General features: G+C 44.1%; 1 long non-coding RNA gene across 1 annotated transcript; it reads right to left on the bottom strand.

The window, feature by feature from the left end:
• Nucleotides 1-23,733: 23,733 nt before the first annotated feature.
• LOC141096480 (uncharacterized) lies at nt 23,734-27,668 on the bottom strand. The gene is made up of 2 exons (XR_012233693.1): nt 27,388-27,668; nt 23,734-24,049 (listed from the first exon to the last, which is right to left on the bottom strand). It is a non-coding gene; the product is annotated as an uncharacterized lncRNA (long non-coding RNA).
• Between the last annotated feature and the right edge of the window lie 44,421 nt (nt 27,669-72,089).

Genomic DNA, 72,089 nt, shown 5'->3' with positions numbered 1-72,089 from the left:
ACTGCAGTGACTTACATTGAAGAGTGACCTCCGATGCGCTCCATGAAATACTGGAGTGACTTACATTGAAGAGCGACCTCCGACGTGCTCCATTAAACACTGCAGTGACTTACATTGAAGAGCGACCTCCGACACACTCTATGAAACACTGCAGTGACTTACATTGAAAACTGGCCTCCGACGTGCTCCGTGAAACACTGCAGTGACTTACATTGAAGAGTTACCTCCAACGTGCTCCATGAAACACTGGCATTACTTACATTGAGGAGTGACCTCTGACGTGCTCGATGAAACACTGCAGTGACTTGCATTGAAGAGTGACCTCGACATACTCCATGAAACACTGGAGTGACTTACATTGAAGAGAGACCTCCAACGCACTACATGAAACACTGCAGTGACTTACATTGAAGAGTGACCTCCGACGCGCTCCACGAAACATTGCAGTGGCTTACATTGAAGAGTGACCTCCGACGCACGCCATGAACCACTGGAGTTTCTTACATTGAAGAGTTACCTCCAACGCGCTCCATGAAACACTGCAGTGACTTACATTGAAGAGTGACCTCGACGTGCTCCATGAAACACTGGAGTGATCCGGCATTTCAGAAACTGTTGGAGACCATCGGTAGTGGTGGCAATAGAAGGAGAAAATGGCTGCATATAAGTATGAGGCCAAGTGCAGGCACTTAGGTTCAAAACACCACTCCAGCGTTAAAAAAGATGTTCTGGAGTGATGTTTTAAATAAACAATGTACAAAAAAAAACTTTAATGCATTCTCCTGCTCTGACGCAAAGAGTTTTATTGTAGCCGTGACTGGTGTCTCCTCTTTATCAGGCGACTAGAACCTGCTCGAGTTTTGATTAAAGGGAAGAGATAAACCTGCAGCAGGTTATACAGGCTGACAGGCGCCTCTCACATTAATAAAGATTTCTTCTTTCTTCATCTCTACCAGTTTGATTTACGAGGTATGAAGAACCTTGTGAAATCTGTGTGAATTGTCTGTGTGCCAGTAAAACTCTTGTATTGTTAGCTTTCATAAATCTGTACGAAACCTCTGGAAAAGCCACATTGATGTAGAAATAAAATAACTAAAGTAAAAAAGGCAACTTGAAAAAAGGCTTAAATCGATTTTAATGTAATTCAAAAAGTCACTAAGTTCGAGGTATTCACACCAAAATCTAGAAATTGAACTTTTTTCTGTCCAGGAGCCGTCGGTTTTAGACATAAAGGCGTGTCCATACTGGCTAGAGTCATTGCTCACAGATGTGCTGCAGAGCGAGCTGTCAAAGTCCCAGAGCATGCTTACAGCAGCAGCTCACTGTATACTTTGTGGAGACTGTAGCTGCTCCAGCTGCGCCTCTATGATGGACAGCCAGCAGCTCCCAGGAGGAATAAAATTCATTTTCACCCAGTAGTGGCACTTTTATTAAGTTGTCCAGACAGCATTTTAACTCTCTTTACCTGCAGATTGACCCTATATCTGACCATTAATATCATTTGTGGACATGACCGATTCCCTTTAAACATTTTCTTCCACTTTTCTGCCGTAGAGTGTCGATAAGTCCTTTAGCTCAGTGATTTGCAAAACTGATACAAATCTGTGAAAGGTCCTGCTCAGTTATGATAGCTTTCTCTGCATCCTCCTTCCTTATATCAGTGTTAGAAATGGCAGGATAAAGCAAGTTTGTACACAGTTCTCAAAAGTGATGAGAGGGGAAAGCATTTGCAGTCTCAAGGAAGGCAGAGAAAGCAGTATGTAGATAAGATAATCACACAAACTGGAAACAAGTGCAGGGTAGAAACAATGCTGACGTATGAACTAATTAAAACTGCAGCTCCCTGGATACATATAATCTCATATCCAGCCTATACTATTTGGAAATATGCAGCCGTAAAAAATCTGTAACTTGGATCAAGATGCAAGCTGCATATCATTGGGTCCAAAAATGAATGAAGGAATTTAGATTGCAGAATGAAACTTCAGTTCCATTAACTAAAGGTAGACAATAACATAAGTTTTTTACCATGTCAAAGGTATCCATAGCCACAGATTGCTTCACTTAAAGGGAACCTGTCAGCAGGATTTTGCTCAGTAAACTACAGATACTATAAGGTTGGCGCTGTTATACTGATTAAAATGATACCTGGGTTGATGAACTTCGTCTTGTGGTGTTGTTTAATTTGTATTTGTAGTTTTCAGTTAATGAGATTCTCATGCTGGTGGGGCGGCCTGTGGGCGGGGATGTGGACGGGGCTTTATGTGATGCTCTGCTTATATATGCATCTGTATGGGCTTATGACAGATTACTGATGGTTCACTGACCTGCCCCCTATTTTACACACTACATTTACTATTGTGGGATTACAAAGAAAATGTAACTTCATCAAAATGGCGCCGGCGCATGCTCTGTAGAATGATACATGCCTAATATTCATATATGCATTTATGCTTTATTCCTATACTATGGTGATGTAAAAAAAAATTGTCTTCATCAAATGGCGCTACCGGCGGCACCTGCGCAGTAGGATATATGCAACTGCACAAGTGCCGCCACTGGCGCCATTTTGCTTGAGAAAAATAAAATTTTGTTCCATCATAGTAGAATGTGATAGATGCACCTGCGCAGGCGCCACCGCCTGTGCCATTTTGATGAAGATAATTTATTTATTTTTTTCCCCACAATAGTATAGGACTAAATCATAAATGCATATAAGGCATTTTCTTTTGATCACCCGTTATTGCATTTTAATGCAATGTCTTGGCGACCAAAAAACGTAATTCTGGAGTTTTGAATTTTTTTCTTGCTACTTCGTTTAGCGATCGGGTTAATGCTTTTTTTATTGATAGATCGGGCGATTCTGAAAGTGGCGATACCTAATATGTGTATGTGAGATTTTTTTTTTTACTGTTTTATTTTGATTGGGTGAAAGGGGGGTAATTTGAACTTTTAGGTTTTTTTAATTTTTTTTATTTTTAAACATTTTGTTTTTAAACTTTTGGCATGCTTAAATAGCCTCCATAGGAGGCTAGAAGCATGCGCAACCCGATCGGCTCTGCTACATATGGGCGATGAGCAGATCGCCCATATGTAGCAGATTTACTGCTGTGCTTTCAGCGCCGACCACCGGGTGGCGCTGAAAGCCATATGCCTGGAACAACCATAGAGGTCTCATGGCACATGTCAGCTGTTCATAACAGCTGACATGTTCCGGCTTTGATGCGGGCTCAGCGCTGGAGCCCTCATCAAAGCAGGAGAGATGTCTGATGACGGACTGTGTCCATCATTGGACATTAAGGGGTTAATATAACAAAGGGTTAATGTCACCATTCGATCTTAAGGTGATATTAAGCCAATTAACACCTCTCCATTATTAATCAGCTTAATGTCACCTTACAATCGAATGGTGACATTAAGCCTTTGTTATATTAACCCATTCGCCACTGCTACAGGGCAATGGGAATAGAGAGGATAAGTGCCAGAATTGGCACATCTTATAGATGCGCCATTTCTGGGGTGTCTGGGGGCAGATTTTTGTAGCCAGGGGGGCCAAAAACAATGGTCCCTCTCATGGCTATTAAAATCTGCCCTCGCTCACCTTCACGATGACCCGTCCTGTGTGACGCGACCAGCAGGCTGGTAACTAAAACAACAAGACGCGGCACGTGATACTGTCCTGTGTGACACGGCCCGCAGGCCAGTAACTAAAACAACAAGTCACGGGGAAAGGGGAAACAGTTTCAACGGTGGGCCCTGCGATAGGGAAAGGGGATGTGGAGACCTCCTGCACTCCCCTGAGTCAGTGTCCCTAACGCTCCTAATGTTCCCTATGCCGGTTCCGCACCGGGCGCTGATCAGGAACCTGTCGCCCTAGCACACCCTACACCTATCCCTTGCTAGGGAGCTGGGTGGCGCAGGCACTGGCCCCACCGCTGTACTAATACACACTAAGGAAAAACACAAACAGGGAAACACCACTTAGCTTTACTCTGTTGCTCTTGCTCCTGGCAAAAGAGTCCACCACCAGAATGCAGTTCTTCTCCTGAATTGCTGCCACCAAGCTCTGTCAGAGCTACAAGGAAATCCCCTATGACTCCATCCACACCAGGGCTTAGACAGTGCTGCAAGGAACACTCTCCAGCTACTTCCTTAACCAAGGATGGTTGAAATGAACACTATCATCCACCCTGATTGCAACACTTGTGACTCTTTTATAGGTAAGAGCCAGCAATCACACCTGCATTATAATCATGTGCACTTAACTAAAGAAACAAGAGTGCAATGACGGTCACCACCACCGTGGGGCAAACTTAGAACAAGCGACACCACAGTGCAATAATCCTAATGGCCACCTGGGGCAAAAACCAAACTTAAGCACAGCTTAAGAAAAAAAGGTTACCTGTGCTTTTTATCAGTCCTGATCCAGCATGGATCATGACACTCACCTGCTTTACCTCTCTGGTTGACAAATTACAGCAGGAGCCCATGCATTTTTTTTACAACGAATTAACCCCTTAAATTAACACCTACACCTCCCAAATTTTGCACACAAACCCTCATCAAATTATTAGTCAGGGACATATAAAAAAAAGCATGAAATGAAATGGTTTACTGTATGTTAACCATGAGTAATTTCATGTCGGGTTGGGGAATGATTTGACAGAAGCCGGCAATTGAATTAGCGGCTATTCTGCTGTGTAGAACTCTGTGAAATATAAATATATAAATATATATGTGTCTCAATGACGTGTGTGTGTGTGTGTGTGTGTGTGTATATATATATATATATATATATATATATATATATATATATATATATGTATTCTATGTGTATATATCTATTCTTTCGTTTGGATTTGAAAACCTGTCATTGGGCTCCATTATATGTCTGTTTTGCAAGCCTGCGAGAAAAAAAACGGTATAGGGATGCCATACGGATTACATACGGATGCTTACATGAGAAAAATACGCGGCCACACCCTGACAATGGATGACATACGGAGCACTATTTAGGGACCATTTATGCGTATTACAGACGTAAAATTTTTCTACCTTGTGTGTGACTCCAGCCTAACACAGTTTGTTAACGCTGCCATTCAGCCCCATTGTCGGGTGCATCGCGATGCATGCCATAAAGCGGCACGCGTTTGTGATATGCAGTCATTCAGTGACGGAGCATCTGCGCTACCGGTATAGCAATCCTAATAGACCACACTAGTAAGTGTTAAATATTATGAGCCAAATTAAGGATTTCAGCTCACCCAAACTAGCCGATCAAACTTAGAACAATGATAAAGTGCTTATTAGTACATAATTAGTGCATAAATGCCTGAAAAAGATAATGGCCAATGACTTACATTAAGTTGTGTGTAAAGATCCCCCTGGCCTGCTGCCTCAACGTGCGTTTCACCGCTTCTTCGTCCTGACGTCCTAATTTGGGCTCATAATATTTAACACTTACTAGTATGGTCTATTAGCATTATTTATATGAATAGCACATGTCACTTTTTTGACCACAAATAGGTGATATCGATATTAAGTATTTTACATTGAATATTGATCTATTATCATCCCTGTATTTTTTGCCTGCATAGTGTTTTGCTCTGTTCCATTATTTTGTTTTAATAATGATTTAATATAAAACTAAGGAAAAAAGAAAGTGCAATAGGGTCTTATCTGGGTGGAAAATGGAATAAATTCTGATGGAATCTACTCACCTTTTCCAGGAAAGATATAAGCATGTAAATCAATGTCAGCCTGCTGCACGCCCGAAGGTCCACAACGTGACCGCCAAATAAAACTCCTTTTGGATAAAATATTCTGACTCAGGCTTACTGTGCGCTGCTAGACCAGGATAAAATCACCACATGAGAAGTTTAACCATTTATTCCCAACGCGTTTCAAAGTGTAGACCACTTCTTCCTCAGGGGATGACATGTCATCCCCTGAGGAAGAAGTGGTCTACACTTTGAAACGCGTTGGGAATAAATGGTTAAACTTCTCATGTGGTGATTTTATCCTGGTCTAGCAGCGCACAGTAAGCCTGAGTCAGAATATTTTATCCAAAAGGAGTTTTAATATTGATTTAATAAAATTTAACTGATTTTATTCCTAAAACTCGTTGATCCTTGTTGCATGCAGTAGCATTTAAGGGTGTTGGTGTTTATCTGGCACAGGGTGTCTAGAATCTGTGCAGGGTACAAAGAAATTTGAAGACTATCAAGGGATTCTAGAAAGAAATGTGCTGCCCAGTGTCAGAAAGCTTGGTCTCAGTCGCAGGTCATGGGTCTTGCAACAGGATAATGACCCAAAACACACAGGTAAAAACACCCAAGAATGGCTAAGAGGAAAACATTAGACTATTCTGAAGTGGCCTTCTATGAGCCCTGACCTAAATCCTATTGAGCATCTTTGGGAAGAGCTGAAACATGCCGTCTGGAAAAGGCAACCTTCAAACACGAGACATCTGGAGCAGTTTGCTCTTGAGGAGTGGGCCAAAATACCTGTCGAGAGGTGCAGAAGTCTCATTGACAGTTACAGGGATCGTTTGATTGCAGTGATTGCCTCAAAGGTTGTGCAACAAAATATTTAGTTAAGGGAACCATCATTTCTGTCCAGGCCTATTTCATGAGTTTTATTTTTTTTTAAAATTCTGTGGAAGCATGGTTGAAAAACAATGTCTGACATTCATTTGTTCATTTTCATAGATTTTTGATTTATTATTACTTTTGTCAGATTCAAGTTATTTCTGTCACCATTGTGGGTTTTTCTGTCATTAAACGAGGGGTACCAACAATTTTGACCACGTGTGTACACAAAGGTTAAATTTGCAGTTCTCTGGCATAAATGCAAACTCTGTTACAGGGTATGACCTGATTAACGGTGACTATTACATTAAAGGGGTTGCTTAGGACCATTTTATTATTTATTTCAAGGGGACTTAGCTACTACCTGATTGTTCAATCTTGCACCGGCTCAGAATGGTCATTGACCACTCCTTGCGGTAATTCAGCTGCTCCTTGTCTGTGTTGTTAGCTAATCTTTTGCAAAGATGTTCAGCCATTGCAAAAACATTTGCCTAATGTTATATCATCTATTGTATTTGATGTACTTTGCTGCCATCTACTGGCCGTTGTTATATTATGTTGGTCATGTATTATTACTGTGTTTTACCTATAATACCTTTCTTTCTGCAACTCCTTCTATCTTTACCTCACTTCCTTCTTGTGGTCAGTGCCATCTTAGACAACACATGCTTCAGTACTGGAGAAAGGATTCTCTTGTTACTTCTAACCTCGTGCTTCTAATATCAGTTCTAACCTCGTGCTTCTAATATCAGCTCTAACCTCGTGCTTCTAAAACCAGCTCTAACCTGCAGTTCTAAATTCTACCTCATCTTCATCCTGTAGGGATTCAACTCGCTTAGGTGTGACGGGAGACAACCAAGAGGCACGTTCCTTTAAAAGTTCATAGGGTTTATTGCTCCATAACCCATAAACCTGCACATAACATAAGGAATAGCCTTTAGCTCAGGCGAAAGCAAGCATAAGTGTCCATTATTTCAAGCTCAGTCCTGGAGCCTCAGCAAAACACAGGAGGCTTATCCGTCCTCAGATACAGCCAATATCCACAGGCCTCACCGGGTCAGCAGCCTCAGCACGTGGTCTTCAGGAAGATAGCACTCCTTCTTCCACCTAGGCCTACCGGGACCTTCCACATGGCTCAATCAGATCCATGCGCTCTCTCCCATGTGACCTACTCTGGTTACCTTACATGGTCCGTAGCCACACCCAGCGGGTCAGGATGGATTACATTATCACAGGAAGGGGCCAGAATTGAGGGAAACATGTATGTCTTTATAGGATCTGCAAATTATCTCTTCAGAGAGGAAAAGGGCTTGAACTCTAGTGCCACCTATTGGAAGTAGTAATCCTTAAAGTGAATATCAACCATTTAACAAGCCTTGTCATATGACTTAAGATAAAAACCAAACCAGAATTTCAATTTGCAGACATGGTGTTTCAGGGTGTTGCCCATCATCATTGCAAAGTTTGAGATCTGATTTACCTGTATGAGAGGTTTCTGACTGGGATCTAATGGGTAACATTTCTTCTTCTGGAGAGGGACCTGCCTGGTATGCCATTGTAAGTAGGTTTATACACCATGCAATGCTTCTCTGGGAAATTAAATATGCAAACACCGTGTGTGCAAATTGAGTATCTGTATTGGCCTTTATCCTACGTCATTTGGCAAGGCTCGTTACTGGGTTAGTAATAATGACTTTTTAGAATTGCTTCTTGCAATAGGAGGCGATAGAGTTCGTCCTGTTCCACTGTAAAGAGGAAATTTGCTTATTTAAGTTCTCAGAGGAGCATTACATGGCTTATAAGCCTCCTTACACTAGCATGCCAAGCATGTCACTCTCCAAAAGGAGAAACACTGTACTTTAGATTTATAGGATATAGAACACTACAAGGGCCCATTCATCTGTACAACATGCAGGTGTGGACCTAGGACTGTAGTTATAACTGTATGGTGCATCTATATATGGGGGTAAGATGGAGTAGCTGTCAGTTAAGCAAGACATGAGCACGAGGTTGTCACGGGGTTACCGCGACAGAGAGGAGCCAGAAGATGACAGTGTTTGATGGCTCTTACTCCTGGCAAAACCCTTGCTGGCAAGCACAGCAGGCAGACTTTTTTTGATGATGAGGTTTGCGCACATGTCAGGAGGAATTTTGGTCCATTCCTCTTTGCAGATCATCTCTAAATCATTACAATTTTGAGGCTGTAGATTGGCAACTCGGAGCTTCAACTCCCTCCAGAAGTTTTCTATGGGATTAAGGTCTGGAGGCTAGCTAGGCCACAATGTGATTTTCAGGATTTTATTTTAGATATTCAATCTCTCAATGTTAAAATTAACCTACTCTTAAAATTATAGACTGTTCATGTCTTTGTCAGTGGGCAAACTTACAAAATCAACAAGGGATCAAATACTTATTTCCCCCACTGTATGAGAAGGTGTATGGTGGATTTATCTGTGACTGTTGCAAGGTTTTGAGGGTGTGATAATTCCCTTTCCTTCTTCTACTTCGGTTTTTCCCCATCCTACAGTCCCCAGTGCGTTCCTCTGTTATATGTGAGTGAATATTTGTATGCCTGGTATTTTCAGTTGCCCCTGTTCATGTTGCCTTGTCCATCTGGTTGGTGTACTGTGGTGCACAACTACTTCCCTCTTCCCCGGGTGGGGGAAGGGTTCACACAGAGGGTGGATACTGGAGCTAAAGCAAGGTACGTGGCCCCGGTAGCTTCACCTTCAGTAGTAACCCAGAGAATAGGGTGAGCTAGCGCGCCCCCTAGCGTTAGGGACAGGGAAGGAGCCCCTGGTGCCGGGTCACCTGACAACCAAGTCGTAACAGAGGTATTTTTAGTTAAGGAGCACAAATGAGTGCACCACAACATTACTATCATCACCATGACATATCTGATAATTTTACTTGCAAAACTCCTACCAGTTGGTAGTTATGATTAATGTTACAGGTTTATGTAGCAGTCCTATGATTCTCTATAGCTGGAAAGTTAGGACCATAAACATTAAAGAAACCTGACAGATTTATTATGTACACATTATAAAACCAAGAAATGCTGAGCGTCAGAAAAACTTCAGGTCAGCGGTATTTCCAGAAGGAACTGACCTTACCTTATCATAGGTTGCTTAACTAGCCACGTGATGTCCTAGAATAAACACATGGTAATATCCAGGTGAGGACCTCTCCCCAGTACATAGAGCAATAACGTGCACCATGCCGCTATACATATGTAGACACATCTTTTACGACTTCTTCAGCAATCACACTTGTGCATTGGAGCCTAAGAATACACCAACATTATAATTAAAGGGAACCTGTCAGCAGGATTTTACTAAGTAAAGTACAGGTGTAAGGGGAGGCCAGGACTGTAGTCGTGACCAGAGACACTGAAGCATCTGTGTCCCGACCTTCCCTCACAGAAAACTGTATTCCTCTTCTTAGCGTACCTACTTCTCCAGGTTCAAGTCCCCCTGGCACTTCCCAGGCGGTGACAGTCCCTCTTCCAGGTGACCCCCAGTAAAGCAGACACAGTTCAGGATAACTTGAACATTCTCATTACTTAATACTTCAGACGTTACATCCTCAGTTGGCACATCATGAAATTCACTTGTCTCCTCATCTTTCCCTGCTTTGCTGTCGCTCCTAGACTGCTCCACAGTTCCTTCCTGGCCTAACATCTCCTTGGTGACAATTCTTTCTGCCTGTTTCGCCCCAGACTCGAAATCATCCTTCACCCGGTTTAGTTGCCTCTGGTAAAGCATCCGGACGTCTATACCATTCTCGTCGAAGCTCCAACTTCCTTCATCTCCTGCCCTAAAGGCATCCGCCCAGGCGATGAGTTGCCACATCTTCCCACTCCTGTACTGGCCCACTGCTATGATGCACAGTGGCCGTTGATAACGTGGGCTGCAGCGATTTAATGTTACATGGCTGCCAAGCTGTCCGGGCCTATAGCCCATGTGGACACTTCGGGCACCCTGACGCCGTCTGAACTAACTTCCTAGAAACTCCTTTCTTACCACCCGACAGCCCCTCCTACACTTAACCCCCCATACTATAAACTATACCAACAGTGCACACTAGTATGCCCCCATCTAGTGGTTCCCACAAGTACTGCAGTTACCTTAGTAATAAAGAACTGCAGACACTATAATGCCCCCCTCTAATGTCCGAAGAATACTGTTCACTTTTCTAAACTGTACATGAGCATTAGTAAACATCATTACATTATATTATATACAGTATTACACTATAGGAACACAACCCAATATGATATATTTCTACAAAGAATGATAACACATGTGTGAATGTGGCAGTACCATAAATGTGAGAGGTAATACATATTACTATGTAGCAGTATCACAAAAATCAACAGACATTACCAACATTAGCATATGTAAACATCAACACATGGAGAACAATTAGAGGAATGGAAGCAAGGAGGTAATGTAAGGAGGTGAGACAAGACGGAGTCAGCGGTGTGCGGTGCCCTTTCAGGCCGAAACTATCGGGGCGGTCACCACTGCTTGCGGGGGAGACTTCTTCTGAAAGGGAGAGACCATGTGGTCAGACAGCAGGGGGCACGGGGTATTTAATAGGGCCTGAGCGCGGGAACGGGTCAGACTTGGCGGCAAGGCGACAGAGACTCCCTCTCCACAGTTCCTACTGACGACTCCTCTGTTCCCAGACCTCCACGTGCTGACTCTGAGAATACGCTTGACTCTATTGACTTACCGTCTGCTACTGTACCGTTGACTGCCCCTGTTTTACCCAAGATACCGGAACAACAGCTTAAGGACTACTCCGAACGACCGTGGATTGTTGCAGCTAGTACACGTGCTTGCGACCTGTGCCCGACGCCATTTCAGGGACATTCAAGCAAAGGACTGTTTCAAAGGTTCCAGCATACCAAAGACAAAGAGGACTGAATCCTTCGGCACTGTTGGGTGGCAGTGTTATTCATTTCTTCATAACGGAGCCAGAGACTTTGTGAATCGCTTGAGACGTCGCCGGGAGATATTCCAGCCTTCCCCCTGTCAGTGCTTCAACCGATACACGTTATGTTTATCTTCTATAACCATTGCCTTTACCTCCCGGCGAGGAATATTACTGTTATCAATTGTTTAGTAAATACTCGTTAATAGAGTTGAGCGATACCGTCCGATACTTCAAAGTATCGGATCGGAATGGATCGGCCGATCTTAAAAAAAAGTATCGGTATCGCCGATTCCGATACCGGAAGTCCCATTCAAGTCTATGGGACTTCCGGTATCGGAATAAGAAAAACCCTGTTTTTGCCTTGTACAGCCTCTCTGGGGTCTGTACGGGCCTTTCGGGGGGCTGTGCCGGCCTGCCAGGGGGTCTGTGCAGGCTCCGGTGGTCTGTGCCGGCCTGCCGGGGGGCTGTGCCGGCCTGCCGGGGGGGCTGTGCAGGCTCCGGGGGGCTGTGCCGGCCTGCCGGGGGGCTGTGCCGGCCTGCCGGGGGGCTGTGCCGGCTCCGGTGGGCTGTGCCGGCCTGCCGGTGGTCTGTGCAGGCTTCGGGGGTCTGTGCAGGCATCGTCCGATGGGACTACAAGTCCCATCGGGCAATGCCTGCTACCATGACAGTGATTGACACATTAGCCAATGATGGGACAGTAGTAGTCCCATCATCCGGCTAATGTGTTGAATGTAAAAAAAAAAAAAAAAAAAAAATTACATGCTACATTCATACTACATACTACATACATGCTACATTCATACTACATATATACTACATGCAACATACATACTACATATATACTACATGCATGCAACATGCATACTACATATATACTACATGCAACATGCATACTACATATATACTACATGCTACATACATACTGCATATATGCTACATATATACTACATGCATGCTACATACATACTGCATGCTACATACATACTACATGCTACATACATACTACATATATGCTACATACATACTACATATATACTACATGCATGCTACATACATACTGCATGCTACATACATACCACATATATACTACATACATACTACATACATGCTACATACATACCACATACATACTACATACATACTACATACTTTACTACATGCATGCTACATACATACTACATGCTACATACATACTACATATATACTACATGCATGCTACATACATACTACATGCTACATACATACTACATATATACTACATGCATGCTACATACATACTACATACATACTACATGCATGCTACATACATACTACATGCTACATACATACCACATACATACTACATACTGTATATACTACATGCATGCTACATACATACTGCATGCTACATGCATGCTACATACATACTGCATGCTACATGCATGCTACATACATACTACATACATACTACATGCTACATACATACCACATATATACTACATACATACTACATACAATACATTCATACAATACATACATAGACATACAGTACATATAACATAGAGTAACATACTTACCAATACTTGTCACATTGTTCCCCGAAGCCATTGTCTTTTACGGAATAAATATTAACATAACAAACCACAAAAATACTCACCCACGATCCGAAGCAGTCCACGAGTGTGTCCCACGACGATCTTGGGTAGAGAACGGCAGCATCAGCTGATGCTGCCGTTCTCTACGGGCTGCAGGAATCCAATGACGGAAGGTAGGTATCCTTCCGCACTGTATTCCTCCGCCACTTAAAAAAAAAAGTCCCTAGTCTCACTTTATGCCATTGCTGCTGATGCTGCAGTTCTCTACCCAAGATCGTCGTGGGACACACTCGTGGACTGCTTCGGATCGTGGGTGAGTATTTTTGTGGTTTGTTATGTTAATATTTATTCCGTAAAAGACAATGGCTTCGGGGAACAATGTGACAAGTATTGGTAAGTATGTTACTCTATGTTATATGTACTGTATGTCTATGTATGTATTGTATGAATGTATTGTATGTAGTATGTATGTAGTATATATGTGGTATGTATGTAGCATGTAGTATGTATGTAGTATGTATGTAGCATGCATGTAGCATGCAGTATGTATGTAGCATGCATGTAGTATATATGTAGTATGTATGTAGCATGTAGCATGTAGTATGTATGTAGCATGCATGTAGTATGTATGTAGTATGTATGTAGGTGGTATGTATGTAGCATGTAGTATGTATGTAGCATGCATGTAGTATATATGTGTTATGTATGTAGCATGCATGTAGTATGTATGTAGTATGTATGTAGTATGTATGTAGCATGCATGTAGTATGTATGTAGTATGTATGTAGTATATATGTAGTATGTATGTAGCATGTAGTATGTATGTAGCATGCATGTAGTATATATGTAGTATGTATGCAGCATGTAGTATGTATGTAGCATGCATGTAGTATGTATGTAGTATGTATGTGGTATGTATGTAGCATGTAGTATGTATGTAGCATGCATGTAGTATATATGTGTTATGTATGTAGCATGCATGTAGTATGTATGTAGTATGTATGTAGCATGCATGTAGTATGTATGTAGTATGTATGTGGTATGTATGTAGCATGCATGTAGTATATATGTAGTATGTATGTAGCATGTAGTATGTATGTAGCATGCATGTAGTATATATGTAGTATGTATGTAGCATGTAGTATGTATGTAGCATGCATGTAGTATGTATGTAGTATGTATGTAGTATTTTTTTTTTTTTAACATTTAACACATTAGCCGGATGATGGGACTACTACTGTCCCATCATTGGCTAATGTGTCAATCACTGTCATGGTAGCAGGCATCGCCAGATGGGACTTATAGTCCCATCGGACGATGCTTGCACAGACCCCCGGACATCAGCACAGCCCCCCGGCAGGCCGGCACAGCCCCCCGGCAGGCCGGTACAGACCCCCACAGGGTGCACAGACCACCGGCAGGCCGGCACAGCCCCCCAGCAGGCCGGTACAGACCCCGGGCAGTCCACACAGCCCCCGGCAGGCCGGCAGAGACCCCCGGAGGGCCCGAAATGACGGCGCATCATGATGCGCACACACCGCGCATCATGATGACGTCATTTCGGCTGTCAATCAACTTTGAACTTCCGATTCCGATGCCGACTTCCGATATTGAAAAAATATCGGAAGTCGGTATCGGAATTCCGATACAGCAAGTATCGGCCGATACCCGATACTTGCGGTATCGGAATGCTCAACACTACTCGTTAACCATTTCTTTGTCTTCGGTTACTCACTGCATAAAAAAAAACTGCTTTCCCCGTTCCAGTAATTCTATCTCACCCCCTTACACTGGCAGGATCATGTTCGTGCTGTCATACTGATACCTCAGGTGAAGAAATCCATTTTGTAGGTTTTCTTTAATCCTTGTTTGAAGTTTCCTTATATCTTCGTGTATTGGGGCGGGCATGTGGACCGGACTGTGGGTAGGGTCTTCAGCTTTGTTCCGTCCCCTCTGCTGTATCTGGGTGTACCTTTCCTAGCCATTGGCTGTGTTTGCGCAGATTGAGCTCTTGGAAGTCTTCAGGAAAATGGTGTCGGCGGCTGCGCATGCTTAGATTGCTCAGTGCCACGGCGCCATTTTACTGGAGTCCACCATTAGTCCTAACAAAGATTAAAGAAAATCTACAAAAAGGATTTCTTAACCTGAAGTATCGATTTAATCAGTATGACAGCGCCAATACGGCCCTGTCTGTACTTTACTTGGTAAAATCCTGCTGACAGGTTCTCTTTAAGTGGGTTTTCAGGTTCGACTTAAAAAAATTGATAAACGTCAGTAAATGGCAGAAAATAACAATAAAACTATTACTTACCTGATAAATTCTCTTTCATACCAGTGCTGCTAATCCACTGCTCTCCATCAGCTTAAGTGCCGTCTATCCATTTTCACCTTGATCCATGTAGAGGGTCACATTTTTTATCTCTCTAATTCAATGGATAATAGATAAAGTTCTGCAGCTTATTTGCTTCCAAGACAAACAAGTATGTTAAGGCCCCGATACACACAATGATGTCCCAGCGATCCCACCAACGATCCGACATGGATGGGATCGCTGGGACATAGGCTGATCGCTGGTGAGCTGTCACATATACAGACTCACCCTCGATCAGGACCAGCGAGCAAGCTGGTATCTAGGGTAAACAGTGGTTATCTAAGAGCCGCGCGGCTCTTAGTTACCCACTGTTTACCCTATATACCAGCTTGCAGCGTCCCTGATCGTTGGTCTCCCGCTGCCACACGCAGCGATGTGTGCTGGCCAGTGTGAGACCAACGATCAAAAAATGGCCCAGGAGGATCCTGGACGATCAGCGATACCCGGCGGGGGGGGGGGGGGCGGTCGCTGATGGATGTCACACACAGCGAGATTGCTGGAGAGAACGCTGATGCATCACAAAATCAGCGATCTTGCTAGCGATCTAGCTGTGTGTGACGGGGCCCTTAGACCGGACTGTGATCCTACAGTCTTGGTTTTATGTTACTGACTCAACATCACTTAAAGGGAATCTGTCACCAAACTTGACCTATGTAAACTATTAATATGGACATACAGATAGTAGGCTGCTGAAAACAGTTCTACCTGTCTGCCTCATATCAGATGTCTTGTTGCTGAGAAATGATCTTTTATCACTTTATATAAGTGACCTCTTCCAGACTCTGGGGAGGATGGTGCCTCGAAGATAATTCTGCCTCCAGAGCTTGTTTGCATCCCTTTAAAGGGGACGTCCGGGACTGAACGATTGATGAACAATACAAGGGATGGGTTATCAGTATGAGATCGGTTAGCTGTTCAGTGGGGGTAATGGGTGTTGGACCCTCACCGATCAGCTAAAATCTGCTTTGTGTGTAAGTAGTAGTCACTAAACTATACACGGAGCTGTGGTGTCACCCTGAGCATTGCTGACATTCGGCCAATAATGGTGCTGTTTCCAGCAGGTCCTGGCATCGGAACCCCATAGATCTCATACTGATGACCTACTCCTCAGATAAAACATTTGTTTAGTCCTGGACAATCCTTTTAAAGCATCACCGTTGTTTTAATGTTTTGTATTTTATAGTTAAATAATAGACATGAAAATAAGAAACTTTGTAATATATCTTATTCTTCTTTCTCCTCCTGGATTCATCCTTCCTTCTCAAAATTCTCAATTTTGGGTAAAATCTGTCTTCAGTGAGGAATCTGTGTTCAGTGAATTACAGAGATAGCGATGACAGTTGGTGCTTTTAAATTTCAATGGAGAACTGGTTGTGTCATTTCAGGAGAACTTGCAGCAGAATGTCTGTGTCACCCTCTACTCCTCCCTTCCTCATCTCTCCATAGAATTCTAAAAACACCAACTGCCTACTATTTTAGTACTGGGATAATCTGCCTATACTCACTGAATACAGATTTTTACAGATTTTACCCATTGATTAAAAATGAAAGAAGGGAGGAGAAAGAAGCACATTTTTCCAGTATATATTACAAAGGTTCTTATTTTCATGTATTATACCATGGTGACAATTTCTCCATATTGTCCTATTAGAGCATATGAAAGGTCTAATGGGAGGTCTCCTGCTCTGGACCCTGTTTGAAGAGCCATACAGCACACATAGCAGTCCGAGAAATCAGAAATCGTCTAACAGTTTTAATTTTTATTCCTGCACCAAACAAACAACAAAGTTTTGTTGAATAAGGAACTTTTCAATCCACTATAACTGTATGGCCACCATGTATTACCGGCAACAGCTGCTAGGTTATACTTTCCCATAAAAGTGACAGTGACCAAACCTTCACCGATCAAGTGATCCCTGCAGCGGCCGCCTTCTGTAAACTAATAAAACAACCCCTTTATATGTTTTATGCAATTGCAGTGTCGAACTGGATTGTCCCACCTGTAACACTGACTCCAGGATCCAGCTACTTGCCGATATTACATTATCCTCCTTCACAAATTTATCTCTGCTTCTATCTATTGGGTAGGTTGTTAAATTACCGTGGGGATGAAGCCTTTGTCTGTACATAGAAAATCAATGGTATTGGGCCAACTGCTGCTCATGCTGGGGGCTAAGTGACTTACTTCTGTGTAGGGGCCTCCCGGGAAAATCACCGGTTGCCCTGTGGGCCAGTCCAAGCCTGTGCAATTGTAACATTAAGGTCTCCGGATAGAGGGGGGGTGCTTCATACACTCAGAAGAGACAGTTGGTTCTTGGCTTTTCCCCAGATGTTGGGTTGGTTGTGGTCTGTGGAAAGAGGCACAACTCGGCCTTGTGCAGCCAACAGCCAACTTTCCTTTGTAAATGACCTCTCTACAGAGAGGTACAAAACCGTAACCATTTTTATGGGCACAAATTCACAGCAGTTGAATCACAAGTTATTCCTTTAATAAGACTTGTGATGGAGTAGGTCATTCTACGTGCCCCTATAGGTAATGGATAGAGTATGGCCACATATGGTGTAATATATTGTATTATGGATTTGTGCAACATGGATCAGTAATGCGGTGGTGTGCACGAAATCTCCTAAAGGGGTCCTGAGCAGCAGTACATGTAAGGGGCTGCAGGTGAAGAAAGCCTATGCACAGATCCAGAATAACATTGATTACTCTGATGTGTTCTGTCAATAGGAGAAACTTTGGATTGTGTGCAAGACCTGAGATAGCGAGCAATGTTCCTGTTATCAGCATTTATTACAAGGGTCATAAATGTTTCTGAATTGCAGGGTGCAGCTCTGCTAACATTGGGAGGTGACCGCTGCCTCCAGGGTTCCTGTGCTGTTGACAGAGGATCAAAATACAGATTTACACCCTGGATTTATGGCTGTGCTTAGATCAGGCTGATAAGACATTGCCAAATCCTACAATGACTTCTTACCTTCACAGTGTAGACATGAATGAGAAATTGCTTTTTATGCTGTGTAGTTTTCCACTGTCATTGTCACATTTTCAAGACTTAGTAAAACAACCAAAACAAGATACTAAAAATTCATATTTTTGTAGGTCAATATCATCTAAGGATGTAAACCAGGTAAGACAAACTCAAACACACAGAGGGCCAAAATGAAAAACTTGGACAAAGTCAAAGGCCAACCACTATACAGTATAATGGGCCCCACATAGTCCTCGATACAGAATAATGGCCTCACATAGGAATGGCGGTTCTGGTGTTGCGGGACAAATATAACCACCCTGTGGGTCAGATTTGGCCCACGGGTCAGAGTTTGCCATGCATGTATATTCGACTTAACATGCTTGTTTACCCAGTAAACATGTATACCCCGTCCTCCTTCTAAGTAAAGAAGTAAAGAGACTACATTTTTCATTATCAGTAGAGAACAGCGCCCTGTGTACATATAATATTGTGTTATGTGATGATTGTGCACTTTTGGTCTTGAGTTGATGAACTGTGGCACCAAGGGGACGCTGAGTGAATAATCTGTACGTGGTATCAAGTGAATCTGTGGATGGCCATCACTAAGAGGACGGACTGAGGCCAAACTAGGCTTTTTAATTGGGCAAGGATGAATGAAGGTTGGTCATTGTTGGAGAGGCTGGTGGTGAAGAGTGTTAATGCAGGACGTGTGGAGGCTCTGCACACTGGTTGACCTGGAAATACTTAACAGACTCAATAGATGACATGTGTCACTTTTGCATGGCTGAGCAAGACCTGGAACATGTCACAGATTACAGTGAGCTATCAGGGACTTGTTGCAGGTAGGAACTAGTGTGCTGACATGTTCTAACATATTCTATCCCTGAATAGAAGTGGATGTCTTGCAGAATTTGTTGGTTGTTTGCATTGTTAGCCGGAGGAAAGGTCGAGTCTACTGGGGATGTGAGCATTGTTATCCTGGGAGCGATCCAAAGTCAAAGTGGTTTAGGTGGTGGCGCTACACAGTGTTGGAAGTAGGACATGGCAGCTGCACAAGGGCCCTGCAGTAGAGGGGGCCATTGCTGCTGAGCTTCCTTGCCTTTGCTCATTTAAACAAAAGCTATCATTAGAAAATGATGCACTGTGTAAATCCGTTTTTGGTGTTAAACATAATTTTTAAAAAAAGTTTGGTAATTTTATTTAATATCATTATCTTTATTATAAACACAAATTAGTAATCTTGTCATTTTTACACTGGACACAGAGGCTTTTTCTAGGCTCTAAGTTATTGTTTCAGGAAACAACATAAGTACCCCGGAGTGTCTATCAGCCATATCCTCCTTCTTCTCCTCCCGCTTCCTCAAACTCAATGTGGACAAATCTGAACTGATCATCTTTCCCCCATCTTACAGATCTTCCTTACCCGACCTATCTATAACAATTGACGACATCACGCTTTCCCCCCATACCAGAGGTCTGCTGCCTCAGAGTAACCCTTGACTCTGCCCTGTCCTTCAAACATCACATCCAAGCACTTTCTACCTCCTGTCGCCTCCAGCTCAAAAATATTTCCAGAATCCGTCTCTTCCTCAGCCCTCAATCTACTAAAATGCTTATGCATGCCCTCATCATCTCCCGCCTTGAGTATTGCAACATCCTTTTCTGTGGCTTCCCTGCTAACACCGTTGCACCTCTCCAGTCCATCCTTAACTCTGCCGCCCGACTAATTCATCTTTCTCCTCGCTACTCCTCTGTTTATCCCCTCTGCAAATCTCTTCACTGGCTCCCATTCCCTCAGCGTATCCAATTCAAATTACTAATACTGACCTAAAAGGCCATCTACAACCTGTCTCCTCCATACATCTCTGAACTAATCTCCCGATACCTTCCCTCACGTAATCTCCAGTCCTCTCAAGATCTCCTTCTCTCCTCCACACTTATTTGCTCCTCACCTAACCGCCTCCAAGACTTCTCCCGAATATCCCCCATCCTCTGGAATTCTTTGCCCCAACACGTCCGACTATCAACCACACTCGTATCCTTCAGACGGAACCTGAAAACCCACCTCTTCAGGAAAGCCTACAGCCTGCAATGACCCCGCTACCTCCTTACCACTACTGGAGCTACCGTCTCACTAACACCGGAGCTGCTGCCACCCCCCAACCTACTGTCTCCCTCCCCACCATCCTGTAGCATGTAAGCCCAAAAGGGCAGGGTCCTCTCTCCCCTCTATATCAGTCTTTGATTGTTAGTTTGTTTACTGTAAGTGATATCTGTAATTTATATGTAACCCCTTCTGATGTACAGCACCATGGAATCAATGGTGCTATATAAATAAATAATAATAAGTACATAGCTACAGTGGTCAGACCCGTCCCTATCCATTGTGCTGAAGTGTCTAATGAGCCTGTGCAAAGGTCATTATGAAGGGAGATGGAGCAGGGTCAGCTAAGACAAGGACAATTTTGCTTTGTAGATCCTGTGCTATCAGCTATAGAGGTTTCAAATGTTATTGTAATCCTGTCTCTGCTAAGGAGCCTGCTGAAAACTCTTCCTGAAAGGCCAGGAAGTATGAGTCTAAAAAATTCCCAGTAGCCAGTGTAAATCATAGAATCGTAGAGTTGGAAGGGACCTCCTGGGCCATCTGGTCCAACCCCCTGCTCAAAGCAGGATTCGCTAAATCATCCCAGACAGATGTCTGTCCAGCCTCTGTTTGAAGACTTCTATTGAAGGAGAACTCACCACCTCTCGTGGCAGCCTGTTCCACTCATTGATCACTCTGTCAAAAAGTTTTTTTAATATCTAATCTGTGTCTCCTCCCATTCAGTTTCATTCCATTGCTTCTAGTCTTTCCTTGTGCAAATGAGAATAAAGATGATCCTTCTACAATGTGACAGCCCTTCAGTTATTTGTAGACAGCTATTAAGTCTCCTCTCAGTCTTCTCTTTTGCAAGCTAAACATTCCCAAATCCTGCAACCTTTCCTCATAAGACAGGGTTTGCAGACCGGTCACCATTCGGGTCGCTCTTTTCTGAACTTGCTCCAGTTTGTTGATGTCTTTTTTAAAATGTGGCACCCAAAACTGGACACAATATTCCAGATGAGGTCTGACCAAAGAGGAGTAGAGGGCAATAATGACTTCACGTGATCTAGACTGTATGCTTCTGTTAATACATCCTAGAATTGCATTTGCCTTTTTTGCTGCTGCATCACACTGTTGACTCATTCAGTCTGTGATCTATTAGTATACCCAAGTCTTTTTCACATGTGCTGTCACTTAGCCCTATTCCTCCCATTCTGTATATGCTTTTTTCATTTTTATTGCCCAGATGTAGTACTTTGCACTTTTCCCTGTTAAAAACCATTGTTAGTTGCTGCCCACTGCTCCAGTTTATTTATATCTTTTTGAATCCTCTCTCTCTCTTCTCTAGTATTAGCTATCCCTCCTAGCTTTGTGTCATCAGCAAATTGAATCAGTTTACCCTCAATTCCTTCATCTAAATCGTTGATAAAGATGTTGAACAATACAGGGCCCAGGACAGAGCCCTGTGGTACCCCACTTGAGACATTCTTCCAACTGGATGTGCAGCCATTTACGACCACTCTTTGGGTCCGATCACTAAGCCAGTTATGAATCCACCTAACAGTTGCCTTGTCCATTCCATACTTAGTCATTTTTTCAATAAGGATTGTGTGAGATACTTGCAAGATTACTGATTTGTAGCTTCCATTTAATGATATCTGTGAAATACCACCATCCTACTGGATGTATATGTATATCATTACATGTTATTTTCTCATCTTGAGCATGCTTAGATAATACCTTTCATCTACAATTAATCGTTTATATACAATTCAGCCTATACAATTCCTATATATTGGGATAGATGAATGGATTTTTTGCTTGCTATACATATACTAATAAGTGCAGCTATATAAATTTATAAATAATATCTAGAAATTTTATTATCACTACCGGTATAACACATCTTGTGCAGAGGGTAGCCCGGAGACGTTTTTTTTGTCTGGCATTATATTTGTCAACCACTCACTAAGCCATTCTGTGAGTTGCTTTAATTCCATCTACCTCATCATCAGCACTGTATATGTCTTTATAATATATGTATAATAAAATTTGATACTTTGGAATAAATCCTCTCTTTTTGTGCGGTGACTTTTTTTCATCAATATACGGTAGCTTGAAGCTCCCGGGTCCTAATGTTTGATATGTTTCTAAACCCCAAACCATCATGTGTCTCTTCTGAAAAACTGGCTTTTGGACATCAGCAGGCACCAGTGCCCAAGGGCTATTGGAATTTCTATACTCCCTTTAGAAAGACAACACCTTTTTGACTTTTATCGTGGACTTATTTTAGAGCACTTGACACCAGCCAAGGCAAACGTAAGAGATTCAAGCCGCCCCACATACGTGCACACTGGCCTCAGATTGTCTACTATGAGAACATAAAGCCCCCGTTACACACTGCGATATCGCTAGCAATATGGCTGTAAAGTCACCGATTTTGTGACGTTATAGCGATATTACTAGCGATATCGCTGCATGTGATACTTACCTCCGACCGCCTCCCCCGCTGGTTATCGCTGATCGCGCGAGAAGCTGCTGGATCATTCCTCGTCGGTCACTTCCTGCGGCGCTTCCTGTGGCGCCGACGAGCGACGTGTGGACGCAGGTGGGAGGACGCAGGATCGCCGCGTCTGACAGGTAAGTAGCGATCCCCGTCCCCAGCGATGTCGCTGGTGAGATCTGCCTGAGTGGCAGCTCACTAGCGACCACCTAGCGATGCACCAGCGATCCTGACCGCGTCATATCACTGGTCAGGATCGCTGGTAAGTCGCTAGGTGTAACGGTACCCTAAGACTGAGGAATCTTGCAATCTGACATGACTAGACTTTCATTCTGCTGTCGATTGAGACCGTGGACATCCCCATGTACAATAAATCGCTGGATGACATTCATCCCTATAGGGACACTTTTAGGCAAGTAGATATCATAAATGTCAAGAAGAATGTGTAGCCAAGGTCAAACTCTACTAATCACAACTAGATAACATGTTATCTCTCCTGGGTATGATGACATCAGGGAGTCACTGGGACAAATCATTTCCTTGTTAAGTTGTTATCTCAGAGATCCCAGAATCAATGAACAGTTTCATGTTTGTGACGAAATCTGTGGAATGGGAGATCTGTTGATTTAGATATATATACAACAAGGTTAAAGGTTGTGGACATTTTTGTAATGGGAAAAAAAAATTGTGCATAAGGTAGTTCAATTTAATTTAATAACGGTAAACAATAAGTTTCAATCTGCAATCTTCATTCCTTCATCCATTTTCAGACCCTCTGATATGCAGTTTGCAGCCTGTACAACATGTCAGATTTTTCTCTCGTGGGAGTTTCCCTCCCAGTAATACATGCTGGATGTAAGCTCTGTGTTTCTGTGTATGTCCAGGATCCTGCTGTCTTCACTTACTTTAGTAAGCACAGCTTGACACTGTAAATTCCTCCTCTCCATGTGACTTGCTCCTTGTCTATACTATTTTTTTCTGTATCGTATCAGATGCTCTCTCCAACACAGATCTGTGAACAAAAATGGTCAATTTATTCATACATTTCCGGGAAGAATAATAGATCAATTTCACAACTCACAGGTCTTAAAAATGGTGGTGAAGAAATGATATTTCTTGAGCAATACAATAGTTACTCAAACAATATTAGCAGAACTGACAGATTCCCTTAAAATGGGTTTTTCTACTACGGAGGTGTATGTAATACTGATTTGATCTTATATTATTGTGTATTTTGCACAGTACCAAAAATGAGGCCATTTTCACAGCCAACAAACAACAATATTTATTCACGGTCTCCCTCCAATATGGTGTATTCTTCTGCTATTCCCATAACTGTGTGGGGAGCAGAACTCAAGACTGGTAGGGGGCCTGTATTGGAAAGCACTTTTTGATTTTTTTTCTGATTTTTTGTTTTTGAAGTTCCACAGTATTCAATAACATTGCCTACAAGTGTGGAACTGTAATAACATCAGCATTTTTCATCATATTCACACTAAACAGATGATGCAGTTTTATGGCAGTGCGGTGAATATGATAGGAATCAATAAAACTGTGCAACCGAGCCAAGGATAAACCCGATGAAGATATAAAGCAATTATGTATTATAACAACGTAATTGTGTGCGGTGACGACGTTTAGCATGAGACGCATCGGTCAAGGAGAGGTAATGCTTCATACATTTCATATAGGTGAAACGGGTCTATTGTTTTATAAGAAGGATATCATTCTGCATTAGGTAGGCTAAAATTTTCTATTATGCACTTGTGACCATTATGCCAGGAAAGTACTGAGCATGGGCAACACTACGTCCACGGAAGAGGGTGTCAAAAAATTTTTGAAAGTGGGGAAGATCTGGATGGGACAAATGTGTACAGATAGGACAGTACTGTAAGGAGCAAAATGGGGCTGACGATGATGTTAGGGTTATGTAAGGACTCAACACCTAGAGAAAGCACAGAATGACAAATGTGCAAAAATACTCTGTAGTAAAAAATATAACAGTAGTCAGCTAGTGCTAGTAAAAAGATGATAACAAATACAGGGTATTTAGTCGATACGTTTTTTGCAAAAAATGTATACCAAGCCACTCCACCTCGTCACGGTAACCCTTAATGGAGCAGTCCCTATTTAATGTATTTAAAACCTGAACATGTGAACAGTACCTAAATGAGCAGGATTCAGACAGGCACTTCCTGATGTGGGCATGTGGCGTAAGATGGCTTTTTATGTGCATGCCACACAAGAGAGGGGTGGTAATCTCCCAAACCATGCATAAGCAAGGACATAATGGATTAAAAACACATGTGACATGCACAAATGTGAACAGGTCGGCCGGACAGTGTTCACACCACCCACTGACTGAAACACAAAAAGAAAGCATAGAATGACAAACGTGCAAAAATACTCTGTAGTAAAAAAATATGACAGTAGTCAGCAAGTGCTAGTAAAAAGATGATAACAAATATAGTGTATTTAGTCAATACGTTTTTTGCAAAAAATGTATACCAAGCCACTCCACCTCGTCACGGTAACCCTTAAAGGAGCAGTCCCCATCTAATGTATTTAAAACCTGAACATGTGTTAAGGACTCAACACATGTAGAAGTTTGATGTGCGGTAGCTGTAGTCCCAAGTCTGAAGGAGAATATCGTCCAGACAACAGCTTGGCAAAGCGGAGATTATCGCAATGTGCGAGCTTCGCTCACGAAAAGGATGAGATCCGAAGAGTGTAAGCAAGGATCGAAGAGTGTAAGCAAGGATTTAATTACAACGCGTTTTGGCACCAGTGCCTTAATCAAGGTAAGAAACCAAGACACTTGGTTTATTACGTTGATAAAGGTGTTGGTTTGGTGCCGAGACACATTGGTGAATTAAAAAACCTTGTATATACTCTCCGGATCTCATCCTTTCCATGAGTGAAGCCCGCACATCATGATAATCTCCACTTTGCCAAACTCTGATCACATGTCTCTTAGTTTAGAATGATGAAGGAGCAAGAAGATAAATGAAGTGACCAGTTATAAACTTTTTAGGCAGGAATCACTTCACATTTTTATTTCTGTTTGAAGCCCTGAAAAATGGGATTTAGGTGTAACTGCCCTTTAATGAAGCAGACTGAGTCTGTGCTCTGTTTGACCTAATTTTCATCACAGTATGCCTTTTTGGGGTGGGTTTCCAAAACACAGGCTGCACATTTTATGCTGGTCCCAATGGCCTATGGGAACATTCGACCACACAAAACTAGCCTGAATTACTCATGGAAGTGCAAGTTTCCTTTTCCTCAGTTTGAAATGTAATGTAATGTTAATGGAATAGTGGAGGTCAAGATAAGGTCTGGAAGACCAAGCAAAATTTCTGTGAGATCTGCTCGTAGGATTGCTAGAGAGGCAAATCAGAACTCCTGCTTGACTGCAAAATACCTTTAGAAAGATTTAGCAGACTCTGGAGTTAAGATACATTGCTACTGGTCAGAGACACCTGCATAAATATGGCATTCATGGAAGAGTCATCAGAAGAAAACCTCTCCTGCATCCTCACCATAAAATTCAGTGTCAAAACTATGCAAAAACATCCAAATAAGTCTGATGCATTTTGGAAACACGTCTTTGGCCACAATGATCAAAAGTATGTGTGGAGAAAAAAGGAACAAAATTTCAGGAAAAAAGCATCTCGCCAACCATGGGAGTGGATCAATCATACTTTGGGGTTGTGTTGCAGTTAATGGCACAAGGAATATTTCAGGGGTAGAAGGAAGAATGGATTCAATGCAGTTTCAACAAATTCTTGATTCAAACATAACACCATCTGTAAAAAAGCTGAAGGTGAAAAGAGGATGGCTTCTATAAATGGATAATGATCCTAAACACATGTCAAAATCCACTATAGACTACCTCAAAAGGCGCAAGCTGAAGGTTTTACAATGGCCCTTACAGTCCCCTGATCTGAACATCATTGAAAATTTGTGACTAGATCACAAAATAACAGTGCATGAAAGATGACCCAGTGTAACAGTTATAGTGGTACACTCAGTAATCTCTTGGCTTGAGACAAATAAGGCAGCTGAACCAGAATGCAGTGTAAAGTCTGTATTATTCAAAGCAAACACAGGCGCAACGCGTGAGCACGTTCAAAAACACAGCAAATAAGGTGATATCAGGAGGAATTCCTTTGCAGCTCTGCTGCAGGCAGAGTCAGTATTTATATGCATAAACGTGGGTGCAGCACGTGCACAACCTTTCAATGTACGGTAAACAGGGTAGGAGTAGTTGATTTGCAGTTCTGCTGCGGGCAAAGTCTTATGGGCGTAGCACTTAATGGGGAAATGCAGATCATAAGACACAGTTCATACCAGGGCAGGCAGTCGCTAGAAAAGAGTCCGGAAGCAGTGCAGAGCTACGAGTCCAGAAACAGTCAAATAAACTGGCACCGGATACCAAACTAGATTAGCTGTAACAGGCTGAGCGTACGTGTCCTAGCAGGCAGGAGAAGAATGCGGAGTAACACAGGCAAAACAGTTTGTAGCACGTGCACCACTGCGAGCTGGGAAGGTTTGCTGAGAAGGCGGAGCCGGAGTATCTGAAGAGGAAAAGTCACTTGCAACACAAGCCAGGAATTCTAGCAGAATACACAAGCAAGGATTGGGAGGGGAACCAGAGTTATAAAGACAGTTAAGGCAGATCACATGAGCAGAAGAGAGGCAGCAGACGCCATCTTGGAAAAGGGCAAAAAGTACCACAGATGAAACACGGAATCCAGAGTCCTGACACCCAGGAATCTCAGAGAACTAGAAGAATTTTCCAAGGAAGAATGGAAGAAAATACCTCAAACAAGAAATGAAAGACTCTTGTTTGGCTACAAAAAACATTTACAAGCTGAGATCCTTTAAAAGGGTGTGCTACTAGGTACTAACCATGTAGGGTGCCCAAACATTTGCATCAGCCCATTTTACTTTTTGTAATTTTTAAAACTTAAACGATGACAATATATATACTGTACTGTATATTTTTACCAAAAATGCAAAGGAAATGTGTCATCTTTAACTTTAGGCATTTTAGAGATAATTTCATCCTCAACTTGCTTAACTGTTCACAATAACAGTAATTTTGACCAGGGGTGCCCAAATTTTTACATTTCACTGTACCTAATCCCTACAGGGCCCGTAATATGTGTGGGGCCTTTATGCTTTAGCCAAGGCAGCCTTAGGAATAATACATATGTAGAAGCTGGATGTCAGGGGAAACATGGGAGAGACACAATTTACAGTAGATTTAACTGGGAAAGCATGAGATTGAGCTTCTTATCATATATGTTCTCAATAGTCAGTAACAACATGTTCTGGGTACATTGTAAACAAGGTACGACCCTGAGGTGATGGTGGGGGCCACATGAGCCCCATAGAATTACATATTGTTGTAAATGGTATAAAAGATTGCCTTGTGTTTCATTACGACAGATAAAGTGATTTGCACACGGCCCGTGTGTGCAGTCTTTTTGTCTCCAAGCGCGTGTAAATTAAGGGCGTAAAACTCCTAGTTCGGACTCACTGGTGATCTGGCATATCTGACTCTGGGTCAGAACGAAAACAGCTATGACACTGTGACTACTAGGGAACGCATTCCAGAGGTTTAAAAGGGACTTGCCTGCAAAAAACCCTGATCTGCAGGTAACTACCATTTTAAATATGTAATAAGTAGAAGTGCAGCTGTAGGGAAATAATTTTGATACTCTTCCTGTAGCCTCTCGCTTCCAGTCACTGGCGTGGCATGGAGTAGTGATCATTCACTGCTCATTCCCCTTTACACTTGCTGTGAACACTCCCCCCTGTGTTGTGAGTTAATTTTCCCCTTCACCGTCGATGTCTGATGAACTCCCTCTTCTGGTGAAGGAAGGTAGTGAGGCTGATTACCAAACACCTGATCTGGTAGATGATGACTGGGTAACAGGAAATTCTGACTGGATATAAGGCAGCCGACGCCCTTCTGAGTCGCTGGTGATTTCTCTGCTGGATTCTTGGAGACCAGTCTGATTCCTGCTTCCAAAGATAAGTTTTTGCTCTGCTATTGAACTTATTAGTTTTGTTTTGTTTACCTTGTTTTTTGGAGTTCAGCCATCCCCGGTCGGGGGTGTGCTGAGTTCCATTTTTGTCTCTGATCAGTTTGTCTCTTTGCTCTGTCTTCAGAATTTACCTGAGTGCTGATATAGTCTTTTTGAAGTCCTAGCGACTTCAGGGCCTGTTTTTCCTATCAGACGGTTGGGACATTTTTTTGGTAGGGTTTTTTACGGATTGCAGACAGCAGCTTTTCTATCCTGTCCTTTTTAGTTAGCTTGGGCCCCATCGTTTGCTCAACCTATCTTTCTATCTGTGTTAGTGTTTTCATCTTGCTTCACTGTCATTATATGTTGGGGGCTGCCTATTGCTTTGGGGTCTGCTCTGGGGCAGTTTAGATTTCCCCTTTCTTTCTTTAGGCCTATTTAGTTTTCCGGCTGTGATCGAGGGGTCTAGGGCATCGTAGGAACCCCCCACGGCTACTGTTAGTTGTTGTGGATAGGATCAGGGGTCTGCAATCCGATAGCTACCAACCTCTCCGGTTTTCTGGACTTAGCTAGTATTTTTGTTTTTTCCTCCTTCGGTGACTCATTCATAACACCACTGCTTTCCAGCATGTGTGGTATCTTACATGCTGTGCACTACACCAAAATTTCTCTTGGAGGTCTGATTGCACACAAGTTGGTCATCATGGGTCTATGGTTGTGTTTACACTGGCTGAGGGTCAGTATGCATATGCAATCTAATAACAACAATGCCTAATTAATACCGCAATCCAATTTATGTTAAGATTGACCATGGTTCCTACTTTGGCACAAGCAGTACACACATCACTAAAGTGAACCCTGCCCACACGCCATGCTATTCAAAAAAAATACATCATAGCTCATTCAGCCAACAGCTATTCCTTCTGACTCCCCTATACACCTGCAATTTCAGTTTTTCCATCATGTGTTGGTGGAAACCATACACATAAAAAGGACCTTTCACTAAATTTTTCATACTAAACTGGACACAGTAGGTAAAAAGTTACCACCAGTCACACCCAGTACTACTCCCATCAGCCTACACCTGCTACCACTAATAACAGCAAAAGCAGGCGCGGCTGATGGGAGTATTCATGAGTTGGTGCCTGTACTGTAAATAAATCAGTTAGAAAAATCAATGTAGGCTCCCCTCTACTTTTGATAACAAGCATGGCAAAGCTGACGACTGCAAGCTGCAACCTTCAGTTGTCAGAGTTAGCAAGGCTCGTTATCAAGAATATAGGGTGTTCCCCTGGCTGTTTTTTAAAATTACTTAAATAAATCATTTAGAAAAACAGCATGGGGTTCCACCCCATTTTTGACAACCAGCCAAGCTAAAGCAGACAGCTGGGGGCTGGTATTCTCAGGCTGGTTAGGGGCCATGGATATTACCCCCAGCCTAAAAATAGCAGCCCACAGCTGCTTCAAAAAAGATGCATCTACTAGATACGCCAATAGTGGCAAAGTTCGGCAACAAAGATCAGAAAATCAGAACACAGAGCAAACACACCACAGAGCAAGGCTACAACTGGTAAGTTCTGATCATTGCCAGCCAGCTAAATAGTCAGGTGACACCTGAAAGAAACCCCAAAAGGCCCAGCCAGATTGGATTACTGGGCTGTCACACACAATACTGACAGACCAGCACACCCTTGATCCTATAGGGCTGCTGAGCTGGCACTCACTGTGTCCTTAGGACACCATGAGTGGTGGAATTGTGACAGTTACCCCCCTTCTAGGGGGTCAACCAGACCTCCAGGTTTCCCAGGTAATCTAGAATAGAAGGAAGGACATCATGAGTGGTGGAATTGTGACAGTACCTCCTCTTCTGGGGGGTCACTAGATCCCCAGGCTTCCCAGGAAACATAGAATAGAAGGACCTAACCAGACAATTGGCCTTCACAGATTGGGTTGGAATGCAGGATCTCTCCTCCAGTCCATATCAATTCCAATGGATGAGGTACTTGAGGGAATTTTGGACCTTCTGAGAATCCACAATTTTCTAAACTACTAGTGAGTAATGACATAAACCGGAGGAGGTGGGGATGGGGTAAAATTTAAGGGACAAACTCCTTTAACAGAGATCTGTGAAAGACGTTAGGGATGCAAAGAGATGGAGGAAGATGCAGCCTAAAAGCCAGTTGATTGACCACTTCCAGAATCTCATAGGGACCAATGAAATTCTGACCCAACTTTGCTGACGGATGTCAATGGATGACAACCAAACCTTATCACCTACATTAACTCCTTTATGACAGAGGACGTACTATTCCGTCCATGTGCCCTGGGACTTAATGCCCATGGACGGAATAGTACCTCATACGCAATCAGCTGCGATCATGGGGGTATAGCAGCTGATCATAGCCAGGTGTCAGCTGATTCTCACAGCTGACACCCGGCACTAAGTGCCAGGAGCGGTCACGGACACTTTAACGCCCGGAACACTGCGATCAAACATGATCGCTGCGTTCTGGAGCCGGCAGAGGGGCTGACATGACAGATCTGCATGCTATAGAAGCGATCAGCCTGCACAAAATGAGTGTCGCATAGTGGGACAAGGTGTAAAAGTAAGAATTAAATAAAAACATTTTTTTAAATAATTGTAAAAATATTTACAAAAATAATAAAAAAATCACTATTTATTCAATAAATAAATATTTAAATTAAAAAATCTAAACAATAAAAGTATACATATTTAGTATCGCCGCATCTGTAACTACCCGACCTATAAAACGGTCCCACTAGTTAACCCCTTTAGTGAACACTATTAAAAAAAATAAAAAAACAAGGCAAAAAAACAATGCTTTATCATCATACCGCCGAACAAAAAGTGGAATAACACACGATCAAAAAGATGGATATAAATAAACGTGGTACCGCTGAAAACGTCATCTTATCCTGCAAGAAACAAGCCACCATATAGCTCCATCACCGGAAAAATAAAAAAGTTATAGCTCTCAGAATAAAGTGATGCAAAAATAATTATTTATATAAAATAGTTTTTATTGTATAAAAGTGCCAAAACATAAAAAAAGATATAAATGAGGTATTGCTGTTATCGTACTGACACAAAGGATAAAACAACTTTATCAATTTTACCATACGCGGAACGATCTAAACGCCCCCCCCCAAAGAAATTCATGAATTGCTGGTTCATTCTGCCTCCCAAAAATCGGAATAAAAAGTGATCAAAAAATGTCCTGTGCCCGAAAATGGTACCAATAAAAATGTCAACTCGTCCCGCAAAAAAACAAGACCTCACATGAATCTCTGAGCCAAAATATGGAAAAATTATAGCCTTCAAAATGTGGTGATGCAAAAACTATTTTTTGCAATAAAAAGCGTCTTTTAGTGTGTGACAGCTGCCAAACTGAAAAACCCGCTATAAATAGTAAATCAAACCCCCCTTTATCACCCCCTTAGGGAAAAATAATAAAATTAAAAAAAGTATTTATTTTCATTTTCCCATTAGGGTTAGGGTTAGGGTTGGGGCTATAGTTAGGGTTAGGGTTGAGGCTGTAGTTAGGGTTAGGGTTGGGGCTAAAGTTAGGGTTAGTTTGGGGGCTAAAGTTAGGGTTAGGGTTGGGGCTAAAGTTAGGGTTAGGGTTGGGGCTAAAGTTAGGATTACGGTTATGGTTGGGATTAGGATTAAAGTTGGGGTTAGGGTTAGGGTTGTGTTAGGGTTAGGTTTGTGGTTAAGGTTATGGTTAGGGTTGGGATTAGGGTTAGGGGTGTGTTGGGGTTAGGGTTGGAGTTAGAATTGGGGGTTTTCCAATGTTTAGGCACATCAGGGGCTCTCCAAATGCAACATGGCACTGATCTCAATTCCAGCCAATTTTGCATTGAAAAGTCAAACGGCGCTCCTTCCCTTCCGAGCTCTGACATGCGCCCAAACAATAGTTTAATCACAATTATAGGGTATAATCATACTGAGGACAAATTGCACAACAACTTTTGGGGTCCAATTTCTCATGTTACCCTTGGGAAAATTAAAAATTGGGGGAGAAAAAAAATCATTTTTGTGAAAAAATAAGATTTTTTATTTTTACGGCTCTACGTTATAAACTTATCTGAAGCACTTGGGGGTTCAAAGTACTCACCACACATCTAGATAAGTTCCTTAGAAGGTCTACTTTCCAAAATGGTGGCAATTGTGGGGGCCTCATTCAGACGTCTTTCACGTATGTTGGTTTTCATGGGGCTATTCACATGTCCATGTTATTTTGCAGACCGTGTGTCCATGCAAAAATCACGGAGACATGTAACTTTTTCATCTGCATAATGGATTAAAATTACCGATACAAGTCTATGGGATGCTGAAAATCATGGATGGCACACGGATGGCATCAGTGTGTAGTCAGTGATTAATATTGTAATGGATAAGAGAACCTTTGTAATTTACTTATTTATCCATATGGGAAAAACACTGATGGTACAAATGGGCACACGGACCATTCAGTGATGACACTCGGACCATTTTATTTTTTGCGCATGTGAACTGTAGGGATTCGCTCTGGTAGGTAATGGCAGGGTTGCAGTATCGAGGCAACACACAGGCTTAAAGTCCAATTTAAGTGGTTTAATGTCACGTTGTAAACAGCAGATTAACAGAAAGTAAGGAAAAACATAAATATACTCCAGCTTGGAGAACCACTGGTCCCAGACTCACCCCTTGCACGGGACGGGCTTAACTAAGTGGCTGCCAGGTCCGCGGCATCCGCCAGGTGCCATTCCCAGGGTTGTTGAGAGTCTTGCTGCTATAGTCCTGCAGCACGGGAATCCTGTATACAAGTTCAGGCTAAGTCCAGCCAAGTTCCTGTAACTTCCAGACACACTCTCATCATGTGCCAAACACCAACCTCCATTACAAAGCCCCTAGCCCCTCCCACAAGTGAGGTAAGCATCACATGGACTGATCACGTGACCATGACATCATCGCAGGTCCTGTCTTTAGGGAAAAACCTGGCCAAACATTAACCTGCTGGGAGAAATGTATCTCCCATCCAATAAAACACCCTTTACTGTACCACAGAACAAACACAAACGGCATAGCGGATTTACTTCTAACTTTTCTATTTTTGGTCCTTCTTGTTTCCCAAGTTTCTGTCTCCGATATAGGAGGCCACATTACAGAATATAATTAATTTATTAAACAAAAATACAAAACATTTTTTATTTAGATGTAAGCTTTTAAAAAAAAGTGCGAAAGATTTAATAATATAAGAAGGCGGACAATTCCCGGAGCTTCGTACTGTGTATATCACCTCTATGTAATAGCAGACTTTTATTATAGTAATTAGGATGTGACCAATTACCGCTATAATGAGCCTTTTTTTCATAAACATTATCAACAGAAGATTATAGTAAATGAAATTCACTCCAAATATGTATGCAATAAAACTTTTACAGTGCAGTAATGCAGACATTGGGTGGATTGTCTATGCTGCCACTTGACTGGTTCCTTTATCGCCATTCTACCTATAATCTGACACTTGTGGCTGTATGAAGATTGTAAAGTGTCCATACACTTGTAAAACATACGACCGGCAGATTAGGATCATTTTAGTAGCAGACAATTACATTGACTGATGGCCCTATAATCCTTTCCCTCTTGTGTCTGGCAGGTTTTACAGCATCATTACTTATAATCGGCTATTAATCTTTCCACTTTCACATATGAAATGGTATTTTAAGATGTTTGCTATGTTCTTTGCTCATGGACTGGTGGAATAAGAGCTTTCCAATAAGTTATAGGTTATTTCAGCTTGTATATAATGTGCAGATCTAACCGGAGCAAACATTCTCTCCACTGCGACACTTTTATTAGCAACATTACTAGTTTTCAAACTTCTATATTATCTAATAGCTACTGGGGAAAAGAAGAGATTTTCTACTATTCTTAAAGGGAACCTGTCAGGTGATACATGCTGCGCAAACTGCAGGCAGCATGTATCAGCCGCTGGCTGTACGATAACAGCTGTGCATGTTTGTCTCTGAAAGCGTTTCAATGAAAACATACCTGGGACCGACGCGCGCAGGTGACTAGTCTATACAGGCGGGTCTCCCGCGACTTCTCCCCACCCACTGACAGTGACTGAAAAATCTCTGCCCATGTCTATGTAAAGGATTAGACAGGAAGTGGCTTCATAGGATCACGTACAGTTGTGCTCAAAAGTTTACATATCCCGGTAGAATTTTTGCTTTCTTGGCCTTTTTTCAAATAATATGAATGATAACGCCAAAACTTTTTCTCCACTCATGGTTAGTGGTTGGGTTTAGCCATTTATTGTCAAAGTACTGTGTTTTCTCTTTTTAAATCATAATCACAGCCCAAAATATCCAAATGACCTTGATCAACAGTTCACATACCCTGGTGATTTTGGCTTGATAACATGCACAGAAGTGGACACAAACGGGTTTGAATGGCTACTAAAGGTAACATCCTCACCTATGACCTGTTTGCTTGTAATCAGTGTGTGTGCATAAAAGTTGAGTGAGTTTCTGGGATCCAGACAGACTCTTGCATCTTTCATCCAGCCACTGACATTTCTGAATTGTGAGTCATGGGGAAAGCAAAAGATTTGTCAACGGATCTTAGAGATACACCATTTCTGGGGCAGCTATGGGCTGGTATTTGTAGCCAGGGGGGCCAGTGTCCATGCCCCTTCCTAGGCTGTGGGTGTCAGCCCACAGCTGTCTGCATAGCCTTTCTGGCTATGGACTATAGGGGGACCCTACGTCATTTTTTGGGGTGGGTCCCCCTGTTTTGACAGCCAGTAAGGGCTGTGCAGACGGCTGTGGGCTGATGTTCATGGCCTGGGAAGGGGCCATGGGTATTAACCGCTTTCCAGGCTACAAATATTGGCCCCCGGCCATCGGCTTTCCCCCTCTTGCACAGAAAATTGCGCGGGAGCCCACAACATTTTTTTTTCAGTTTTTTTTTTTTTTATGAAACATATTGTTCATTAATAAACATGGATATGGATATATCTATGGATATAGCTATGGATATATCTATGGAAATATCCTTCTCTACTCCCCCCTCATATCTTCTTCCCACAACCGCATACAAGACTTCTCCCGTGCCTCCCCCATACTCTGGAACTCTCTGTTGCAACACATCAGACTCTCACAACAACAGAAACCTTCAAGAAGAACCTGAAGACCCACCTGTTCCGACAAGCCTATAGCCTGCAATGATCCTCAGTCTACTGAACCACCGCACAACCAGCTCTACTCTCTCCTAGTGTATCCTCACCCATCCCTGTAGACTGTGAGCCCTCGTGGGCAGGGTCCTCTCTCCTGCTCTACTTGTGTGTCCCTTGTCTTACACATGTTTATTGCACATGTCTATATTTCCCCTTTTCACATGTAAAGCGCCATGGAATAAATAGCGCTATATAAATGTATAATAATAATAATAATAATCTATGGGAAAAGGTAGTTGAACTGTATAAAACAGGAAATGGATACAAAAATAGAGATCCAAGGAATTGATAATGCCAGTCAGCAGCTTTCAAACTGTGATTAACAAATGGAGAATCAGGGGCTCAGTAAAAACAAAACCAAGGTCCTGTAGACCAACAAAAATTTCATCCATAGCTGCCAGGAAAATTGTTCGGGATGCAAAGAAAAACCCACAAATAACATCAGCTGAAATACTGGACTCTCTGAAAACTAGCGGTGTGGCTGTTTCAAGATGCACAATATGGAGGCACTTGAATAAAAGTGGGCTGCATGGTCAAGTCACCAGAAGAAAGCCATTACTGCACAAATGCCACAAAGTATCTCACCTACAATACGTACGCAAAACAACATAGAGACAAGCCTCACAACTTCTGGAACAAGGTTATTTGGAGTGATGAGACCAAAATTGAACTTTTTGGCCACAACCATAAACGCTACATTTGGAGAGAGGTCAACAAGTCCTATGATGAAAGGAACACCATTCCTACTGTAAAGCACAGAGGAGAATCGCTGATATTTTGGGGATGTGTGAGCTAGAGAGGCACAGGAAACTTGGTCAAAGTTGAAGGAAAGATGAATGCATCACATTATCAGCAAATACTGGAGGCAAATTTGGATGTTCCAACATGACAATGATCGAAAACGCAAGGCCAAGTCGACCTGTCATTGGCTACAGCAGAACAAAGTGAAGGTTCTGGAGTGGCCATCTCAGTCTCTTGACCTCAATATCATTGAGCCACTCTGAGGAGGACATGAATTGTGAGCTGCAAGGTCTTATATAGACAGGTGTGTGCCTTTACAAATCAAATCCTATCAGTTTAATTAACCACAGCTGGACTCCAATGAAGGAGTAGAACTATCTCAAGGAGGATCACAAGGAAATGGACAGCATGTGACTTAAATATGAGTGTCTGAGCAAAGGGTCTAAATACTTATGACTGTGTGATATTTTAGTATTTCCTTTTTAATAAATTTGCAAAAATGTCTACATTTCTTTTTTTCAGTCAAGATGGGGTGCAGAGTGTACATTAATGAGAAAAAAATGAACTTTTTGAATTTACCAAATGGCTGCAATGAAACAAAGAGTGAAAAATTTAAAGGGGTCTGAATAATTTCTGTACCCACTGTAATTAGGTTTCCATTGCTATATCAAGTAGACTCCGTGGATGTTGGCCATATTGGAGTTCAAGCGGAGAGAATGTGGTAGAAGCTTGTGGAACATCCCAGATAGAGAATAATAGGTAATTGAGAAAACAGTCCTGGTCTTGACCTTTCTTTTCTTAAGCATACCCTTTAAGGTTTTAATTAACCTTTCCACAAGGCCATCTGTCTGGGGATGGTAAACTGACATCTTCAGATATGTAATTTGCAAGGCCTTACACAGTTCCATCATCATCTTACTCATAAATGGTGTTCCTTGGTCACTCAGGATCTCTCTTGGTAATCCTGTCCAGGCAAAGATGTGGACCAACTCACGAGCTATAATTTTCGAGGAGGAGTGTCTCTAGGGAACTGCTTCTGGGTACTGCGTAGCATAGGCAAGGAAAAGCAATATATAATGATGCCCATGAGCAGACTTAATAAAGGGGCCGACCAGATCCATAGCAATTCACTCAAACGGCACCTCTATAATGGGTAGCAGCACGATGGAATTTCAGAAGTGAGAGGTGGGAGAGGATTATTGGCAGGTGAGACAGGACTTGCACTACCTTAGGATTTCCCAGTGACATCCGGGCCAATAGTACCTCTGCATGACCTGTTCTTGGGTTTTGTCAACACCCAAATGGCCACCAATGACATATGAATGGGCCATGTCCAACACCCTCCGTCTATAGGCTCCTGGTACCAACAATTCCTCCATTATTTCTGCTTTGACCTTAGTAACCTGGTACAATAAGTTAAGTCCCCACTCATCATAAAATAAGGAAATCATTTCTAATGATTTAATTATTGCTTCTTTTAGAATTAGATCCCTATTTTGGGAGTACCCAAAATGTTCTCCGGCCACCTCTATCTCAAGAATGTCAGCCCCAGGGGATACTACCTCCTCATCTCCCGCCATTACACAGAAGGGAAACCCATCAGACTCTGGGTGCTGTGAGACTTCTTTAGGGGCAACCAATCTCTTATCCGAGCAGTCAAGGACCTTTTTAAATGCTTAGGAAGCCTTTGCAGGTGTTTTTTTGTTAATCACTCTAATTTACTGAGATTATGACTTTTGGGTTTTCATTGGCTGTAAGCCATAATCATCAACATTAACAGAAATATCCACGTGAAATAGATCACTCTGTAATGACTCTATAGAATATATGAGTTTCACTTTTTGTATTGAAGAACTGAAATAAATTAACTTTTTGATGATATTCTAATTTTGTGAGAAGAACCTGTATCTTCCTTTATAATAATCAGGTATAGGGCTGTTTATTAGCAAAATAAGGAAAAATGTTCGCACAAGTCATAAGGTTAACTTAATATTATGTGAAAATGTCCAGAGTGTCATAAATATAGAGCCCGAGAATGGAATATTCTAGAGGCTGCTTGACAGCATGCAATATATGATTGTGGTCCCATATTGAAAATAGAGATAGCCCAACGAAGGGAAAAGAATAAAGAAGTGACAACTCATTGGGGTCAATATTTAAGCCATAATCTGTAATGACTCTATATAATATACGAGTTTCACTTTTTGTATTGAAGAACTGAAATAAATTAACCTTTTGATGATATTTTAATTTTGTGAGAAGCACCTGTGTGTATATATATATATATATATACAGTTTATATATATGTCAATCAGCATATTTCACAGAAAAGGATAGAGGTCTCTCCACAGAAGAGTTTATGATCTACAGTAAATAGGAACTTTAGCAAAAGCAACCAGCGAAAACAGTTGCATAAGTTTTACATGGTTACCACAAGGGGGCGGTAGATGAAATGAATACTTCTGTAGGCATGGTATAACAGTGTAAAATAGGAAACCCAGAGCTAATTCTACATCTAACAAGAATAATGAGATTATAGAGGCAGGATAAACCTACCATAGCTGCAGAACTGTCTACGTACTTTTAAGTAATTTATATTACTACTTCTTTTTTACTAAAGGGATAGACCATGGTAGTAATGTTTACCTGTGCCTCTTGATACCATTTACCTGAATTATGAGAATAGATGAGCAAAATCAGAGATGTAACTTAAAGAGGATGCTTTTAAACTTAAAAATGGAGAAACGGAGGCACCCTCATGTACAGGTTGCCTCTTAGGTCCAGAGCAAGGTGCTTCGCAGTTCTCTGCCAGCTCCGGAGGCGATGCCTGCTACCTGCTCAGTTCAGAAATCATAGGTCCGGTAAAGCCAATGAATGACTGTAGTGGTCAGGTCTCTGGAAGAGCTAGATATTGCGTGCCTCCATTTTTAGATCTTAAGAGCATCCATGCCTTAATAAAATGTTTTTCCTAATCGGACATCCATTTTAAGGCTTAAAACTCATGGCATTTGTGACCGCAACAAATGACGAGCTCCTCCAGCACTATAATGTTGATGACTTATCAATATTATTTGGAACAATCAACAAGCTGATTAAGGACTCACATTCATCTGCAAGGAAAACGGATGAGTGCAATCCGATAAAAATCAGATTGCACTCTGTCCAATGTTATTCTATGAGGCCCTGCTCATATGCGATTTGTTTTCTCAGCTCAGATCGGGATGAGAAAAAAATTCCTGCATGCTTCAATTGCCCTCACATCTGAGACAAGACTCGCCAACGCAAGTCAATGAGTGTGATAAAAAAAATTGAACGGCACTTGGCCAATGTGAGTGACCTCCACCATTTACACACCTATGTCCTTTGAAAAGCCGGCATTTCAGCTCACGCGTACAGTAAAATCACAGCGTGAGCCAACAGAATAGAATATATAGAATACATATATACACGAAGAATAGATAAATATAAAGATGTCAGTGACATATATAATTAGTACAGTGCTTGTGTAGCTTACTGTTCATGTATTTTTATACTTACTAAATTATTTTCTGAAACAAATAGCGTGGGATCGTCCAACATTTTATTAACCAGCAGAGGGAAAGCAGACAGCTGGGGCAGATGTTTATAGCCTGGGAAGAGGGTAAGACTCATGGAGCTTCCCAGGCGATTAATATCAGCTAACAGTTGTATACTTAGCCTTTCGTGGTTACTAAAATAGGGACCCCCCTGACAAAAATGACATATGGTCCCCAATATTTAATAACCAGCAAAGGCTAGGAAGACAGTCGTGGACTGATATTAATAGCCTTGGAAGAGGCCATGGATTTTGTCCCCCTCACAGAAAAAAACATCAACTCTCAGCTGCCCCAGAAAAGGCACTTTTCCAACTTGCCCTAGTTGGGTGGCAAGTGGGATGATAGATAGGGGATGATGTCACTTTTGTATGGTCAGATGACATCAAGCCCAGGGGTTAGTAATGGAGAGGTATCTATATGACACCCCCATTACTAACCACATAGTGATATTGTATAAAAAATACTCACACCTGAAATAAAGTAATTTAATTGAAATAATGACACAGACTGCTTTAATTAACCCCTTTACGACATTGGGCGTAAATTTATGCCGATGTCGGACTCCCTCCCTTTGATGTGGGCTCCAGTGGTAAGCCCACATCTTTGCCGGGACGTGTCAGCTGTTTTGAACAGCTGACATGTACCCGGAATAGCTGAGGGTGGAATCGCGATCCACCTGCGGCTATTAACCCGTTAAATGCTGCTGTCAAACTCTGAGAGCGGCATTTAACTTGCGTTTCCGGCCATCGGGCCAGAAATCCGCCCACCGGTGATCCCCGTCACATGATCGCGGTTCACCGGTGGGTTGGCATGACAAGCAGAGGTCTCCTGGAGACCTCTATGGTTGTCAGTGCCGTATTGCTATGAGCGCCGCTCGGTGGTCGGCGCTCATAGCAAGTGATGTATTCTGTTACATACAGGTGATCTGATCATTGCCTGTATGTAGCAGAGCCGATCGGGTTATGGCAGCTTCTAGTCTCCCATACCAAAAGTGAAAAAAAATGTTTTTAAAAATATATAAAAAATAAAAAAATATAGATGTTCAAATCACGCCCCCTTTCACCCCATTCAAAATAAAACAATGAAAAAAAAAAATCAAACATAGACATATTTGGCATCGCTGCGTTCATAATCGCCCGATCTATTAATAAAAAAAGGATTAACCCGATCGCTAAACAGTGTAGCGAAAAAAAGGTCAAAACACCAGAATTAAGTTTTTTTTGGTCACCATGACATTACATTAAAATGCAGTAACGGGCGATCAAAAGATCGTATCTGCACCAAAATGGTATCATTAAAAACATCAGCTCGGCTTGCAAAAAATAATCCCTTACTCAACCTAAGATCACAAAAAATGGAGACGCTATGGGTATTGTAATATGGCGCAATTTTTTTTTCTTTTTTAACAAAGTTTGGAATTTTTTTTCACCACTTATATAAAAAAGAACCTAGACATGTTTGGTGTCTATGAACTCGCAATGATCTGGAGAATCATAATGGCAGGTCACCTTTAGCATTTAGTGAACATGGTGAAAAAACGCCAAGAAAACAAGTGTGGGATTGCATTTTTTTTGCAATTTCACCGCACTTTGATTTTTTCCCCGTTTTTCAGTACACGATATGTTAAAACCAATGGTGTCGTTCAAAAATACAACTCGCCCCACAAAAAAAGCTCTCACATGGACATGTTGACGGAAAAATAAAAAAGTTATGACTCTGGGAAGAAGGGGAGCAACAAAAGAAAACACAAAAACTAAAAAAGCTCTGGTCATGAAGGGGTTAATCTACATTTTCCAAAAACACATATAGTCACGTCAATGCCCGATACACTGAAGCCAATGTCTGCTGTAACAGAATTCATATAATAAACAACCATATTATTCATCTGTCCACTGAGAATATAATACATTTGTCCTGTGACACGTCTAGCACTGCTACATCTACATGGCAGGCTGCATTGCTACATGAAGCAACTATACAGCCTGTCATCCAGCAGAGACTCTACGGTGATTGGTACGAGCCCTAAGGGCGGAGTCACACTACAGCGAGATACGGCTGAGTCTCGCAGGTTAAAACCAAGCTCTGGCGCCGGCACTCCAGAGCGGAGCGTGCAGCTCCGTGTATTGCTGTGCGGCTGCACGCTCCGCTCCAGAGTGCCAGCGCCAGAGCTTGGTTTTAACCTGCGAGACTCAGCCGTATCTCGCTGTCTGTCATCCCGGCCTTAGGCTAAGTGCACTTAGCCTACAATATACATCAGAAGCTTTTCCCAATGTATACTATAATGCTTCTATTCATCATTCGGAGGCCAAAAGTTGCTGCTCTCTCCGACTGACCGCAGTGATTGCAAGATATAGCAGTGCAATGTAAACCTGTGAGCAACTGGAACGGCACCGTAGGTGAGTATAAGGCCGGGTCACACTGGCGAGGAATACAACCGAGTGAGAGGCGCTAAAAGCACCCATTACACACGGACAAATGATTCTCTATGGGGTCCCTCGCACCAGCCGTATATTTCTCATCCGTAACCTACGCTCCGTGCCAATCGCAGCATGCTGCGATTGTCAGCGTACTACGCCCGTAGTACGCCAATGCAAGTCTATGGGTGCACAAAAAATACGGATTACACACGGAACACACATGTGACTTGCGAGCAATACGCAGGTCTTTTGGCTGGTGACAGGAAATGGGCCAATCCATCATCAGGAAGCCTAGACATGCAAATGAGCTCAAAAAGCGCTCCAGACTTCCAGGAAGTACGCCTCCACGGAGTACAGCAGCATCATGGCGTCCACTTACATTAATGTGGAGATGTTAATAGTCCTGGTGCAGGAGCGTCCCGAAATCTGGGACCAACGTGCTCTGCCAATTATTCAAACCGGGCAAGAAAGGAGGCGTCATGGAGGCGCATCTGTCGCCAGATGTACCATGACTTTGGTGATCGACCACGTGAGGAGCAGCATAAAATTCATAAGTACAACGCAAAACATGAGTAACCTTAGCGCACAACAAAAAAGGAATATAGAATCAGCACCCCCCCTTCCTGCGCATGTACTTTTTTCCTCATGAGGCCGTTAGATTTGGATGTGACACGTGGATTCACACAGCCATAATTTGGGTTTAGGCCACAAGCTCCTCATCCTAGACAAACCAATTATTAAGTGTTGCTATTTCATACATCAACTAACGAGACCCTGTGTATCTGCCCAAATAGATATGCCACCATGGGTAGAAAGCACACCCCAGAAGGCCCCATGCCTAGACTACTGGTAGCAAATGTGACCTATCAAATATGTGAATTTGACAATATTTCCTGTCACATTGCAGTGGAAGATGTGATGAGATGCTGGCGAAGTATCCGGGACCAATACCGCTGGGAACGCCAGCAGCGGTCCAGGAGTGGGGATGCTGGCTTCATTAAAAGAAAATATATCTATTACGACCGCCTCTCCTTCCTCGCCCCAATTCTGGATCTGAGACCGTAAGTAGATACCTCAAACCACATTACACAGATACTTTACAGGGCCAAAAATATTGATGTATTTTTGCCTCTGTTCTATTTCATAACAGAACTCAATCTAACCTTACGGATCGCGGAACGGGCTCAGAGAAAGAGCCCATAATTGATCCTGTAGGGGATGAGGTGGCTGGCCCATGTTCTCCCCCTACAAGAAGCATGGGTGAAGATGAGTCATCTCAGGAGAACTCATTGGCTGCCCAACAAACCACACCACCAGGACCGTCTGCTGCTGCCCCATCACCCATCCTGGAAGAGCCGGGCAACTTGAGCAGCAGCCCAACTGCCCAGATCAGGGGATCCCCACAGGCTGCAGTTACATCCCGGCGAGGCCGAAGAAGGCGCCAGGTCGCTGTTCAAGAGAGCAGGACCAATGTGGACACAGGGGTGCTAAATTATTTATCTAGAGTCACTACAGATGATGGGGAGGAGGCCTACTCACGTAGCCTGACCCTTTATCTCCGTGCCCTTTCCCGTGAGGTCAGGCTCCGTATTAGGGGATGTTTTCAGATCCTGCTTGATGCAAGCACCCCCCCAATACCCCTTATGAGCTTTTCGAATATCTGGAGAGGTGGCAGCTTTCCCCCCGAAATCTAATGCGCATGAGACCACCCACACAGATGCTTGCTCAAGCAGGGTCTGAACATCCTCTAATACGTGGGCCTACACCTCACCCCCTTCCTCCCCCTACCCAACCTTCCCAACAGCAGCAACATATTTCTGGCTCTAGCCAACCCCACCAATATGGCCAATTATTCCCACCCAGTGTTGGAGGCTGGTCTCAACCTGGTTGTGGACGACATGGCTATCTTGGTGGGTATGAGACACGGGCCTACCCGCCCCAACAAGATGCCCCTCAGCAGTATTACTATGGCCACTACCCCCAACAATCACAGGAGGAAGGTCAGTACCAACAGCATGGGCAACAGTATGCACCCACACAGGGCGATGTTGCTCAAAGTAGTCAGCATCAACCACAGGCTGCTCCTCCGCCTTCTCCTTCCCCAACATTCCACAATTTATAAGTGGCTTAAAACATGGAATTAGTAAACCCATACTGTACATGACTGTTCTTAATCGGTCTGATGGGAGGAGATGTCCAGTGTGTTTGAACTGGTGGTTAAAATCCCAAGGCTAAGTAAAAAAGAGGTTTCATCCAGCAGCAAAATGAGCTAAAACAAATAGTCTGTAAAAAATACAATATTTCACGGGGCTATACTGGCAAAGTCAAAGGATCAAAATAGAGTACTCACTTGATAATGCACAGAAAAGGAGTGCTGTCCATATTCTCTTAGTCCAATTTAATATGATTTGAAAACCTTCAGAATGATGTTAGTATTATCTTGTGTAGCTCATTTTGATGATGGATAACTCCTCTTTTTACTTCGGATTCCAAATGTGTAAAGTTGCAATGTTGTTATTGCACTATGTATGTTGTAGGATATGTTTGTAATTTTGTTTGAACAACAATGTTGAAATATGCCAAAAGGCCAATTTGGGCCATTGCTAGAGTTGAGCGATACCGTCCGATACTTCAAAGTATCGGATCGGAATGGATCGGCCGATCTTAAAAAAAAAGTATCGGTATCGCCGATTCCGATACCGGAAGTCCCATTCAAGTCTATGGGACTTCCGGTATCGGAATAAGAAAAACCCTGTTTTTGCCTTGTACAGCCTCTCTGGGGTCTGTACGGGCCTTTCGGGGGGCTGTGCCGGCCTGCCAGGGGGTCTGTGCAGGCTCCGGTGGTCTGTGCCGGCCTGCCGGGGGGCTGTGCCGGCCTGCCGGTGGTCTGTGCAGGCTCCAGTGGGCTGTGCCGGCCTGCCGGGGGGCTGTGCCGGCCTGCCGGTGGTCTGTGCAGTCTCCGGTGGTCTGTGCCGGCCTGCCGGGGGGCTGTGCCGGCCTGCCGGTGGTCTGTGCAGGCTTTGGGGGTCTGTGCAGGCATCGTCCGATGGGACTACAAGTCCCATCAGGCGATGCCTGCTACCATGACAGTGATTGACACATTAGCCAATGATGGGACAGTAGTAGTCCCATCATCCGGCTAATGTGTTGAATGTAAAAAAAAATAAAAAAATTACATGCTACATACATGCTACATACATACAACATGCATACTACATACATGCTACATTCATACTACATACTACATACATGCTACATTCATACTACATATATACTACATGCAACATACATACTACATATATACTACATGCATGCAACATGCATACTACATATATACTACATGCTACATACATACTACATATATGCTACATACATACTACATATATACTGCATGCATGCTACATACATACTGCATGCTACATACATACTACATGCTACATACATACTACATATATGCTACATACATACTACATATATACTACATGCATGCTACATACATACTACATGCTACATACATACTACATATATACTACATGCATGCTACATACATACTACATGCATGCTACATACATACTACATGCTACATACATACCACATACATACTACATATATACTACATGCATGCTACATACATACTGCATGCTACATGCATGCTATATACATACTGCATGCTACATGCATGCTACATACATACTACATACATACTACATGCTACATACATACCACATATATACTACATACATACTACATACAATACATTCATACAATACATACATAGACATACAGTACATATAACATAGAGTAACATACTTACCAATACTTGTCACATTGTTCCCCGAAGCCATTGTCTTTTACGGAATAAATATTAACATAACAAACCACAAAAATACTCACCCACGATCCGAAGCAGTCCACGAGTGTGTCCCACGACGATCTTGGGTAGAGAACGGCAGCATCAGCTGATGCTGCCGTTCTCTACGGGCTGCAGGAATCCAATGACGGAAGGTAGGTATCCTTCCGCACTGTATTCCTCCGCCACTTAAAAAAAAAAAGTCCCTAGTCTCACTTTATGCCATTGCTGTGTGGGAATTTCCCACGCAGCAATGGCATAAAGTGAGACTAGGGACTTTTTTTTTTTTAAGTGGCGGAGGAATACAGTGCGGAAGGATACCTACCTTCCGTCATTGGATTCCTGCAGCCCGTAGAGAACGGCAGCATCAGCTGATGCTGCCGTTCTCTACCCAAGATCGTCGTGGGACACACTCGTGGACTGCTTCGGATCGTGGGTGAGTATTTTTGTGGTTTGTTATGTTAATATTTATTCCGTAAAAGACAATGGCTTCGGGGAACAATGTGACAAGTATTGGTAAGTATGTTGCTCTATGTTATATGTACTGTATGTCTATGTATGTATTGTATGAATGTATTGTATGTAGTATGTATGTAGTATATATGTGGTATGTATGTAGCATGTAGTATGTATGTAGTATGTATGTAGCATGCATGTAGCATGCAGTATGTATGTAGCATGCATGTAGTATATATGTAGTATGTATGTAGCATGTATGTAGTATGTATGTGGTATGTATGTAGCATGTAGTATGTATGTAGCATGCATGTAGTATGTAGTATGTATGTAGTATATATGTAGTATGTATGTAGCATGTAGTATGTATGTAGCATGCATGTAGTATATATGTAGTATGTATGTAGCATGTAGTATGTATGTAGCATGCATGTAGTATGTATGTAGTATGTATGTAGTATGTATGTGGTATGTATGTAGCATGTAGTATGTATGTAGCATGCATGTAGTATATATGTGTTATGTATGTAGCATGCATGTAGTATGTATGTAGTATGTATGTGGTATGTATGTAGCATGCATGTAGTATGTATGTAGTATATATGTGGTATGTATGTGGTATGTATGTAGTATGTATGTAGTATGTATGTAGCATGCAGTATGTATGTAGCATGTATGTAGTATGTATGTAGTATATATGTAGTATGTATGTAGCATGTAGTATGTATGTAGCATGCATGTAGTATATATGTAGTATGTATGTAGCATGTAGTATGTATGTAGCATGCATGTAGTATATATGTAGTATGTATGTAGCATGTAGTATGTATGTAGCATGTATGTAGTATGTATGTAGTATATATGTAGTATGTATGTAGCATGTAGTATGTATGTAGCATGCATGTAGTATATATGTGGTATGTAGCATGCATGTAGTATGTATGTAGTATGTATGTAGCATGCATGTAGTATATATGTGGTATGTATGTAGTATGTATGTAGTATGCATGTAGTATGCATGTAGTATGTATGTAGTATATATGTGGTATGTATGTAGTATGTATGTAGCATGCAGTATGTATGTAGCATGCATGTAGTATATATGTAGTATGTATGTAGCATGTAGTATGTATGTAGCATGCATGTAGTATATATGTAGTATGTATGTAGCATGTAGTATGTATGTAGCATGCATGTAGTATGTATGTAGTATTTTTTTTTTTTTTAACATTTAACACATTAGCCGGATGATGGGACTACTACTGTCCTATCATTGGCTAATGTGTCAATCACTGTCATGGTAGCAGGCATCGCCAGATGGGACTTATAGTCCCATCGGACGATGCTTGCACAGACCCCCGGACATCAGCACAGCCCCCCGGCAGGCCGGCACAGCCCCCCGGCAGGCCGGTACAGACCCCCACAGGGTGCACAGACCACCGGCAGGCCGGCACAGCCCCCCGGCAGGCTGGTACAGACCCCCACAGGGTGCACAGACCACCGGCAGGCCGGCACAGCCCCCCGGCAGGCCGGTACAGACCCCGGCAGGCCGGTACAGACCCCGGGCAGTCCACACAGCCCCCCGGCAGGCCGGCAGAGACCCCCGGAAGGCCCGAAATGACGGCGCATCATGATGCGCACACACCGCGCATCATGATGACGTCAGGCTGTCAATCAACTTTGAACTTCCGATTCCGATGCCGACTTCCGATATTGAAAAAATATCGGAAGTCGGTATCGGAATTCCGATACAGCAAGTATCGGCCGATACCCGATACTTGCGGTATCGGAATGCTCAACACTAGCCATTGCCCAAGTTTTTCATAGGGCAAGAATATGTTTGCCTTACAAAGTAAAAAAAAAACCCACAAAAAAGCCAAAAGTTAAAATTTGGCAACTACACTTTACGTCCCTGTCTTAATTGTCCAAACCCCTATCAAAATACGCTTACCAAATCAAATCAACAGTCATAGATTCAGAAGGGGTAGAAATATATATATTTTGACACACATCAAACCAACATTGCCAACATAGATCCAGCATGCTCTTGCCAAGAAGGTTCCCCCTGAGGTGCCATAAAGTAATTAATTAGTGAAAAGATCACTCACTTTGAGGCCACAGATTGGTCTATGTTGATGGCTGATAGGTGGTCTCACCCTACGCACATTGTCCGGCCTACGCACAACACCAGCAGAGGAGGAACAATCATGTATCCTGGTGAAGTTATGAAGAACCACACAGGCTTTCACTACTTCATTAACATTTTGTTCACTCAGCTGAATGGCAGACTGGAGTACCCGCCATTTGGCACAAAGAATGCAAAACGAACACTCCACCAGTCGCCGAGCACGTGATAGGCGCAAGTTAAATATCCTGTGCCTGTGGTGAAGGTTGCACCGGGGATATGGCCTCATGACATTGCGCGTTAACTGAAAGGCCTCATCTGCCACAAGAACATAAGGGACACATTCTTGAGTGGAGCCTGGTAGCTGGCGTGGTGGTGGTAGATCCAACTGGTTGGTGCGTAGCCGCCGAGCAATAATGGAAGTATTGAAGACTCTAGAGTCTCCCGTCCTTCCATAGGCCCCAATGTCAACAACTATAAACTTGTATTGAGGGTCGGCCAGAGCCAACAATACAACAGAAAAGTATTGTTTATAATTGAAGAATTGGGAGCCAGAGTTCGGCAGCTTACGCACCCGGATATGTTTGCCATCAAGGGCCCCAATACAATTTGGAAACTGGCATTCTTCCTCAAAGTCCCTTGATATCCTCAACCAGTCTTCCATCCTGGCCTCGGGCATGGTGACTTGATATATTCTTGTCCATATTTCAATACATGTTGACCTGACTATGCCAGATATGGTTGATCTTCCAATCAGAAACTCATGGTGGAGGGCAGCATAAGACAGGCCAGTGGCCAGGAAGCTGAAGAACAACAGAAAAGGATGATTGTCGAATGCACATATTTACAAAACAAAAAGGTCTATACATACCAAACTTGGTAAGATTTCAGAGCAAATAACACACACATCTTGCTTTGCACAATGAGTTAGTGATATTCAGTACATATTCCACACAACATTCGGGTCTGTAAGTTGAAACATATGTGGACTAAGATGAGGGCCTAAAACTTACTCCAAGAAGGCAAAAATTCAAACTTTGCCCAACACATCGTGAACATAGAGAATGTGGTTGTGTAGTACATACCGTATTGTGAGTAGAAGTCGCTCCTCTGCAGATATAGCTTTGCGCATCCTTGTGTCCTGAAAGGTTATCCCAGGGCGCACTGTCTCCAAGAGTCGATCAAATGTTGCAAGGCTCATGCGACAGTATTGGTAGAATTTAGCCGGATGCTCCCACAGAGAAGAATAGAGGCGGTGAAAATGACCTCTTGTGAGTCGTTGCCTCAAAAGTGGATGGACCCACATGCGTCTCCTCCTCCGCGGATCCACTATCACTGGGTATGGTTGGCCAAAGCACCATGACAAAAGCCAGTTGAAGATAACCTGCTCAGTTGTGTTGAAAGTCAGACTGTCTGCCATGTTGCACATACAACCCCAACACACCTAGTGAAGGCAAGGTCACAAATGGACAGAATGGAGACAGCCACCTGTTCCTGAGCCAATAAATACAGTGCAGGCTAATGATTTAAATAGTTAGTAGGCCTCAAAACAGTTAAATGTCCATTTTGCAAGGCTGCGAGAAAATCTCGCCATGCGGATTGCATACGGATGCCATACGGATTACATACGGATGCTCACATGCGCAAAATACGCGACCACACCTTGCTTACGGATGACCTACGGAGCAATATTTAGGAGTCATTCATCCGTATTACGCATGTAAACTACGGACCGTATTTTGCGCAGGTTAGTGTGACCCCGGCCTAAGTGTGATTATTTTACAAGGGCAAAACATGAGGATTGAGAAGAGGTTGTCCGAGTAGTAGACAACCCCTTTTAATTAGGACTGTTCCAAACTGTAAATGAAATATCAAATATATAGGAAAAATTCTGCAACATTTATTTCATTCAAGAGCCAATTTGTGTGACTCTACTGCCATCTCGTGGATTTTCTTTTTGCTTGCATGCATGCACAAAACCCATGCAGGGGTATGCTTCAAGTAAAAACAAGCACAGCTAAAGTCCCTATTGCGAGAGTCCAAATGCAGCTCAATTTATGTTTTCAGATTATAATCACAAGACCATTGTGAAAAATGAAGATTCATCGCACATCAACGTAATCCAGAAGTTAGATCTCATTCAGATGTCTGTTTAACACACGTGTTCAACCTTTATTTTTCACGCATAGGACACATATCCAATATAATCCATGCTGCTGTTCATATGTATGTGTTTTTTCACTGCAAAATCATGGAGACATGCCCGGTTTTATCCGGCAGCAAAGATGAAAATTGCCAATACAAGTCTATGGGTCAGCTGCTGCTTCTCCACACCCTGACACGCCACAAATAAACAGTGTCCCAGTCCATACGTGTTGTGCTGTGAGGTTTGTTTTGCACTCACTTGTAGGCCAGAGGTCTCCGCCGCATCCACGTCCTTAGGTCAAGGATCAGCCGGCCGTAAACATCAGTGGACTTCCAGTTTGCTATAACAGGTTCAAATTTACTGGACAGTTCAAATCTATCAGTCTTTAACACAGTATCGGGCACAGCACCCTCCAGTTCCAGTTTCATCTACACAGCACATTTCAAGCCTTTGCTTACGTTCAGCTCGGATTATCTGTACGTTTTATCCTCGTCAGCCCCAGGGATTTCCCGTCCGGCACCACAGCACTCCCGAGATTCGTTACGTTTCCCTCACGGAAAAATGAGAGGAAAAAGGATTACTAGGTGTAAAAAAGTCAAGTATAAACTTTATTATATATCAAAACACACACAGTAAAAAATATTACATTGCAGTGACACAGATTCCAGATGTAAATAGATGGGGGTCACCCAAAAACAGTATAAGGGTTAAATATCAACATGTGCACAAGCAGAGACATGTTTTAGAAGAAAGCCATCCCAAAAAGGTGGAAAGAAATAACATGCACGATATAATATACATAAATACCTAAAGAGAGGGCTTACCAATGGTACTGAGGCAAAATAATGGAGACCCCCCGACTGGATGTCAGACCCCGACGCGCGTTTCGCTGGCACAAACGCCGCTATCTCAAGGGTGCCGCTGCCTTAGTACCATTGTGATGTCATGATTTGTGATGTACAAGATTGGAGAATATGGGGCTAGAAGGTAGAGATGTCAGATGAACCATAGTTTAATCCTCTCACCTTGTACATTAAATAGTGAAGTAATGGTTTACGTAGCAGAACTGTTCACTGTGAAATGATGTGGCACATGATCATCTCATGTAAGCAGGAGTGCAGATGCAACAGCGGAAAGAATAAGGAGATAATGGCAATTTAACCAAGACTTATTTATTTGATTAACACAACTAAAGGGGTGCCTATAAAATAATATCAATTTGTTGTTAGTTTTCTGTTATTTGTATGCTAGCTTTCTGACAGCACTCCGCCCTTCACCATGCAGTGATTTTAATGACATCTAATCACATCAGGTTCTGACCTTCCTATAAATACAGGCTTTACCAAGATATTAGCTATAGGTAAGTGTTCATACTGGGCAGTTAGGTCAGGTATCCATCCGATTCATGAGATTACCTTGAACGATGGTGGATGGGCTCACATTTTTTGGCCAAATTTTGTGCTAAGCGTCTCATGTGTTTTTCCTAAATTTCAAAAGCCATTACGCTATTCACACTTCATGTATTTCACATTGACATGCCTTAATGCAATTGAGTGCAACCATTTCCTTATTTTGATATGTAAGCTGTTTTTTGGTATGAACTTGTTCAGACTAATTCTTGACATGCCTTCAGTTTTCTGTTATGAGTATGAGTTTGAACTAGAGAGGCAAACAAATAGAGAGGAAGAGCAAACTTGTAAAAGACAAAGCTTATTACATAGTAACACAACAGCAACAATACAATAAAATACTGTATGATTCCCAAGTTGTGACAGTGACCGATCATGGTTCAAAGATAAATGCTAGGGATGAGCGAGTGTGCTCAGTGATACTCAGATATCGAGTATCTGAGTGCTCGGATGTGCTCGGCACTCAGCAAGCATTAGACAGTACTCAAATTTGAAACTCAAATCTCCACTGTGCATGTTTGGCACCTGTTACACTGCCAATAAGCATGTGAGAATTGCCTGTGAGTCACAGTAATGTCAAAGCCATCTTGGTAGTGGCATTACTGTGATTGGCTGGCCATGTGACATCTTCAGAGCAGTGGCGTACTGTCAATAGTAGCAGACCACGCAGCTGCTATGGGGCCCGGATGGGTGAGGAGGCCCGCAACGGCCGCTGCGGTTTGGCAGCTGTGCTGTGCTGACACAGTACTATCTCCTGTTCTGTCCCCACTTAATGGCGATTAAAGGTATGCAGACATGTAAGTGAGAGAAGTTCCTACCTTTGTGTATCCAATAAGCGAGGCAGACATGACCCTTAGCAGCTTCTCAGATAAGCATACACGCGTTGTGATGAAGAACAATGTTGGTTTATTCCGTAGATAACGATTCAAACATTACACTGAGTCTCTTGCATGGAGCTTGTCTCTGGAGTCGCTACTTGCGGGTCAAAAGACTTTGCTTCCTCAGCTCATGAGGGAGAACAGTTCTCTCAGGTAAGATGTCTGCCGATGACTGAGCAAACAGGAAGAGAAGAGGCTGAAGAGAAGCCCCTCCCCATAGGCTGAACAAGGAAAGACCGAGGAACTAAATGGTCTGGCCAGTAGATGGCAGCAGAGACAAGCGAAAAAACATAAATACATTTCTTTAACTAGAAACATGCATGGAACAGCACACTCCCCGTCTGGAATTCACTATGGGGATTCCACTATTGTCCATAATAATAATAAACCTAAAAGAAAGGGCATGTTAAATGCAACAATTAAAGTTCAAAAAATCAGAAAAAACGGCCAAACTTCGGGTGCAGAACGCTCATCCCGTAGTGGCGCTCTCGATAGGCAGTAAGAGGACGAGTTCATGGATTGGCCTCGCAAAGATCTTCGTCTCACCCTTCCTAAAGACCCTCAGCTCCACCTTCCGCACGTTGCCGTCCTGGCTAGGCAGTGTCCTGGTAACAAGTCCCAGAGGCCAGTCAGTCCTTTCAGTGGTCTGGTCTTTCATGAGGACCAGATCTCCTTCCTTGATATTCGGCTTGGGATGTCGCCACTTCCTTCTCCCTTGAAGAATGGTAAGGTATTCCTTCCTCCATCGGTTCCAGAAGTAGTCGGCCAAATATTGGACTCGTTTCCAGTGTCTTTGGTAGGTGTTGGCATGAGTGAAGTCTCCGCTGGGAATTACCGCGTTGTCGATCTTCTGAGTAAGAAGGATGTTGGGAGTCAACATGGTTGGTACCTCTGGATCCATTGACACCGGCACAAGGGGTCTCGAGTTGAAGATGGCTGAGACTTCGGCTAAAAGAGTCACTAGAGTCTCGTGCGTGAGTCTCGAGGAGTTGACGTCCTTTAGCATGGAGTTCAGGATGTTGCGTGAGATTCCGATCATCCTCTCCCAGGAGCCTCCCATGTGAGAACTGTGAGGAGAATTGAAGATCCAGGTGCAACCCTTGTCTGCCAGCTGGTCTTGGATTGGCTTGGTGTCGATGTTCAGCTCTCTACATGCACCGACGAAGTTGCTGCCGCGGTCGGACCTCAGCTGCTTTACTGGTCCTCTGATGGCGAGGAATCTTCTCAAGGCGTTAATCAGGCAGGAGGTATCCATGGACTCTAACACCTCGATGTGAACGGCTCGGATGCTCAAGCAGGTGAATAGCACAGCCCACCGCTTACTGTCCGCACGGCTGCTACGAGTTCTGCGTGTGGATACCATCCATGGTCCGAAAACGTCTAGGCCCACATAGGTGAAAGGTGGTTCCATGGAAAGTCTATCTGTAGGTAGGTCGGCCATTTGTTGGCACAGTTGCTTTCCTCTCACTTTGCGACAGTGCACACAATCGTGAAGTATTTGTGCTACACGTCTCTTCATCCCGACAATCCAGAGGCCTGCAGACCGTAGAGTGCCCTCTGTAATTTGCCTGCCTTGGTGTTCAGCCCTTTCATGATGATGACGGATCAGTAAGACTGTAACGTGGTGTTTGTTGGGAATGATGAGAGGATTTTGCTCTGCGACACCGAAACGAGCCTGGCTTAAACGACCGCCAACCCTCAGTAAGCCGAAGCTGTCCATTACTGGGTTTAAATTGGCGAGGGGGCTTCTTAATGGAATCTGCTGTTTGTTATTTAAGCACTTCCATTCGGTGGCGAATTCGCTCTGTTGGAGGTGGCGTATAATGAGGGACTCACTACGGGAGATGTCCTCAGCAGAAAGAGGTCTGTGGCATACATGCCAGCGATGACAGTCCTTGTCTTTAAAGTCTGCACGATAACATCTGGCGATGTGCACTAACCTGGCAACAGTCCTGACGAGTCTTAATCAGCTGGAGAAACGTTCAAAACGTTGGCAGCCGAGGTAGGATGTTTTCTCAGCACTGGTGGTCAGGGTATGGACCTCAGTTCGGACATCTGGATCGTTGTCTGGATCTAGGATGCTGAAGTCTTCCTGGACACCTTCTTGTGACCGTCTCAGCAGGAACTCTGGACCTGTAAGCCAAGAAGAGTTAACGAAAGAAGATATAGACATGGGTCTGGTTGCAAGATCTGCTGGCTTCAGCTCCGATGGTACGTAACGCCATTGTTCCGGTTTGGAGGATCTCCTGATCCTTTCGATGCGGTTACTGACATACACGTAGAATCGTCTCGATGTATTGTAGATGTAACCCAAAACGACCTTGCTGTCGGTGTAGAATTGGACCTCATCTATTTCGATACACAGTTCTTGTAGTATGAAGTCAGCAATTTCCACTGCCAAGACGGCTCCACAGAGTTCGAGTCTGGGGATGGTGTGCTCGGGCTTCGGGGCTAGCTTCGCCTTGCCGAACACCAATCCGACGTAGCTTTGCCCGCTGGCGTCCATCACCTTCAGGTATGCAACCGCCGCTATGGCTTCTGTGGAGGCGTCTGAAAAGACGTGGAGTTCTTTCCTTCCGCTAGAGGCAAGGGAGATTTTGGTGTAGCATCTCGGGATGTGAATATTGTTCAATCCGCACAACGACTGTTTCCAAGTTTCCCATTTTTTCTCTTTGTCGGAGGGGAGCGGGGTATCCCAATCCTTGACAGTTTCAGATAGTTGTCTCAACAAGGATTTGCCTTGTATGGTGATGGGCGCCACGAACCCCAGCGGGTCAAATAAGCTGTTCACTATGGAGAGGACACCACGTTTTGTGAACGGTTTGTCCGAGCAATTCACTTGAAACCCGAAGGAGTCGGCTGCGAGATCCCATCTGATGCCTAGGCTCCTCTGCACGGGTGGGCTGTCTAGCCCCAAGTCAATGTCCTTGAATCCAGGGGCGTGATCACCCGAATCAAAGGCTCTCATTACGGTCGGGCTGTTTGAAGCAATTTTATGAAGCCTGAGCCTTGCCTGGGCCAGCATACCTTGGGTCCTCTTGAGCAAATCAATGGCTGCTTCTTCAGTGGGCAGTGATTTGAGCCCGTCGTCTACATAGAAGTCTCTTTCAACGAAGTCTCTTGCGTCTGTGCCATACTCAGACTCTCCCTCTGATGCGGTCCTTCGGAGACCGTAGGTTGCTACTGCGGGTGAAGGGCTGTTCCCGAAGACATGGACTCTCATACGGTATTCCACCATCTCTTTGTTGGTGTCGTTGTCCTTGAACCACAGGAATCTGAGGAAGTTCCGGTGGTCCTCCCTGACTAGGAAACAGTGGAACATCTGTTCGATATCGGCAGTGATGGCGACGAGTTCTTTCCTGAACCTCAACAACACTCCTACTAAGTTGTTCGTCAGGTTGGGACCTGTGAGGAGGACATCGTTGAGTGATACGCCTCCATGTTTGGCGCTGGAGTCAAAGACAACCCTGATTTGGTTCGGTTTCCGTGGGTGGTAGACACCAAATGAAGGCAGATACCAGCACTCTTCGTTCTTCTTCACGGGAGGAGCGGGTTCCGCGTGGTTGTTGCGAAATATTCTGTCCATAAAGGCGACAATGTGCTCCCTCATTTCAGGTTTGTGGTTCATTGAACGTTGAAGAGAGTTGAATCTGTTCTGAGCTTGGTCTCGGTTGTTTGGCAGTCTTACCCTGGTGGATCGGAAGGGTAATGGAGAGACCCAGTGGTCGGTTTTGTCCTTAGAGAACTCACGGTCCATTATGTCGATGAATTCTCTGTCCTCCACTGACAAGGCTACTTTATCGTCGTCCTTGGTGATGTGAAAGACTGATCTTCCCAAGTTGTCGGTACGCAGAGAAGAAGCGATGTCAGGCAGCTGTATTGAGTCTGGGGGCTTCTCTTTCACTTCATAGTGATGAGGACATGGCCTTAGGCAGGTTGTGCGTCCGTCTCCATGGACGTAGGTCCTGAAGGAGTCGATTTCTGATCGATCAACGCACACGTTTCCTATGACTACCCATCCGAGGTCCAGTCTCTGGGCGTATGGTGCGTAGTCAGGTCCGTTGCACTGTTGTCGCACCTTGTGTACCCTCAGGTTGTCTCTGCCGAGCAGGAGTAGAATCTCCGCGTTGTTGTCCATAGGTGGGATGACGCTTGCGAGGTGCTTCAGGTGCGGCTGATGAAGTACAGCTTCTGGGGTAGGAATTTCACTCCTATGGCTGGGTATTTGGTTACATTCAACTAGCGTTGGCAGAGGTATTTCAGTCTTCCCGTTGATAGGAGAAGCGATGAATCCCTGGGCTCTTCTGCCGCTAGTCTCTATGCGGCCTGAGCAGGTGTTCAAGGTGTAGGGCTCTGATGGTCCACTAATTCCGAAGGCTTCAAAGAATTTGGCTCCTGCCAGGGACCGGTTGCTTTGGTCGTCTATGATGGCATACACCTTCATTGCCTTTTCTGGATGTCCTTCGGGGTAAACCTTGATGAGGCATATTCGGGCGCAACATTTCTCCATGCGGCCCTCTCCACATACTTCTGAGCATGAGCAGGAGACAGTTGTGGCGGTGTCGGTCTGATTCTGTGGCTCCCCGCCATGACTTGGAGCGGGAGCAGTGGTGACTGCAGCCGGTGTGTCTCTAGCTATTCGGGTTGAGTGCATGGCTGAAACATGCTTTTCGCTGTGGCACTCCCCACACTTGACTGTGGATTTGCAGTCCTTGGCCATGTGCTCAAGTGATGCGCAGCATTTGAAGCAAACCCCGAGCTCTGTGAGGATCTCCTTGCGCTCCTGTAGGGTTTTGGATCTAAACCCTTTGCACTTGGTCAACGAGTGTGGCTTCTTGTGGATGGGACATTCACGATTAAAGGATTTATCTCGTGTTGAGACGATGTTCTGTTCGTCTGTGGGCGTTGCAGGTGACGGTAGCTCGGTCTTCCTAACGCTCACAGCTCTCTTAGTGTCTCTGCGTTTGTATGTGGTGTTTTCATACCTTGGCGCAGGAGTTGGTGCGGCTGTCGCGTTGGACTCTAGGAAGTCGAGGCTGGGGTCATTCCTCATCTGGGCCTGTTCATCGATGAACCTGCAGAAGTGGATGAATGGAGGGAAGGTAACGTCGTTCACTCCTTTGTATCTTGATACTGACATTGCCCACTTTTCCTGCAGGCTGTATGGCAGCTTCACCACGATCGGGTTTACTCCATGGGCTGAATCCAGATAGCACAGCCCAGACAGACGAGGGTCTCTTTTGGCGAGCTCCAGCTCCATTAGCAGGTCACTTAGGTCTTGCAGCTTGTGGACGTCTTTAAGGTTGATCTTTTGGAAATCCTGCAGTCTCTTGAATAGGGCTTTCTCTATTGCCTCTGCGCTGCCAAAGGTGCGTTCCAGCCTTTGCCATGCGGCAGCGAGACCTGCTTCTGCTTGTCCCACGTGGACCGCTCTGAGGCTCCTGACGCGGGTTGAAGAGCTTGGACCTAACCACTTTATCAGGAGGTCAAGTTCCTGTTCTTCAGTTAGGTTGAGATTGGCGATGGCTGCCTTAAAGGTTGCTTTCCAGGCCCTGTAGCTCTCTGCACGATCATCAAACTTCATAAGACTGGTGTTGATTAGCTCTCTGCTCACCATGAACCTGGCGAACTCGGACATATCCAACTTCTCACCACTCGTTGCCACGACGACTCGTGATGCCCCTGGGGCGTATGGGCCGCCTGGTGTGAATGGATGAGCTGTTCCCGGATAGAATGATGTTGCTGCAGGGTTGAGCTGTGGTTTAGCCCTTGAAGAATCTGACGAATACCGCTTGAGCTGTGAAGGTGGGTCAGGAAACACTTGGTTGCCATCTTGTGGTGGTGACTGTGTTTGAGAAGGTATCTCTGGGTGACTGTCATTAATTAGCTCGGGTGCCTTCGAGGGTACTGGCACCTCTGGAAGTACGTTGGAGGTTTTGGTGTCGTCGACTTGGACGGTACTGTAGACCGGGGTTGCTACAGGTAGCTGGTTTAGTACATAGTCTTTCGTGCGATTGACTGGATCGTCTGATTCCAGTGGTGGCGAGTTAGCTGCATCAGGACCTTGGATCAACGCCTGCTCAAGCAGTCTCACTTTAGCTAGTGCGACCTCCTCTTCCATCTGTGACCGAAGAATCTTCAGCTGAGCCTCCGCTTCTGCTTCTGCTCTCTTGGCTTCCACTTCTGCCCTTTTTGCTTCCACTTCTGCCCTTTTTGCTTCCACTTCTGCCCTTTTTGCTTCCATGTCTGCTTCTGCCCTTTTTGCCTCTGCCTTAGCTTCTCTCTCAGTGAAAGAACGTCTCACTCTGGATTCCTCTGCCTTTATGCGGGCCTCTAGTATCCTGTCGCTCATGGTTGAACTTCTTGAGGACGATGCCCTGGATGACCGAGAGGAACGTTTAGATGAGGTCGATCGGTGTGACCTGGTTTCTTGCAGGTGAGAGATACGGTGTTCAGCCTTGTTTATGGCATGTTGGACCTTGGCGTCTCTCTCCTTGTCCGTCTCTAGCGCCTCACTGAGGTCTGGAAGAGCTTCATCAGAATTAAAATCTTTTAGAAGAGCGATGTACTTTGCTGATAGTCTCTTGTACCTTTCACGGGCGGTGTTCAGCCGCTCCATGACGGATTGCAAGCTTGCGGCGTTGCCTGATGAGGATTCGAGTCTTGACATATAAGAGGTGACGCATTCCCACTGTTCTTCCAGGTGATCACATAGCTCATCTTTCATATTGTGATAGTTTTCAAGCACCTTTATAGTTGGTTTGGCAGAACGTTTTGGTCGGGTGACTTGGTCTGCTTGAGATGTGGGGTCTGCCTCCTGGGCTTCATCGTGGACGGTATCAGGTTGTATTTGCACTGTTTCATCAGTAGGGACCTGTCCGAGGTCTTTTTCGGCCATTTTGAATAAAGGTGTACTGTCTCTTTAAAAAATTCAACTTTTGAATCGGGGTCCGAAAATCGCTGTGCGGCTCTGCGGGAGGTCCCGGATGAGATTCCCAGAGTGGCTTTGGCGAAACTTGGGGGTTCGCGGATCGCTGATGCGCGGTAATGAGGTATGGAGTACTGCAGGCCTTTAGGAGCGATGTGGCCAGAAGGAAACAGCAGGTGCATAGACAGTCCTCATTAACAGTACGAGCAGAGTTATTGCAAGATGTGGCAGGTGGTGGAGCTACTTCTAGGCTTGTCCAGACGTGCACTGCTGCAGGCAGACTGGTGTGCGAGGCTTGTTGCTGGGCAGATTACACATAGGGAGATGGGGCAGATGGAGATCTGTAGCTGGGGTGCTGGGCTATAAGGAGGTTTTCTAGCTGCTTATGAGCTTTAAAAGTAGTCTTCTGACTTGTATGGGCCGACAAGCTAGTCTTTTGACTTGTATGGGCCGACAAGCTAGTCTTTTGACTGTTCTGTCCCCACTTAATGGCGATTAAAGGTATGCAGACATGTAAGTGAGAGAAGTTCCTACCTTTGTGTATCCAATAAGCGAGGCAGACATGACCCTTAGCAGCTTCTCAGATAAGCATACACGCGTTGTGATGAAGAACAATGTTGGTTTATTCCGTAGATAACGATTCAAACATTACACTGAGTCTCTTGCATGGAGCTTGTCTCTGGAGTCGCTACTTGCGGGTCAAAAGACTTTGCTTCCTCAGCTCATGAGGGAGAACAGTTCTCTCAGGTAAGATGTCTGCCGATGACTGAGCAAACAGGAAGAGAAGAGGCTGAAGAGAAGCCCCTCCCCATAGGCTGAACAAGGAAAGACCGAGGAACTAAATGGTCTGGCCAGTAGATGGCAGCAGAGACAAGCGAAAAAACATAAATACATTTCTTTAACTAGAAACATGCATGGAACAGCACATCTCCTTTAATTAAATGTAAGAGCCGGCCGTCGGCTGCTGTATACCCCCTTGAAGCTCCCCTTTCCTTGTTTCATGGTCAGCAGTTGGCTGAAGTCTCTGGCTGGATTAGCATAAGAATGCCACGCCTCCTGGCAGCCAGAGAGCAGCGCAAGTGAATTACAGGAAGCAGAAAACATTCATGAGCCACTCTCACTCAGGGAGAGGGACACACAAGATGGTGAGCCCGGCTGGGGGTGGATTCTTTTTGTTAAATGTGTCCCCTCACTGTGCTGGCAGCCTGGCACTTTGCACCTTAGGGAGGGGGGCCAGGCTGCACGCACGGTGGAGGGGGCCCTGCATGCACTGCAGGTGTGTGTGTGTATTCCTCTGTGCTTCTGCGGCTGGGCCTCTCCTGACGTCATCTGTGCTGCTGTGGCTGCCTCTGCTGACATACTCTGTGCTGCAGTGGCTTCCTCTACTGGCATCCCTTGTGCTGCTGTGGCTGGCTCTCCTGACATCCTCTGTGCTTTTGTGTCCGGCTCTCCTAATATCCTTTGTTTTGCTGTGGCTAGCTCTCCTGACATTCTCTGTGCTTTTGTGGCTGGCTTTCCTGACATCCTCTGTTCTGCTGTGGCAGGCTCTCAAGACATCCTCTGTGCTTCTGTGGCCGGGCCTCTCCTGAAATCCTTTGTGCTGCTGTGGCAGGTTCTCCTGAGATCCTCTGTGATGCTTTGGTAGGCTATCCTGACATCCTCTGTGCTGCTGTGGATGGCTCTCCTGATATCCTGTATGCCGCTGTGGCTGACTCTCCTGACATCCTCTGTGCTGCAGTGGCTGGTTCTCCTGACATCCTTTGTGCTTCTGTGGCTGGCTTTTCTGACATCCTCTGTGCTGATGGCTGTTTCTCCTGACATCCTGTGTGCTTTTATCTCTGGCTTTCCTGACAGCCTCCGTTCTGCTGTGGCTGGCTCTCCTGACATCCTTTGTGCTGCTGTGGCTGGATCTCCTGACATCCTCTGTGCTGCTGTGGCTGGCTCTCCTGACATCCTCTGTGCTGCTGTGGCTGGATCTCCTGACATCCTCTGTGCTGCTGTGGCTGGCTCTCCTGACATCCTTTGTGCTGTTGTGGCTAGCTCTCCTGACATCCTCTGTGCTGCTGTGGCTGGCTCTCCTGACATCCTCTGTGCTGCTGTGGATAGCTCTCCTAATATCCTGTATGCTGCTGTGGCTGGCTCTCCTGACATCCTCTGTGCTGCTGTGGATAGCTCTCCTAATATCCTGTATGCTGCTGTGGCTGGCTCTCCTGACATCCTCTGTGCTGCTGTGGATAGCTCTCCTGATATCCTGTATGCTGCTGTGGCTGGCTCTCTTGACATCCTCTGTGCTTCTGTGACTGGCTCTCCTGACACTCTTTGTTCTGCTGAGGCTGGCTCTCCTGACATCCTCTGTGCTTCTGTGGCTGGGCATCTCTTGACATCATCTGTGCTGCTGTGGCTGGTTCTCCTGACATCCTTTGTGCTTCTGTGGCTGGCTTTTCTGACATCCTCTGTGCTGCTGTGGCTGTTTCTCCTGACATCCTCTGTGCTTTTATCTCTGGCTTTCCTGACAGCCTCCGTTCTGCTGTGGCTGGCTCTCCTGACATCCTCTGTGCTGCTGTGGCTAGCTCTCCTGACATCCTCTGGGCTGCTGTGGCTGGCTCTTCTGACATCCTCTGTGCTGCTGTGGCTAGCTCTCCTGACATCCTCTGTGCTGCTGTGGCTGGTTCTCCTGACATCCTTTGTGCTGTTGTGGCTGGCTCTTCTGACATCCTCTGTGCTGCTGTGGTTGTCTCTCCTGAGATCCTCTGTGCTGCTGTGGCTGTCTCTCCTGACATCCTCTGTGCTTTTGTGGCTGACTCTCCTGACATCTTTTGATCTGCTGTAGCTAGCTCTCCTGACATCCTCTGTGCTGCTGTGGCTGGCTCTCCTGACATCCTCTGTGCTCCTGTGAATAGCTCTCCTGATATCCTGTATGCTGCTGTGGCTGGATGTTTGACCTATAACATGCATGCCTGGAGTTAAGAGCACCTGTTGATTTTTGTTTCTTTTTTTTTTTTGGGGGGGGGCATTCAGACTTTTGCTATGGGGCCCCATGATTTCTATGTATGCCCCTGCTTCAGAGGTTATAAAAGCACAAGCGCCGCCAAGCTCGGCACACTGACACTATTGCACAGCTCAAGGACAGTTCTTATTGGAGGAAGATCGTGCTTGTACAGGCCGGCAGGCTCGGACTGGCCCTCAGGGGAACCAGAGGATTCTCCGGTGGGCCCAGACACTGACACCTGCTCCAAGGGCTCCCACTGCTCCAGGGGCCCCCAGCCAGTGGCTGTGGGGCCCCTGAGTCAAAGGGGCCCGTCAGCGTAGCAGCAGCTGGAGACAGGATCCTGTCCCCACTGCTAAAGCGAACTGAATAATCATGCTTCCCAACGCCCCTATGATCGTGGAGAGGCATGAATACCATTTCTCTTTAATGGCGGGCAGCATTAGCTGCAAGCTGCAGCTAACACTGCCCGCATGTAAAGCCCCACCACCGCACCACACACACAAAAAGCACCGCACCACATACACACACGCAGGCACACAGACATACAGCGCAGCACATCCCGACTTCCTGCCCGACACTTCCTGTCTGAGACAGCCCATCTGGATGACGTCATCATCCAGTGCACTGTCTCAGACAGAAAGCTGCTGGTGAGGAAGAGGCTGCCGGGATGTGCTGCGGGGAGGTGAGCTGTGCTGTGTGTCTGTGTGCCCACGTGTGTGTATGTGGTGCGGTGCTTTGTGTTTGAGTGTGAGAAAGTGGCGCGGTGCTTTGTGTGTGTGTGTGTGTGTGTGAGAGGGGGAGGTGGGGAAGGACAATGATATTGGTGGGGGAGGCAATGATGGAGGTGATGGGCAATTATGGCAGTGGGGGAGGCAATGATGGAGGTCATGGGAAATGATGGTGGTAGGGGGAGGCAATGATGAAGGTGATGGACAATGATGGTGGGGGAAGGCAATGATGGAGGTGATAGGCAATGATGGTGGTAGGGGGAGGCAATAATAGAGTTGATGAGCAATGATGGCGGTGGGGGAGGCAATGATGGAGGTGATGGGCAATGATGGTGGTGGGGAGGCAGTGATGGAGGTGATGAAATGGGCAATGATGGTGATGGGGGAGGCAATGATGGAGATGATGGGCATTGATGGTGGTGGGGGAGGCAGTGATGGAGGTGCTGAAATGGACAATGATGGTGGTGGGGGGAGGAGGTAATGATTGAGGTGGTGGAATGGGAAGTGATGGGGGAGGAGAGGGGCTGCATTATACTTTATGAGGGGGGCTACATTATATTATGTGGGGGACTGCATTATTCTCAGGGGACTACATTATACTCTGGGGGGCTACATCATCATACTATATGAGGGGGTACAGTATACTCTATGGGGGGCTGCATTATACTTTGTGGTGGGGCTGCATTATTTTCTCAGGGGAGTACATTATATTCTGGGGGGGCTACATATTACTATATGAGGGGACTACAGTAGACTCTATGGTGGGTCTGCATTATATTCTGTGGTGGGGCTGCATTATACTATACGAGGGGGGGCTGCATTATACCCTATGAGGGTGCTACATTATATTCTATGGTGGGGACTGCGTTATACCTTATGAGGGGGTTGCATTATATTTTGTGGGGTGCTGGATTATATTCTATGAGAGGGGGCTGCATTATATTTTATGAGGGGGGCTACATTATTTTATGAGGGGGGGCTACATTATATTCTATGAGGGGCTACCCTATATTCTATGAGTGGGCAACCCCTCTATGATTCTACCCCAACCCCTGCTACATAATTTAGATGTGTACTACCTTATTTTGTACCCTGATATTAGTGTGTTTTACCACACAATTGGTGGTCTTGTATTTATTTCTATGTAGCTACATAGTGGGCCCCAAAAATGATTTTCTCTGGTGGGCCCAAGGTGCTCTAGTCCGACGCTGCAGACCTGTGTGTTCATAGTTGATACTGGTGCTGATTCTGAATCATCATACCTAAATCCGTGCTTTGCTGTTTGTATCAGATACATTCATTTAGCCTAGGGATGGACAGTTGCCGGAGCAGTAAGAGTGGCAGAATACAGTCTCTTGGCAGGGCTTAAAGTTTTGAAGTCCATTGATAAATATATATTTGCTGCACGTGACCACATTTTTTGGGGGGGTGAAAATATTGACTATATTGTCACTCATAGAGTATTGTGTGCTTTGTAGTATTTGTGGTATATAACACTCCAAAAAAGCGTTCACTTTTTTTGGGATTCAATTACTCACCCACAGAGTATTTCATGCTTTGTGGTACATTTGTGTGCTATTTAACACTCCAAAAAGCATTGAAGTTTTTTCTGGATTCAAATACTCATCCATACAGCATTGCGTGCTTTGTGGGACATTTCAGTGGTATATAACTCTCAAAAAAAAGGTTGAAGCTATGTGCTCACGTATGCAGAAAATTTCTGCATGAAAACCAGACTCCTTCCCAGAAAACGCGTTTTTTTTCCGCGCGTTTTTTGTGCGTTTTCCGCATGTTTTTGCGGAAAAAATGCACATTTTTATGCATTTTTCCGCATGTCCCCAGTCTTATAGAAAACAGCTAAAATGCGGATTTTTCAGCAAAATTAATGAGCATGCTGCGTTTTTTACCGCGATGCGTTTTTTTTGCTGAAAAAGAGGAGCAATATGCACAAAAAGTGCAGAATGCATTAAAATGAATGGGATGCTTCTTTTAAGCGATTTGTAAGCGGTTTTGCCTGTAAAAATGCTTAAAAAATTAGAAAAAAATGACGTGTGCACACATCCTGACATTTTTTTCTGGATTCAATTACTCATCTATAGAGTATTATGTGATTTGTAGTACATATTGGTGGTAGTGAATTCCAAAAAAATTGTTTTGACTGCTGCAGGTGACCTTTTTTTTAATTTAAAAATAAACTTGGTTTTTAGAGACCTAGCAATTATAAAATGTGTAAGGTGTGCGATAAGGGGTGGGGAAGTGGAATTGCTGATGATGGTGCACGCAGACACCAAGGACGTGGGGCACTACGCCTGTTGTTGGAGCACAAGAAACACGCCCATCCATAGATTCCTGTCCCACTCTGCTGGGAGGCACGGTACACCACTTCTGAAGCCAGAGTAGTGCAGACAGGTGGTTGGTTGGATAGCAGATAATGCTTCCTGCATGCTTGACATCAACACCCAGTCTTCCACATGGTCCAGTTTCACCAGCCAACAGTCTGGATCACTTAATCCTCACCTTGATCATCTTTTCTCCCACCATGTTGAGTCCCAGGAGACTAGTGATCCCACACTAAGACACTCCGAGGATCTCTTTACAACACACTTTTTGATTGTGGCCTCTCATCCTGCATGTTCCAAGAGGGACAGGAAAAGATGCTGTTTAGTGATGTACAAAGCGTAGAGTAGCTGCAAGCACAAGAAGATGACTGTGGGGAATGGCAAATTTTGTCAAAGGAGGAAGATGATGAGACACAGTTGCCGATAAGTCAGGTTGTTGTTAAGTCACCAAGCCAGTAGGACCAGGGTGCGGCTGTGAAAAATGAGGTGATGGATGACAAAGTCACCGACCCAACCTGAGAAGCAGGAATGTATAGCGAGGCCAGGTGCACTGATGGGAAGGGATTGGCAGCACTGAAACAGGCAGAAAGAGGCAGTAGGGTGATCAGAGGGAGAAGGTGGGCAACTGTTGAAAGGGGACCGACACTCCTGAATTTCTCCGTCAAAGAGTTAGGTGTTTCCCAGTCTGGGACTTTTTTTAGAGAGATTTCTGAGACAAAAAAATGGTAATTTGCAACCTGTGCCATTGCAAGATCTGAAGGGACCTGAGCACTAGAAGCCTAACAACCACCAGCACGATATGTCATCTAAGCACCAAACTCGGTGGGACAAATGCCTGGGCCCATGATTGGTGTCAGCGGGTGACACCACTGCCTCTTCCACTGTATTAGGTGGTCCCCAATCTCCTGTCCATAACACTGGAGCGAATGCCTTCTGCCCTGCACTGATCCTAGTGCATGATGACGCACCAGCATCATGCACTTACAAAAGCTTCTTCAAGCACAGCATTCAGCGGTCCAACTCCAGGCCTTGGAATGAAAGAGAAAGCTTCTAGCCACCCACCGACAGGCCCAGGGACTTGTCAACACAGAGGATTTCCTCCGATTCATGGTGGCAGCCGTCTCTCGGTACTTGATCCCCAGCCACCACTTTTTCTTCCGATGTGGAATAGCTACCTTGTACCAGCACGTGTCTAGGAACATCACCCATGCCCTTACCAATGCGGTTACTGGGATTGCCCACTTAACAACTGTCATGTAGTGATGAGCGAATATACTCACTACTCGCGGTTCCCCAAGCATGCTTTGGTGGTCTCCAAGTATTTTGGTGTGTTCGGAGATTTAGTTTATCGCCTCAGCTGCATGATTTGCAGGTGCTAGACAGCCTGAATACATGAGGAGATTGCCTAACAAACAGGCAACCCCCACATTTATTCAGCCTGTCTAGCAGCTGCAAATCATGCAGCTGCGACGACACAAACTAAATCTTCGAGCACGCCAAAGTACTCTGAGACGACCTGAGCATGCTCGGGGAAACCCGAGTTACGAGTATACTCGCTCATCACTACTGACATGTAAACAAGCATATGTGGCCAGGGTGCTACTTTTCCATGATGGAACACTGGGTGAACATTTCAGAGGTTGAAATTGAGTCCAACACTGGCACGACATGTGCTCCTGACACTGAGGACTGCTGGCCCTACTTCTATCACAGTTTCCTCCACGTCATACATCAGTTCCGGCACCCCAGCTACTCCTCCTTATGCTCCATCTCTGATGTGGTATCTCAGAGCACATCGTCCACATCAACCGGAAGCTGGAAGCTCTGCAGCTCTACCTTAGCGAAGTAGCAACAGGCTCTGCTGAGACTAATTTGTCTAGAAGACACACAGCACACACCATGGCAGAATTATTGAAAGGAATAACAGACTAGGCAGATCTGTAGTTTTTGCTTCTGAACCTTCAATCAGGCATGATCGTGTGTGATAATGAGCGCAACCTGTTGGCAGCTGTGAAGCTTTTAGCAAGCTCACACATGTACGAGGCTAGGCACATGTGCTCAACTTGGTAGTTCAACGGTTTCTGAAAACATACCCTGGCAGTTCTGCAGCATTGCATACAGATGCCAGCTCACCAACTGGTGTACAATGTGCCCACACCCTGGAATTCCACACTGCACATGCTGGCAAGGCTTTGTGAGTAGCAGAGGCCAGTTGTTAAGTACCATCTCCATCACTCCTGTCGGTATTCTGGACAGCCTACGCACATAACAACTGAACAGTGGGCATACATGGATGACATTTGTGTAATTCTCCAAGATTTTGAGGACTCCACAAGATGGTAAGCGATGATGATGCCATTGTCAGCGCAACGAGCCCGCTTATGCCTAGTTAAGCAGTCACTGCTCACAACTGAACATTAAGCTATGCATGCGGACCAGGAAGGAGATGGAGGAAGCCATGAGACATAGAGATATTACCCATCCCAGCCTCATCTCATCTGCTCAGTGTAGATTGGGTAACAATAAGGAGGTGGAGGCTGAGAAGGAGAAGGAACAGAAGCTGGTGGCTAGCGCATCAGAGGTTAGTACCCACACAACCTTCATCTCATCTTTCCTATGTGGATAGGCTGAGTAGTTGAATGAGAAGGAGCTGGTGAGTCGTCATCATGGTGGAGACAGAGAAATGTTTGCTATAGGGAGCTTGGCACATATGGCCGACTTTATGTACAGTTGCTTTTCCTGTGACCCTCGCATTATGTAAAACTCCCAAAAAGCGTTGTATTTATGGATTCAATTAGTTATCCATAGAGTATTAGGTGCATCTGTTACATTTCGGTGGTATATAACACTCCAAAAAAGTGTTTAAAATTATTTGTGTATTGAATTAGTCATTCATAGAATATTAGGTATTTTCTTTTACATTTCTGTGATATATAACACTTTAAAAAAGCATTGAAAATGTTTCTGGATTTAATTAGTCATTCATAGAGTATTACATGCTTTCTGTAACATTTCGGAGATATACAACACTCCAAAAAGAGTTGAAAAATATTTCTGGATTCAATTATACATCCATAGAGTTTTATGTGCTTTCTGTAACATCTCAGAGGTATACAACACTCAAAAAAAGTACTGAACATTTTTTCCGGATTAATTTAGTCATCAATAGAGTATAAAGTGCTTTCTGTTAGATTTTGATGGTATATAACACTCCAACAAAGTGTAGAAAAATATTTCTGGATTCAATTACTCACACAGAGAGTATTACATGCTCTGTGGTACATTTCAGTGGTATATGACACTACAAGAGAGATACTGGAGGAATTATGAAGCCAGACTAAGCTGGCACAACAGCGGAAGTGGCAGGAGCCTGTGGTCGGGAATGATATACAAAATATAATGACACGTCACTCCTCAAATTATGGTGGTGCCCGGATAAGGGTAACCAATCATTAATGAATGTAAAAAATTAATCTGGCACTCAAAAGATCAATGCTAATAATGAATATTTTATTTTATTTCAGAGGGCATAATCCAAAAAACATGACGTTTCGATCTATTCATTGACCTTCATCAGACGGTTTAAGATTGAAGCCCATTAGAAGAGAGAAATCACGGGAGAATCATGAATATGTCATAGAAGACAGATTCATTTTTTACTGTGGTCGGGAATGAGACATTTTCCTAGAACGACTAAGGCTCGAACCCAGGCCACAGCCTTCACCTTTGTGGTTCTTGTGGACCAGAGCTGGAGACATGCTAGCGGGCCCACTAGCCAGAAGGTACCGTCAGTTGGTATCTCAGGAGAGGTTGTTACATACAACCGGCAGCGAAGATGGGCGTCCATAGAAGAGATTGGGATCCGTCATCACATCTCGTATAACCAGAGGGCAGTAGAGATGGAACACTTGCTTCAAAGGCTGCAAGAGCTGATGGATGGAACCAAAGTTACGTTTCTCACAATGGAGGGGCAACATTGCTGGTATGCAGTGGTTGTGATCCGAGAAGGAAGGACAGCTGGCCCTACTTCTATCAGGGCTTCTTTCACCTCCTACTCCAGTTCCTGCACCCCTCTTCATCCTCCATCTCCAATGTGCTATTTCAGAGCATGTCCTTCACATGAGTCAGAAGTTCTGCAGCACTGCCTCAGTGAAGCACCAGCAGGCCCTACTGAAACGAATTTGTCTAGGAGAAAAACAGCACACCACTTTGAGAAAGATTGCCGTAAGGGTGTTTGAAATGTGTTGCTCCATTCTTAGATCACCACGATACTTTTTCCCATGTGTTTTTAATAATGTTGAGCATTCCGATACTATCGGGTATCGGCCGATATTCGCTGTATCGGAGTTCTGATACTGAGTTCCGATACTTTTAGAATATCGAATACCGGAATCGGAAGTTCCCATAATGTAATGAGCCATTTTATTCAGCCAATGAGGAATCCTAAGAAGTGTGGGCACATCCTGTTATGCATGTTAGGCATGTTAACTAATGACATGGCTGTGATTGGCTGAGAGCAGACCACCCAGCTGCTCCTCCCCCAGACACACGCTGAACAGTGATCTATGGAAAGTGAAACTAGTGAGGGAGGAGGAAACGACCAGTTCTCATTTCAATGCCAGAACACACCCCCCTGGACGTTTATCTTAGAAGCAAGAGATGATATCTTGGAAACCGTGCAGACTAGCCACAGAAGGTAAATTACTTATTGTCAGCATCCTGCAGCCCAGATATGCACTGAGATTATGTGAAAAGCCCGGACAACCCCTTTAACATAGTCAATATCTTTGTAACTCTGAACGTCTTAAAAAAAATGTAATTCCTGCTATTCCATTTGATTGGGCTAAACCTCTATGCCTTTAATGTCTCCTCCACCTCCCCCAATACATTCTAAATGGTCAAAATAAAAAAAACAGTGCTTTCAGACCTCAAATAATGCAAAGAAAACAAGTTCATAATCATTTAGAAACAACAATACTAATGTTTAAACTCAGGAAAAACTCTGAAATCAATATTTTGTGGAATAACCATGATTTTTAAAAACAGCTTTCATGCGTTTTGGCATGCTTTCCACCAGTCTTTCACACTGCTTCTGGCGCAAAAATTTAAGCAGTTCTTCTTTGTTTGATGGCTGGTGACTATCCATCATCCTCTTGATTACATTCCAGAGGTTTTCAATGAGGTTCAGG

The sequence above is a fragment of the Dendrobates tinctorius genome, unplaced genomic scaffold (assembly GCF_039654945.1).
Source record: "Dendrobates tinctorius isolate UK_male_01 unplaced genomic scaffold, ASM3965494v1 ptg000075l, whole genome shotgun sequence".
Taxonomy (NCBI): Eukaryota; Metazoa; Chordata; class Amphibia; order Anura; family Dendrobatidae; genus Dendrobates; species Dendrobates tinctorius.
Note: the sequence above shows the minus strand (reverse complement) of the source record. Positions and strands in the feature narration are given on the sequence as shown.